This window comes from Cygnus olor, chromosome 1 (genome assembly GCF_009769625.2).
Source record: "Cygnus olor isolate bCygOlo1 chromosome 1, bCygOlo1.pri.v2, whole genome shotgun sequence".
Taxonomy (NCBI): Eukaryota; Metazoa; Chordata; class Aves; order Anseriformes; family Anatidae; genus Cygnus; species Cygnus olor.
Window position 1 is genome coordinate 76,743,468 of NC_049169.1, and position 68,524 is coordinate 76,811,991.

The 68,524-nt window shown below is 41.4% G+C and overlaps 2 protein-coding genes and 1 long non-coding RNA gene across 6 annotated transcripts; 1 reads left to right on the forward strand and 2 right to left on the reverse strand.

Moving 5' to 3' along the window:
* Nucleotides 1-208: 208 nt before the first annotated feature.
* Nucleotides 209-10,354, reverse strand: LDHB (lactate dehydrogenase B). The gene is made up of 8 exons (XM_040545196.1): nucleotides 10,222-10,354; nucleotides 9,943-10,074; nucleotides 6,613-6,730; nucleotides 5,957-6,130; nucleotides 3,693-3,866; nucleotides 2,308-2,425; nucleotides 1,342-1,465; nucleotides 209-563 (listed from the first exon to the last, which is right to left on the reverse strand). Exons 2-8 carry the CDS (start codon nucleotides 10,066-10,068, stop codon nucleotides 396-398), a joined length of 1,002 nt encoding a protein of 333 aa, XP_040401130.1. The 5' UTR covers nucleotides 10,069-10,074; nucleotides 10,222-10,354; the 3' UTR covers nucleotides 209-395.
* An 18,281-nt stretch (nucleotides 10,355-28,635) lies between these two features.
* On the forward strand, nucleotides 28,636-37,046 carry LOC121064036. 4 transcript variants are annotated; one of them, XR_005816304.1, is made up of 4 exons: nucleotides 33,791-33,829; nucleotides 33,941-34,062; nucleotides 34,219-34,302; nucleotides 34,549-37,046. It is a non-coding gene; the product is annotated as an uncharacterized LOC121064036 (long non-coding RNA). The 4 variants fall into 4 exon arrangements; XR_005816302.1 differs by lacking the exons at nucleotides 33,791-33,829; nucleotides 33,941-34,062 and adding an exon at nucleotides 28,636-28,781; XR_005816303.1 differs by lacking the exons at nucleotides 33,791-33,829; nucleotides 33,941-34,062 and adding an exon at nucleotides 28,636-28,753.
* A 14,458-nt stretch (nucleotides 37,047-51,504) lies between these two features.
* Nucleotides 51,505-62,589, reverse strand: LOC121072303 (myelin protein zero-like protein 1). The gene is made up of 4 exons (XM_040561842.1): nucleotides 62,496-62,589; nucleotides 60,877-61,051; nucleotides 57,417-57,522; nucleotides 51,505-52,766 (listed from the first exon to the last, which is right to left on the reverse strand). The coding sequence occupies exons 1-4, from the start codon at nucleotides 62,587-62,589 to the stop codon at nucleotides 52,665-52,667; spliced, it is 477 nt and encodes a 158-aa protein (XP_040417776.1). The 3' UTR covers nucleotides 51,505-52,664.
* Between the last annotated feature and the right edge of the window lie 5,935 nt (nucleotides 62,590-68,524).

Consider the following 68,524-nt stretch of genomic DNA (forward strand, 5'->3'; position numbering starts at 1 on the left):
TAAATCATTATATGGACTGAAAATATCATACAGAAATGGCTTCCAGTAAGACTGTATTAGTGAAATCCCACCACAGGTGACTACATTGTTTCTAACTTCATAACCACACATCTACCCTTTAGTGTCTGCCACAAACTACATGAAAGTAGAATGTATTATCTAGAATAAACTAGAAATACCAGAAATAAGTCACTAGGACAACAAAACATGCCTGAAAGTTGCTTTATTTGTTCATAAGGTCTGTGCGTTACAGCAAGCATAAGTTTAGCTACTGTAGACAAAAGCTCAGTCTGGAAGAGCATTAAATGTTAACCATAGAGATGTATAGTGAGTAGAGAGCCCACATTTGCACACAACACGCTGTTTTTCTATTGCTGGAATTTAACACTTGTGAATTACATATCTTTGAGATCTTTCTGGATGCTCCACAATGTATCTGCACTCTTCTTCAGCTGAGCCACCTCATCATCCTTCAGCTTTTGGTTGATGACGCTGGTCAATCCGGAGGCACTTAGGACACAAGGCAGGCTCAGGAAGACATCATTCTCAATGCCATACATGCCCTGCCACAAACAAGATAGTACATTACTGACAGAAATCCCTAACTCCAGATTTGCATGTCAAGAATCTTTCTGACAGAAGACCTTAAAGCCTGCAGAAAGCAGGCTTATTTTACAGCCTGCAGAAAGTTCAGTCAATGTATTTGAAGATACAAAAAGCTATTATTTTAAACCAAATAGCAATACTGAAATAGATGATTTCAGTAATTCCACCTCTAAAAGCCTCAATTTTGTTTATATCCAGCAAGCAGCTGACAAGTCTCAGATACAGAATTAAGGTATGTTGCAGTGACAAGTCTGTTTCCTGACTATAGAGGGAGCTGTAAGTTCAGCTTGCTCAGACTCCTTCCTCCACGAGGAATTATGCAACTAGTACAGACAGCTATTTATTTTATATATATCAGCTATACAGGACATGCTCTTCCCTACCACCTTTGCTAGGGGGTGTTTCATGGAATCACAGCTGGGCCTCCATGAAGTTTTCCATTTTTGCATGGAGATTTTCTTTTAATGAAGCTGCATACCATGCATAGCAAACTTTACACAAGGGTAATACAATACTAGGCAGTACAGAGCAGTTTGGCTCCAGACTTGTTATAAGGGTAAGCTAAGAAGAGAAAAATTACAACAGTAAGTTCCCTGTATAACAATTAAAACTCAGTACTTTTTAACAAAGCTTCCTTTGTACATCACCTTGCTGACTGTTTTAGTCTTTTCATAGTCTAGTTTCTTCCACAATAAAAACCATGAACTAGAGGATCCAATTAGCCACATTTCTTACCTTTACCAGTGTTGACACTGAATGAACCCGGCACAAGTTCTTCAGCATGGTCTCACAGAGCTCGGCAACGCTAAGGCCAATGGCCCAGTTTGTGTATCCCTTCAGCCTGATTACCTCATAGGCACTAAGGAAACATTGAAATAGTCACATTAAGATTTAGTATTCCAAAAAATATATTGAAGACACCTTAAGATAAACAAATGTTTCCCATTTAAAGAAAAACTCCTATGATATGCTAAGTTTTAGAATTAAAACATTTAAGACATTTCAGCATTACAGTATAAAATGAAGTCTACATTATCCCATACGTATATTAACAAAACCCTATTGTTCTCTCAGCTGAAAAAGAGAAAGATTCATAGATACCATGTACGAACTATTATTTTAGTTAAAGGTAGAAAAACAGAAGAAAAATTCCTTATTCAAATCAGTAGGACAATGGCTTAGATATTCCAGATGTATTCAGAATGATTAAGTAGACATAGAGCTGCATACCACCCCCCACATCTTAGTTGTTTTACCCAACGTCTGAAAGCTTTACACCAGCTTAGTGAGACAGGTAACTTAGGGACATACATATCAGCTTTTTGACAAGTCACAAACAAAAGTTTTCCTAAGAGTCAACTCCAATGTTCTGCTCACAGAAACATATCACCTTTTCCTACTGTCTTGCTCCCTTTGTACAAGGATAACCACATAAAAAATTATTTGCAAGAATGCAAGTGCATACTGGTTCTGTAAGCACTGTAGTACTCAAGTAGGTACATTGCACAAGAGTTGGAATCAATGCAGGAAAATAAAGCTTACCAACTGAAATCCTGCATTTCTGTGCTTAAACTAGTACTTCCACTTGTGCAACCCCTCCTAATATGAGGGCATTAAAGCTGTAGCAGAATGGAGATGCAGCATGCAGAAATGCTATTTCTAGTATCAAATGCATCCATAGAATTCCTTAACTTACTGTACCTTTCAACCACTTGCTTGTGGACTTCTTTCCAGTTCTCACTGTCTTTGTCAGTTCCCATGGCAGGATTCAACTCCTGGAGAGAAACGCCTGCCACATTAACTCCGCTCCAAACAGCCACTACAACAGAGAGAGGACATAAGCTTCCACAGCACTTCACTAGGCAAAGCAGAGGATTACTTACTAATATAAACTTGAAATAAAGTCATAGCAGCTAGAACCACAATAGTTTGAGAAGAAGGTTTTCTATTTTCATTTAGCTATGGTTACTTCTGAGGACTCTGGGCATCAGGTTTGAGAATATTTTAGTACTGGTACAGATTAAACAACTGACAGACCTTTGAGTCCTCTGGACAAGTACTTTTCAAGTCAGAAACCTCAAATTTGAGCAAACAGGCACATCTTAGTTGTTCAGCCTTTTAAAACTAACTTTATTCAAGAATTGCAAAAGTATGTATTTGCTGTCCCACACATCAATATGAAGATATTCTCCAAGAACTGTACTCTATTTCCCTGAATAACTGGATAGTAATATGCAAACTTAGAATACCAGGAGAAGAATTTGCAAGTCTCTTCACATCAGAAGCTTACAGACACTCTCCCCTGTTCCTGCACAGTAACCAGGAAATTTCCTAGTTACTTCAAAGCAAAAGCAGATGAAAGTGAAGCAGAACAAGCTCTGTGTATGCTCAACCAAGCTCTGCTTTCACGACAGCACAGGGCTGGCTTCAGTTAGCACTGTAGTTGATCAGACACTACTTTGATCAAATGCAATGTGACATTGAAGATGTGGCTCCCTTACACAAACAGTACTACAATTTAGAGCAGCACCCATCTTCTGGACAGTTGTTCTGCTACATCTTTTCAGGCTTGAAATAAACTTGAAAACTAAGATGAATAAGCTTCTTTGATTTCATGATTTTCAAAGTTACCTTTTTAAAACCTCTCTTTAAATAGCATGGAGGAGTCACAAAATAAGGGAAGGAATAGTTGTTAGCTTGAATCTGGATTGTAAGCCTTTTCTATTATTTACAACAATCTCTGCCACTCACCTAGTACAAACTAATACTGCTTTCAGAAGAGAATCACGTTACAGACCATATATTACAGTAATCCACAAAAACTAAGGATGAAGTAGTAAACTATAGTCCTTAGGACACAACACTAGATTGGTGAAAACTGGTCTTTTCAATTCAGTATTTAATTATACATCCTGAATCACTTTCATTGAAAAAAGCATAGCTGGATTTCCTGGACTTTGTTGTCCTATGATCTTGATTAACAGACAGTGTAGTGCCAGTCATTCAAGCTCAGCCACATCCGTTTTCAGATTTTTCTAACACATTCAGCCTCAGTCTGTAATACTGTGGCCAGAACTGCTCCTTACCACTGGAATCACCATGTTCTCCTAGAATCCAGCCATGGCAGCTGGTTGGGTGGACACCAAGTCTCTCAGACATCAGGTAGCGGAATCTAGCTGTGTCTAGATTGCAGCCACTTCCAATCACACGGTGTTTTGGCAGGCCACTTAGCTTCCATGTGACATAGGTTAATATATCAACTGAAAAGAAGAGCATGCATAGTAAATGAAACCATTTACATATACCAGAAAGAATGTTCCAGCAAGCACTTTATTACAGGGGTAGGGTAATCAAGATGACACAAAACATAGACGGGCTCATTGTTCACAGTATTTTAGACCTATCCTATTTGCAGGATTAAGATGAATATATCACTTAAGTTTAGGACCCACCTAGCTACCACTCAAAACATACTGAGGAAGGCCTTTGGATATAAATATCCTACCAGCCAAAACTGCAGGAGCTTTTTTTGGTCACAGCTAGACCCCTAGGGCATCCAGAACTGGGACAGACCTCTTTATCTATCTAAAGACAGTCAAGCAATTTCCTGAAGTAATGCCACCTTCCACTTTACAATAACAGGCAGAACAATTTACAGTAAAAATTTGAAAATTATGTACTATTTCTAGTTAGTAACTACTCCAGGTTCATTTATTGAACACATCTGTTCATTAAATAGTTTCTGCACTGAATACCTTTTTAGTATGGAAAGCCAAATGAGCTCTATGCTTTGGCTGCATGTGTCTCTAAAAATAGTTTAGAAAAACAAACCAATTAAGGTTGCAGCACACAAGAAAAACCCATCTCTGTAGCTCAAAGCAACAATAATGAACAGAAAACAGTAAGTTTTGACTCCAAAACTCAAGGAGAAGCCAGTTCTCAGAAGGAACGTATTTATACATAGATCATTTGCTCAGGCACCAAAAGCATGTAACAGGAAGGTGCAAACTGCACTGAGACTACATGTGGCATGCCCACTAGGCATTGCTTCCCAACAGCCACAATTGGCACGGTTTCTGCCAGGGCCAGAGCAATCCATGTATAGGATGCAGAGCACCTCCCTTTCAAAGAAGTACATTCACTCTGGCTTCTAGGTGCCAAGCTGCATCACAGTTCTGGACACAGCTTTATCATCTCACTGTTCACCAACAGTAGGGCTTTCCACTCGGGACAGGATGTGGACAGTGTTATCAGAGTTACAGCCCAGACAGATCTGTCATATTCCAGTGCTCCTGAAGTCCTTTCTAATGGGCTTACAGTAGTTTCCACTACGCCCACTAGTTGTACAAGACAATTCCACACATTCTAAGAAAAAGCAAAACAATTCTAGAAAAGCAGCGTGCAGTTCTCCCCCTGCAGCTATGCTACAGGAGAGGTCTTTAGTTTGAATTCAGCCTTGCTAGAACAAAAACAATTTGTTTTTTGACTTGGCAATTTTAAACTTATCTAAAAATCATGTTATTGTACTTGCATAGTAACTACTTGCTTGGTACACCAATATTCAGTAGTACTACTTGTATACTAGCTAATTGCTTAAACACCAGCTGAGTTGGTAGTTTTACATGCACTACTCTGACTGTCAAGTCAGCCTTAAAAGCAGTGTCACTTCATTGCCAGGGCTCTATAGTAATGGCTTTACTCTGATGTTGAATCTAGCAGAGACAGTCCTACAGAGACTTCCTACAAAGCATACTGATGTTTATAAGCAGCTTTAGGAATCCAGATGTCCAGGCTTTTCCAGGACAATTAGACAGTTGTGCATGCTCACTTGTAAGTAATAACTGCATCTTTCATAACTTATATATTTAACCCGCCATTTTTGTTCAGCACAGAGAAACCCTTCCCTGAAAATACAGATGTAGCTGTATTTTCTTACTTCAGTGTTATTGCAATTGTTTAACAAGCATGGTTTATATCTTAAAGCATAAATTCTTCAATCTGAACAATAGCCACAGTATATCCAAAGATAGTTATTTACAAACAGCTTAAGAGCTAAATGAATGTCTCCTGCTCATTCAAACCTTCAGAGCTAGAAATTTAAAGCTACTTACTGCTTAAGCCAATGCAAGAATGGAAGTATCTACCATTAGATACACTCTTAAAATGCAGACTATGAGGAGTTCTGAATAAGTGTTATACACTTAGAAGTGCTCTTTATATTTTAGTTAACAACTACAAAGCAGACATCCAAGGTTAATGAAAATCTCTTGTCAGAAATAATCTTTTCAGATAGAACACTAGTTTTCCAAAACCAGAATTAATTCATAAGTACTTCAGAGAACTGTCTTACCTGGGTTGGAAACCACAAGAATGGTGCAATTGGGGCTGTATTTAACAATCTGAGGAATGATGAATTTGAATACATTTACATTCCTCTGAACCAGGTTGAGACGACTTTCCCCTTCTTGCTGACGAACACCCGCAGTTACTACCACAATCTTGGAGTTGGCTGTGACAGCATAATCTACAACCAAGCATGGAAAAGACTTAAATAGACTTATCACTAATTTCAACAGCATCATGTTCACACAGGTATTCTGGGTAGTCTCTCCACCATGCCAATATTCAAACCCAAACATGAGACATCATCCCAACAAATCAGTGCACAGGTCTGGAGAATACATTCAACCCCTCTGAATCTCAGTTCCACTATCCATATAAATGAACATTATTTCTTCTATATTAAAGTACTAGTGTTTCACTAGTAAAAAAAAAAAATCAGTTTTACAAAACTGCCACCCAAAATAGTAAGTTGACCATTAGAGATTTAAGAAAGCTTGAATTGAGAGCCATTCCCATTGGGATATTAGTCTGAAATCTCACCCCGATTCATAAATTTAATCATATTGATGCCCAATCCTGAGTCCTGATAACATGAGTAATGCTCCACTATTAGATTTACAGAATACTAGTATTAATAAAATAATTTAAGGTTCTGAGGTTCACCTTTGTCTGCCACAATCTTATGAGTTTGAAGGAACAAGCTCCCATGCTGCAGATCCATCATTTCTCCTTTTAGTTTGTCTTCCAAAACATCAACCAGAGCAAGCTCATCACAAAGACCCTGAAGAAATAACAATTTAAAAGGAACCAATATATTATTAGCCATAGTTACTTCTGAGTTGAGCAATATAACCTTTTAAATGAACATGATACACATCTGGAAGCATCCACTCTATAAAGACAAACCCGTAGGACAGAACTATCTTGGTGCTACTACAAGATACACCAGAACAAAGTCACAGGCTACTTCAGAACAAGTTTATCATCCTTGTTCAGACTTTCTAAAGTGTTATTTGTGGGTAGTTTTGACTGTGCAGCTACCCCTTTACCTGTATGCACTTTGTGACTTTTTTTTTTTTAAAAGAGAAAAAAAGGCTGCACCTTTGAGTTATAAGAAGCCCTATAAACCCATTCAGTAGAAAAAAAGAAGGCCCATTTTAATGTTTAGACACCTAACACCATACTACTTCACTAATAAGTGTTTTCTTATAAAAGAGATCTTTCAACTAACTTATTGAACAAAAATAGAACAGAAACAGACTGATCTCCCTTGATATTAGGGAACAGCATCACGGAAAACAAACTAATTTTTCTTCCATTAGAGCTATTACAATGTTGTTGCTTTGCAAAACAGATTTGGTCATATACGCTTGTTGTCCAGCCAGGTTAAGTTGGGAAACAACATTATGTAGTCTCAGAAGAGGACAGTGAAACACAGGGGTGGAATAAAAGATGTTTTTCTATTACAGAGAATTTCTATTACAGAGTTTTACCACCTTCTGAGAGAAGTGTTAGCTAACTTTGTGAATTCCATTACACTTTGAAGGCTTATAATTCAGTAAGTTACACTGAGAACCAGATTAGTAGCTCTGTTTTCCTAGGTATCTGTATCCCATCTGAAGGTAGTTGTTAGGACATTATTATGCTACTGAAAGTGTCACATCAAGCAAGCTTCTCTTTGGTTTCATATAAAAAGGGCAATGCTAATTTCACATCAAGATTAGTTATTAGCATCAACTGCACACTTTAAACATGTAACACTATTTACTGTTTTTCATCTAGAAAAATGTTTAACAGCAGGCATATTTAAGTCTTTCACTTCAGATTTAAAAAAAAAAAATCACACTGGAGTTTATTGCTTTTTTGCACCATTAGCTTTCACAACTGAGTTGATCAAGTACTGGAGGAAAACCTCAGAGTCTAGGGGAAAGTGTCCCTGCTCACAGTGGGGAGTGGGGGTGGAATTAAATTATCTTTAAGGTCCCTTCCAACCCAAACCATTCTGTGATCGTATACTCACTAGTTTACCCTGCAGACTATTTAAAAGCAAAGTAAAAGTCTCAGTTATTTAAATGTTATCAGAAGTATCCTTAACAGAAGTCACTGGCATTAAACTACATGTAATCCAAATCTCGAAAAAGAATGCATGCAGAAGTGTGATTATATATATGTTTATACATACTAGTGATATGGGCCTGAGCATAGACCTTGCAGCAGACTCTGCAGGCTAAGGAGCCAGTTTGCTCACTGAACCGGAGAAGTACCTGGAATAACTCCAGCAATTAATTTCAGGAATTTGCATCAATGTTGCCTAGGGAATTCAGCTTGCTATTAGCACACACAGAATAGAAGTCTGCATAATCACCATCAGAAACAGCTTAAAATATTCTCATTAAAAACAGTTGCCTTGAGACTGTAGACCTTTCCACTTCTAAAACGGTACAGCAACAGTGACTTGTTTCTAATAGAGCTAAAAATAACTAACTAACATGGAATTTTAGTGTCATTGAAATGTACATATTAATACTACAGGGGTAAACTGAACTTCGTATTAGCACATTAAGTTACATAAAATCTAAAGCCATCTAAAATTCAACTGTGTCCAAATATTAACACATAGGAAGTTAGGCACAAAGTTTTATGCTATGGTTTAACAAAATTAGAAGACATTTTGGGCAGCCAGCTATCTTGCAGAAGCCAGTCACATCTAGTTCAGTGACAAGAATTAGATGTTTCTGTTATAAAATGCTTTTATATTACAACTTACATTTGCAAAAGAATAAGAATAGCAGAAGCCCAGAGGTAATGAACTCCATCATGCCATAATCAAGACAGAAAAATTTAAGACTAGCTTTTATTCTAGGTTTGGTCCATACATCTCAGCGACTGTAAAACTAAACTTCTGAGAGCGCAATTTGATCCTGCATAGCATACAATATTAAGTGCAGACAAATGATGGATTGTAATCAAGTTTACAGTAATTTACCTGACTTCTGGTCTGTTACCCTTAAAGGCTACAGCACTGCTTCAAAAAACAAGTGAGTTTGAGGAAAGCACTTTTTATATCTGTAGTTTTTAAGCAACAGTGAATTGTCTTTCTCTCCTCCATTACCTTTCAGCTTTAGTTACAAGTTACATACTTGTGAAAAAATTGTTAACTTCAATTCAGTACTTAGGTTCACAATGGCCTTTACTTACTGCCATCTTTTCTTGCTGCCAAGGCTTAAATATCAGCAAGTCAAAGCCCTTGAACATTTTTTCCACAGTTAAAATCAGTACTTCAAAACACGCATCCTTGAGGTAATAGAGAACAGATCATCTCCAAATAAGAGACAACTGTTTCAGTAGCACACGCAAGATTTTTGATCCCAACGTTGTTAGCTACTTGATGCAAGATCTACCACTTCAAGGGGGTAGGGCGTAAGTTTGTCTTCTTAGGAAGAAAGATAAGGTATGTGGCTCCCACTCATCTTTTTAAAAACAAGCATAAGGAATCAAGTTTAACTTAGTCATAGTATTCACAAAAAAACAAAAGACAATGGACAAAGATCCTTGTTACATATTTACACTTTGCTCTAGGACCACAACCTGGGATTTACCTAGTAAAAGTAAACAGAAGTTACAGTAACCTCTAGGTTCAGATTTAGTTTTTGAAGACTACAGGTAACACCTCTGTAACCAGACAACACCAGCTAAAGAGAAGTAAAGAAGCCCACTGAAGGCAGCAGTGATATTTTAACTGCTTCAGTTAGGGCACAGATGCATTAAGAGCACGCTGCAAGGGCACGCAGTCCTCCCATACTCCGCATCGACTCCTGGAGCGCGCACATTTGTTACTCAGTGGCGGAGCTCCACTGGGCAGCCTCCAGCTTTGTCATGGAAGAATTAAAGATGCGTATGTTCAAAAGAAAAAAAAAAAGAAAAGAGAAAGGAGGGCTCGGGAACAGGCTAAGGACAGTTAGGTTTATGGCTGAAGGTAGCAGAGCACCGTACCTTTCCGAGGATGCTGATGGCGCAGGCCATGCCCACCTGCCCGACGCCCACCACCGTTATCTTGCTGCTGGGCACCGCGCTGGCGGCGGCCACGGGGGTCATCAGCTTCTCCTTCAGGGTCGCCATAGCGTCCTGCAGGAGAAGGCTCGGGTCAGCACGGCGGGATACAAGCCCACAACCACCCCACCCGGTACCAAGCCCCCCCCCGCCACCGACCGCCTCCCCCCTCAAAGGCCCGGGGCCCCCGATCCCCAGCGGCCCCACTCAGCCCGTACCCACCAGCCGTGCTCGGAGCAGGGGGATGCAGAAGCGTGCTCCAGCTCCCCTCGGGGCCCAGCAATGAGGGATCCGCAGCGGAAGGGGCGGCCCCCAACCAGCCGGGCCGCACCGCCCCCCAACGCTCCCCGCCGCGCCCCCAGGGCGGGCCCCAGCGCCATGAGGGGCCGCGGGCCCCGCGCTCGGGCCCCGCAGAGGATGGGGGTGGCAGGGGCACGCGGGCAGTACCTGGCCCTCATCCCTCTCTCTCGTGTTTGGGGCGCTTTAGAGGAAGCGGGGAGGGATCTCCACCGGCCCGCCGCCCCCCACGGGGCTTGTGGGGGTGCTTGTCCTGAAATGGGGGGGATCCGTGCAACTGGGGGTCCCCGCGCCAGCGGTCTCTTCAACCGGAGGTCCCTGCAGTGGGGGTCCCTACAATGGGGGTTTCTTCAACCGGGGGTCCCTGCAATGGGGTCCCTGCAACAAGGGTTCACTGCACCAAAGATTTATTGCAATGGGGTGTCACTGCAACAAAGGGTTATTGCAACGGGGTGTCACTGCACCAAAGGGTATTGCAACAAAGGGTTATTGCAGCGTTGGCCCACGGTAGCCAGGCATTTCTGCAGCACAAGGAAGGCTGGAGCCTGCTCAGTGTGGCCTGTGCAACTGCATGGCGGCCTCACAGAGAAAAGGGAAACGCTGTCCCTCTCTGGGTTATTTTTGCTGATGGAGGGAGGGCGTGCAGATGGTTGGAGTGAGTTTGTCGAAAGCCAGCCCAAGGTCACCTGCAGCAGAGCCCTGCGTGAGCTGGAAACAAGCTGTGCAGTGTAGTACAGAGCCTCAGGCAGCATTGTGTTGGAAATAGACCCTACTTTATGCCCCTGGCTGTGAGCTGGCTGTTGTCCTGCTTTTGACTCTGTACACATAAAGGACACTGCTTGCTCTGTTCATGTACATGGAGGCCCTCACACACATCTTTGAGTTTATCTTGACAGTAATGCAGAGGAAGTGTTCTCTCTGTTTCACAGAGCTATTGACTTAGCCAGGAAGAATGTTAAGAGGAATCACTGCAAACGAGGAGTCGTGCACAAATAAAGCATTTTACATTGTCTTATTCTGAGGCAAAGTTACTGAAGTTACAGTATCTGATTTTTGTGTGCTCTGAGTTTTGCCCTGCAGCTGACTTCAGCTAATTTTTTTGTGGCTGAATAAATCCTGATGGGACAATGGCATGTCTGAAGTCACACATGCTTTGGCAAGAACAAGGAATGTAACAATGCTGTGCCACAATGGTTCCTCCTCCTCCTCCTTTCTCCTGCTCCTCCTCTTCCTCCTTCTCCTCCTCCAACAGAAGGCCCAACCCACATCATAGTATCTCAGACTATTGTGCCATATCCCAATAATCCCAATAGAGAATCACTTTAAAATTTTAATATGTAGGGCCCATGGAATGAGCCTGAGCCCCCAGAGTGTGAATGGAGTTTTGTTCCTTTTTAAAGTAATAAGCACACCAACCACTCTAAAGAACAGCAAATAAGATATGACATGCTTTTCCTCTGACCTTTCTGTTGCTTTGCATTGGGGCATTTTGGGCATACGATTTTGGGTATGCAGTTTGCCATTGTTGCTGAACAGGAAAGAAGGAAGCGGTTTGCTGAAATTCCTGCAGGGCCAATGCATGGGGAATCGAAAGGAAAGAACAGCAAAAAGTATTTTCTCCTAATGCTGTAACATGACTTCTCTGTAGCAGTCAAGAGAGAAAGTAGAGGTAGAACGCTGAATTGCATACATTTCCGATTTCACCAGGAAAAAAAATGCTGTAGATGCCTCATCACACATCATTAATTCTCTCTCTTATGAGAAGGAAAACAGAAGGGTAGATTCTGGAGTCCTCCTAAATAAGTGTCTAGGCACAGAGGCTAGCCCTTCCTGTCTAAGACTGTGGTTGCCCTTTTGTTGTTGTTCCCAGCTTAAAGTTTTGTTGATTTTTTTGCCAATTATTTTGCCAGGTTAGTGCTCACTGGATTAATTCCCTCTGGCTTACCAAGCAGCCAAACAAATGCTGGTGCCAGCTTGGGATAGTTGGTGAGAACGAATGGTGACGAAAGGGTGAAACCTGCTTTTCTGGGCAGCAGTACAGATCCGTGCTGGCTTTAAATGGCTATCTAGCTGTGACCTACTTTACTTCATTATGTTGTTTGACATTGCAAAGGGTGCCTTGGAGAGACAGGAATGAGTTAACTCATCCACATGGCACTTCAGGTAGTGGCTGAAGAAAATGAATTCAAGACTTCCTAGCTACAGATGAAATGGGAGCTGGACAGAAATTAAAATCATACAGTGAAAAGTCAGGGTAAGACAGTTTATCTTGTATAATCGGAATTGGAACATGCACAGCTGGACTTTACGAAAATAAGTGGGAAGGGAGAAAAAAAGGTACGTGCGGGAGGAGAGGCCAGGGGCATCTGAGAGCAGGATTCACTCATTCCTGAATTGGAGCATGGGTCTGTATGCCTCCTGCCAGCATCCCTGCTGAGGAGCGCTCACCGCTGCACCACATGCTCTTTGGACTGGATCCTTCTCTTGCATTACAAGCATTCAACAATTAGTTATGACAGCAGCATTTGTAATTAAGCTAAGAGGGAAAGGCCACTTTCCTGTCTGAAAGACCTTAAAGGCCCTGATTTAGATCAGGCCTCGTCCTGCTGGCAGTATTAAAAGCAGAGGGTATTTAATCCTTTCTCTGAAGCTCTTGCAATCTAAATAGATAGGGCAGGTGCAGGTCAAAAGAAGAAAGAAGATTATTCCCCCTTCCTGCTTCCAGTTACTTACTTATTTATTTTCTCAGACGACGGAGAACTGAGGCACTGAGAGGTGAAGAGACAGGGTCAAACAGGAGGCCTAGTGGTAACAGGTCACAGTTTCAAAGTTCAGCTCAAGTTTGGCAACGTTGGCATTTTTGATGAAGCAGAGTTTTTCAGAAAAACAAACCCTAGTGTTAAGGGACACAGTCTAAATAAATTTGCCTAGTAACCTTGATACAATTACAACTTTTTTTTTTTTTTGTGTGTGTGTGTGTGTGTATATTTTAATCACATTTAAGTTTTGGTTTGTATACAAGGTCTGTAATTAGGTAGGTCTGCATCTGTGCCATCATCTTCCCAAAACACATGAAAGTAGATATGATTTCCCTGATGTTCCTTTTTTTCCAAAACTACTGTTAGACCTGATTAGAAACAGAGTGCTCACTTGAAAATCTCTATTAATGGAACTCTTTCCCACAGCAAAATGTCAGTGGTCTGATGGCCATGGTCTGAAGATGGCCATAGTCCTAAGGAGAATGGAGAAACATGAATTATTGGTCCACTTTTGCAAAATAGAGAGAGATAGATTCATGTGCCGGAAATCACAAAGTGCCAGTGTACACACAATACTTACAGATGCTGAACTGAAATTCTGGTGCACCTAAGTTTAATTCTGTGCTTATTTGTCTGACTTTTCCATTAGGAGGGAAAATACATCACACATTAAAGAAATATGATCTTGGAGTGGCAGTTCTGCAACCTTCTTTACCTCAGTTTTATTTGAGAGAATGATTCCTTATTTTTGGCATTGGGCCTAGGTTTTGTTTAATTTTTGTTTAAAGATTATACAGTACAGCAGATAACACATTCATAATAGCTAAATCCTTTATAATGTAGTTAATCAATAAACAAACATACATCACATGCACGTGTGCACAAGTTTGTACAGTGATCACCAGCAACTGAAGGTCCTAGTGCTAGTGGAAGAGGTAAGCCCTCGTTAAATTAAACTTTTTTTTTGTATTATTAACACAGACTATAGCACTGTTAATGACACTGTCATTAATTTGACACTGTCAAACCTGTGTTACCATATGGGTGACATTGATAGAGTACCTGGAAAAGATATTTAATTTTTCATAATTCATGTCTCCCAGTAAACAAATTTTTCTTTCATATTTCTTCATAATACTCTGTTCTGCCCAAGAGTTTTGCTCATAGAAGCCAAGCCTTTGCCACATTTTATTTTCAGCTGCATTTAACCTAATGTGCAAATTAAGTCTAGGTTTAAATTAGCTTTCATATTCAAAAAGAGAATGAAAAACAGCTTTGGTCAATGGAAATTAAATTACATTATCTTGTAAAAGCACTCACATTGCTTATTATGAAATGAGTTTTGGGATTCTTCATCACAATGCCACAATAAGCAGATGTTCAGCACCATAAAAAATGCCATGATTTGCATTACTTTGACTGACTGATTGTGATCCAAGCAATGTCAAGTATCGTTACATAATACACACGTCCAGCTCTGGCAAAGGACCTCGCTTGGGAAGTATCTTCCCTTACTCCAGTGACTTCATTGGCTTTTCATGTCCTTGCACTATGATTCCCTTGTCTCCTCATTGTGCCAGTGTCACTGTTTGGAAGGCCTCACAGGATCTTTGGAATGATCTTGGTGAAGTTCCTGGTCAAACAGCGCAAATTCATACCAGTTTTTGGGGAACTGCTTCAGATACATTGAGAAGGTACTATGCCTCTTGAATCCCACAAGTCTGGATGCTGTTTACACTGTATTTTACTAAATACCAGGTTCTTCTCTCACACTCCCATCCAACTAGACATTCACTTAAATGATCCCACATTTACCCTGTTAAAAATGACCGTAATTGAAAACAGAATGCATTTTTACCTGTTTTTACAGAAACACGCTTCTGCTTGTACTCACTAGTACAGTCACAGGCTTCCAGCCACTGCCTTTGAAGCAGATTGTTGATGTTAAGGGTCGAGGTTGATTGACTGTCCTCCTTTGTGGGAAGTACCAATTGATATCTTAGCTAACCTTTGCCATATTGCACTCTGGACCCATACTGCTCTATAGTTCACAGAGCAAGTTTTTTTTTTTTTTTTTTGTGGAAATACAGTGAACACAACTGAGTTTCCAGAGAGCATTATTTAACAAGTTTCCCACTACTGAGGAACGTTTGGCTCCATCACACTGCAGCCAAGTCCTGTGCGAAGGCTAGGAAGGACACACTTTGCTCTGAACCCACTGGGGACTCATGGTGGTAGAGATTTGTTGATGGAAGTTGGTAGAAAACAGCCAGGCAATGTGGGGGAGCATCCAACCCTTAATGGTGTTTGGCATCACTAGGAGGGGGAAGACAACTGCTGACAGATGTGATGAGTCAGTATTTATCTGAGCGCTGAGGAGATTCCTGGAGCACCCTCAGTCACGGCTTATTTCAACTGACCAGTGAAATAAGAAGTGGCAAGTGGCAGCCCCACAGCTGCTTCTCAGAGAAAGTATAGCAGCCTAGGTGAAGTTGGGCATAGAGGTATGCAAGCATCTGTTCCAGGTTGACTTTATGGAACACTTTTTGTAATATATTTCAAACTAGGGACTTTTCAAAATTTGAAAATAAAACTCTTTGCCTTTAAAACCACTCATTGCCTTTAAAATCATTCAAGGTGGCATGCTGAGAAGAAAGACTATGCTGTGAGTCCTGACTGTCCCTTGAAAGCTAGTCTGTTCTTGTGGACAGATGGTTTTGCAGAAAAAAAAATACACCGCTGAAAGTAAAGACAGATGCATGTCCCATACTAAGTGAATTGGGCTATATTTTGCATTAGTGATCCTTGAGAGTGGTACACCAGAGGTCAGCCAAGATGTCCATGGACACAGTTTGAATCTTCTCTTTTAAACTTTACAACAGATCCCAGCAGTTCAGCAAACCAAGTTTCCACTTTGGTTTGTAAAGCTGTAGGCAAAACGAAGTGAGCCATGAGCTTTAGGATGACTGTAACAAATACCTTTCATTTGGATTTAACAGGCACCCACTTAGAACTTCCTTGATTGCTTTGAATTACTGTGAGGAACTGTTGTTTCCTTCAGCAAATACATTACAATACACTGAAAGAAGAGGCAGTGAGATACTTCATGGCTGGGATTTGGTAATGTGACCTGGAGGATTACAATGCAAACTCATTGTTCTGCTGGGTCAAAACAACTGCTTTGTGACTCTCTGGCTTCATCTCTGTACCATTATTTTGGATACCGACATCTCTCTCTTCTAAGCAAAGAAGACAGCTAAGACATAGAAATGGTTCCTTGGTTCTCCAAGTCATCCCCAAAGCAAGTTTAAGATGTAGGAGGAAATGCTCCTCTTCTTGTTGCTCACACCACCTCCTCCAGGCACCCCTCACCCACTGCAGACTGCTGCTGCTGTCTGCATGCAGCACAGACTCCCAGCCTCAACCTTCTGACTGACACCTGAGCTAGAAGCCTGCAGAAGAGGGGACTTGAACCCCACCTGGCATAGCAAGTGAATAAATGGAGCCTTCTGGGGCAGTATTCACAAAAGCCGGGGAAGGTATTTCCATCCCCCATCACTGTCAGCAGAAACGCTTCAGAGGCTAAGCCAGCTTCAGAGCTTTTGCCCCATGTTGGCGGTTTCCAGTTCTGCATTGCTCTTTGCTGCTGCTGCCTCATCTGTATTGCTGCAATTACAGCAGTCTAAAGCAAATCCCTGTTTTCAGGGAGATCATTTGTTATCTGCCCCACAGCAGTGACAGCAGCCTGAGAATGGGACTGGAAATTACAGTGTAGGTGCAGAGACTCCTGTAACCAATTCCACCACTAAAGTTCTCCATTTACAGGGCGGCTAAGGGTAAAGTTACTCAGCAAAGCTGAGTCAAATGGTCAGCTCAGCACTGTGGGACGGGGCAAGTGTCAAAGTGCTGCCCTCCACCCCTGCTCATCCCTCATACCCACCAGCTTTGATGCTCCTCTGATCTCCTCCTGAGCCAGTTCAGCTCATTAAATCAGCTGAAGGTTTTTTTTTTGTTATTGTTGTTTGTTTTTCCTCCTTGAAACAGTTTTCTGTTCATTAACCAACTGACTTGGTTCAGGGAAGTGCCCAACAAGCACCAGAGGCAGCTCAAGAAGGCTCTGAATGAGCATGCACAAGGAATCCCTTGCCTTTACTGCGGCTGAGAAATAGTAAATCAGCTCACTGCCTCTTCTGCAACTTCAGCCTAAATTAAGCTCATGCTCTGAAGTCCCTTCTAGAGAAGCTTACACTTTCACAGAGAACAGAAGGAGCTGGGGATGGGGATTAGCTCCACTAAGCTAAATTTAGTCTACGTGAATACCTCTTTCTGTATCTGGTGTTGTAATTCCAACACTTCTTATTAATAATAACTCATGCACATAAACTACAGTAAGTTGTCTTTAATAGCATTATCAACATGACCAGTGACATCAGCTAACGCTGTCTAGATAAGTACAACATTTTTTTCCTTGGCATGTGCCAGAAATTTACCATGTGTGTTAGTTTGTACTCTTGAAATCTCTGTGTCATTGTCAACTTACTAGCTAACACTGAGACATGCATATGGGCAGCTGCAGATCTGATAGTTTTGGAAAGTCACAAGTACCCTGTAATATTTTGTTGATTTGCTTTTTAGGCCCTCAAGAAAAGTAAGTAGAAATTTACCCTGTCTGGCTTTTGGTTGCATTGATCAGGACTTGGAACAGTAATTAAAATAATAGAAATAAAATTGTGAGCAGTTAGTAGATTAAAAACCCTTAAGACTATGTGATGTCTTAAACTTATTGTTTACTTTTCCTCTGATATTACAGATGTACCTTGTAGTAGCTCACTTTGGCAGACTAATTTAATTTTAATTTATTGGATATATGATGCTGCTTAATGCATTTCAACTTGCATTTTATCTTCTCATATTATTTCACAAATGATGGTCAATATCATTGCAGCTGTTGTATGTACTTGGGGATGTAGTGCTTGACTTTCAAATCCAATACATACACAACAGTGATTACATTCCATTTTCTTTTGTTTCTTCATTTTACAAAACATAATTAATTTGAGCAAAGTGGTCTAGTGGGAGGTGTCCCTGCCCATGAAAGGGGGATTGGAATTAGATGATCTTTAAGGTCCCTTCCAACCCAAACCATTCTGTGATTCTGTGATTCTGTGATAGGAAGTATATAAAGAGTGTGTATATATATATATATATATATATATATTATATATATATATATGCACTAAGACTATACTATATTTGCAGCCCCATTTTCACGATCATTGCTTCTTGTAGTAAAGGAGCTTGACATCTGTTCTCATTTGTACAAGGTAATTGTTTGCTGTCATGAATTCTAAATAGTAACTGAGTGAGCTGAGCGAGCATGGATGATTATCTCCATCTATTGTTTGTTGATGTTACTTTTTGCACTAACTCTGTTCTGGTTTTGCCAATGCTAAGACTTCATCTACACTAGAAAGGATTTGACAGTGTAGTTAGACTATAAAAGTATAACAGTCAGTTCTCTTGGTGGAGGTTCATCTTGTAAAGCAAGATCCCATTCCTGGGATGTTTTATGTCACCTCTCCATATGAAACATGCTCTATCAACCAAAACACCTTTGATACCTAGTGTGTGCATGGATATATGTAGTTACAGAATAGTTATACTATAGCATAGTTACATTATTAAATATGACAGTTTCTAATGGTACAGTGTAGTATTCTGACAAGCTTCAGATTGGTGTTGCTGTAGCAGCAACAGTACTCTAAGAACAGACCAGGGCTCTGCTTTATTTCTGTTGCAGTAAGTGATAAAAACAAAAACAAAAACCAACTCGCAACCACAGTTGTGGCTTCTGAGCAACTGCTCAGTTGCCTTATAATGTACTATTTGTGAACTATAATATTATCTAAATATCAATTATAATGTTGCTTATTAAAGGAATGAATAAAAATATTCAGAACAAGCCCTCTTCCACCTGTCTTTGCCACAAAAATGGCTGTGGGCACTACGCTTGGGCAATCTTTGCTTCCATGGCTGGCTTCTAGGCAGAGGAAAACATCTTTTTTAAGGATCTGACCAGAATGAAGCTGACACTGCGATTCAGACATGACAGAGGTAATTCTGGGTTTGCTCAGTAGTGAACCCCTGATACCCAAGGAATTTAATTGGAAAAAAAACAAACAAACAGACTCTTACAGACATTAATGTCAGAATATCAGCACCTGACGCCTGATCTTGAGACCAATTTGACTAATCCTAAAATACAGGCTAAGAGGATGAATTGCCTTTTAGGGATGTCCACCTTTCACTATGACTGTGAAGGATTATAGTCCACTGGCTTAGAAAACTTCACAATGGGGAACTGTAGATGAGATGATTGCACACTTTAATGATGGGATTTGTCTTATCTGCCTTTAAATAAATAGAGCACAGAATTCTAGTTGTCTTGTCACCTTACAATGAAAGGAAAAAAGGGAAGTAATTTTCATTCATCTTTTCTAATCTAGATGTCTGTTATGGGGACAACGGCATTGAATCCTAGAAGTGCATTTTTCTTTCCCTTCACTCTAAAAGCAAGCTGAATCATTGCTGGGAAAAAAAATAAATATATATATATATATATAACTTTTAGTAACACCAGTGACACAAGAAAAAAGGGCAGGGACATGCAGCCAGGGAGAGGGAGAAGATGGGGTCGGCAGAAGAAGGAAGGTTCAGCAGAAGCTGCTGGGTCGTGAAGTTGCACCTTCAGAGGCATGCGAAGGTCACTCATTCCAGCCGAGCGCCCTGCTGCAGCGGGCAGCAGGCATGTGCTCCTATTGTGCCCCTGCCAGCTTCAAAGGAGAATTATTTTAGCCAAAGCAACTGCCAAGGTCAAGTGACTGCCTGCGTATTAATAGCAGCAGGGCAGCGCCATTAAGCAGCATGAAGAGCCCACTCTAACAAAGGAAAATGAGCCCATCTGTAGGAATGCCGTCTCCTCCCTGTGTGCTATCACAGCTCAGCTTCCCTCTGCTGCTCATGCACTGGAGGTCTGCTTTACAGTTGGGATGACTTCTGTCATGATCTTGTTAGCTGAAGTTGAAAAAAGAAATCGGATTGGGTTACTGTATGAATGAGACACAGCCTGTGAACTGCAGAGTGCTGTGTAAAGCTGGGGTTGGTGGGTCCTTAGGGAACCGATGGCACTTTAGGATACAAAAAGACACTAGTGCTATCATCACAGAAATTGAAAACAATAAAATCTAAGTGCTTCTGGTTGTTAAAGGTCTCAGAGACAGTGATTCTTGGAGTTTTGGTGCCATTTAGACCCTTGTGCTTCTTCACTGATAAAAAGTATTATAAGGTAGTATTATTAGTATTATATATTAGTATTATATAGGTAGTATTATTAGTATTATAAGGTAGTATTATAAGGTAGTATTATAAGGATATTGCAAAAGATTGTGGATATTTCTGCCTCAAACAGCAAGGTAACAGCAACATGGCTGAAATAAGCAGTTGTGAAGTACATGTGTCAGGAGCTACTGAGGTTGTCTGATTAGGTAGCTAATTATCTCTGTATCTCTGATGTTTATATTACACCGCCCTTGCTGATGCTAGCATAACCCTCACCTATTTCAGTATCTGGCTCAGGCAATGAAAGGTGATTTCTTACTAACTGAGTTTTGTATAAATCCTTCATTGCTGTTACCCCCATTGAGTGTGTAGAGGCTCCAGGTTATTTTGATCCCTTTCAAACTGGTCTGAAGATTGAAAATCATTGTGGAGATGGCCTAGTTTGCACTAATTTACAGTTTTCTTCAGGTGGGAAAAGAAGATCAAAGACATACATTTGGATGGCTTTTTTGGCACTTGTCTTTGACTGGTTTGTGCTTTGGAGGGGTAAGTTTGTAAGCTAGCCAATTTAGGAGGTAGTGTGGTAATTGTTATTCATGTGATTGGTGTCTTCTGCTCTGTGCTCTGCTTGGAGCTCCAGCCTAAAGGTCAGTGGAAACTCCAACTGGAAGAAAAAGGATTACTGCTTTTATGGAGGTTTAAATGCTTGGAATGGGGAATGTCTGAGGTATTTGTTGATATGACATTTTATGCTGTGGAATCACACAGTCTGATTCAGACTTCCAGGCTCAATCATAGCACAAGCAGCATTATGTCTCGGTGTCACAGTATGTTGCATCTCTACCCTGGCTACCTTGGCTGCCTGTTTGCTTCAGCACCTTTGCCTCCTTCAAAGTTATGTTTCAACGTTATTCTCAGTAAAATCTTCTCCATCATGACTTCTGTATCTAATATTTGTGTGCAGCATACATTCAGCTACAAAGTATTTGTAATGGCTACATCCCAGCTGATTTTGTTGTTGTTGTTGTTGTGGTCTTTTCTATTATCCAGTTACTATTCTGACCATGGAGCAGGTTTTTCTTTCAGTCATGGTGTCAGTAATCTATAGTAAATTCCACTGTCTTTAGTGATACCTGTAGTGTCCTGCCTTCAAGGTCATTGCAACTCAGCCTGAGGAACTTTAGGAAACCTTACCCAAGCACTAACTGATCTTTCATTTTGCTCTGGGCTCCAAAAATTTCTCTTAGTGTATTATTCATTATTCAATCATTAGGTAATATTTGAAAATGTTTGTTTGTTTGTTTGTTTCAAATTGTGTCCATCTGCTAGGTGCAGAAGAACATAAATGCAGAAATAAGCTGTTTTATAGACTCTGTGGTCCAAACACTCAAGCTTAAAGTTGGAGCTTGAGATCTTTTATGGAGGGAATACAGCATTTTACAGCAAACCTGTAAGCCAACAGCTAATAGACAGCTCCAGATAGGATTAGCCACCTGGGAGACAGCAGTATCAATAGACAGTCTAAAAGGGGCTGTAAACGTTGTGTTAAGACCCAGGGCTTTATAATTTATATGTAACTGGATTTGCTTTCAAGTGAGGAAGAAAGCAAGAGTGGTGTTATGCAGCAGAAAATCAGGACCTCTTAAGAACTTAACATGTAAATTAGCACCATGAGTGCCTCAGTTATTATTTCTGCTGTATTTCATTTTATAGCAAGACATAAAAACACATGAGTAAAGTGAAGAGTGGTAATCATAGGATCAGCACAGATAAAGCTGAAATAACACGCTGGAGATTGTCTAATTTACCAGAGTGATTGAGACAGCAGCTTACAAACACCATCCCCCTACTTTCCTACTCCACCCCCACCCCACCCCCACCAAAAAATAAGGAAGAAAAAAGAAAAAAGAAAAAAATCCCAAACAATTGAATTTATAGGAGCTAAATTAGGAATAGTCACACAAGAGAAAGAGAAAGGAACAGCACAAATTAACTAAAGAGATCTGTTCCTGGGTGCTAGGAATCAGCCTGCCCAGGGATTGATGACAAATCCCTTCAATTCTCTGAGACACACTTCCATGCCTGCACTCCTTGCAAAGCACTTTGAGACTTGAAAAAAGAAAGCAGGCAGCTGCACCGAGTGGACTTTTATGGACTGCCACATTGGGTCAGACCAATAGGTCATTTAGTCCAGTATCCTGATCCTCACTGCAGCAAAATAAGAATATAGGAAGCAAGACAAAAGTTGAGAGATTTTGCTTTGGGTATTTGCTCCTGACTCCCAGCAACTAGTGGTTTAGCGATGGGGTTTGCTACTAAATCTGTCATTTCTTAGTATTCCAAATTCAAATCTTCAGCTCATGGATATGTCTGCTTTGTAGTAATTTTTTATTACAGGTGAACAGAATTGTATAAAACATAATGCTTATTTTAATGCTTATTTTAATTTTTCTTTACAAGGCCTTGCCAGTAATGCACACTTGGAAATAACTCCCAGGCAAAGCCAAAACCCACACTGTGGTGATGTGAAAGAGAGGAGGTGATCATCTCAGTCACTTTAAACTGCTCATTAATGCAAGCAAGCACTACCACAGCCTGCTTAGTCTAACCCTTCTGGGAGGTAAATCCATCTTCCTCTGCTTAAGTGAGCCCTTTCAGGGACAAATGGCCCCTTTGTGCAACCTCGCTGTTCCAGGGGCTTGTCAACTTCTTTACCTTGGGTAGCGTCTTGCTCTGTATTTACTTCCATTCACCTCAGTGGGATTACTTGGAAAGCAACCAGTGCTGATATAGACATTTTAATCTAGCCAAAACAAGAGAGTGCTGTGGAAGCCAACAGTGTGGAGAGGAAATATTAATGTTAGCAGTGTTTATTATTTTTAAAATTAAAAATTAGTACATATTAAAATTAGTACATATTTCTTTAACAGACAGAAAACATTTCATATCTTGTCACCCACATTTACTTCTTTAAAGCAATTACAGTTTTGTTTAGACAGGTATTTGCTTGTTTTCACTGATAATGTTAACTTGCCAGCCAAGCAGAAAGTCAGATATTTACATTTTGCCAGGGGCCATTCATTTAGATCTTCTGCCAGTCACGCAGAAATAAGCTGCTAGGCATTTAAGCAAGGGAATGCAAAAGAAAACTCAAGCACTCAAAGCAGTGCTCTTCCTCTTCAGAGTCTGGATTCACTGAATGCAATGAAAGGATTTCAAAGCAGCATCCCATGAAGGAACAGAAATAAACAACAGTGCTTAGAAGACAGCACTGTCTATTCATGCATTTTGTTAGTAAAACAGATTATCCACAAATATTAGTAATCCAGAAATATGTTACATATTTATTATTAATTATTCACTGTTTACAATTCAGATTTCTTTTCAATAGGTTGTTCCACATACAGGAAACTTACAGATTCAGTCTGTTGTAACTGCATCTTTTTCAGGACAGAATGAGAGCCTAAAATATACAGAAAAGAAAGTATTAGAGGGAAAAAGATAAAGCATGGAACTTGATCAGCTTTTAATTTCCCTGTACAGATAAACCATCTTCTAGTTAAACCTGTTGAACTTGTTTCTTCCACTTTAGAAAGTGTAAGTTGGGTAAAATAATTACATATTTTTAAAAACTTTCTTCTTGACATTTCTATTTCCTTCTTCACATAGATACACTTTTTTTTTTCTTAATATAAAGCAAACAGTTGGTGAAAATTAGATTAAAATTTTACCATAAGTCACTACATAAAATCTGAGGTGCCTTTGTGCTTTCCCAAAGTCTGTAGTGAGTTTGCTTAGCTATTCCTCTCTGCTTTGTGAAAGAGGGCTCCTGCCTAGAAACATCAGCGCTCTTCATGCTTGTTGGCCCCAGTTATACTGGAGATAAGCTTTATCTCCAGAACTTAAGAGGATGGCTGTAACAGAAAAAAACAATGCTGCCAGCCCACAGGACCTGAGCTGGGGAGACACAAAACTCCAGAACTTTTTTCCTGCTCTCCTAAAATGCCTGAAAGGTAACACAGCCCCAACCAACCCTGTCCATTTTTACAGCCTTCTGCTGTACACTGCTGTTCCATTCTCCCCTGAGATCTACCAAATGCCTCCTGGGCACTTCAGTAACACATCGGAGAGGAGCTGGCTTCTCAAAAAGACTCACTTTCTACAAGTTCAGTGAAAGAAGGCCAGGAGACGAAACATTTTTTTCTTGCTTTCTTGCTAATTGACAAGTTAATAAGCTTATTTTTTTTCATAGACATTAAATAATCCATATGACAAGAGACATTTTGGAAACCAAACTTCATTACTTCTGCCACTTGTAGCATTGTTTAACATGCACAGTCATCAGTACAAGCTGGAATGAAAGAATCAGCAGATTCTGCCACTCATGCCACCGCAGGACAGCAGTAGTGCCATCACAGAGATGGGATGGGAACGAGTAAGTGTGTGCCAGCACGCACACACAAAGCAAGCCGTAGAAGCTGAAACTGTGTGGTTGGGAAATACAAAGGAGACTGTGGGGAGAAAAAAAAAAAAAAAAAAGGTTCGTTAATTAGTCAAAAAAGCATTGCCCACACAGCTTGTTCTCTTCGTTTGCGAGCCGTGGTGGGGCTCTGATGGAACAATACAGGCAATTGTGTGATGTCCATGCTGCACAGGAGGGTGGCTGGGGCAACGGTAAAGCAGTCTTGAGGAGAAGAACCAGAGGTAAAGCTGGCTTGTGAAGATGTATAACCAATTAGTGCACCAGCAGTGGTGACTGGTGACCAGGTGAGTTTGAAAGAGAAGTACAAGTGCTCAGTGAGAAAAGACTCTGAAAGAGCTGGCAATAGTGATTGTGGTGGCAGTGCTGACACGTGCAGGTATGGACCATTGTATGGCTCACGTCCTGCTGAATGCAGTGCTCCCTCTAAGACACCTTCCTCCACTCTCTGCTGGTTGAACCACTGCATCTTTCTTTCTGACTAAGCCAAGTTATCTTTAGCTTCTGCCTGTCAAACCCATTCCCCCCCCTCCCCGCCCCCCCTCCTTTTTTTTTCTCTCCCTCATCTGCTGGATGATAGGAATCCACTCAAACACACCTAAACAAAGCCAAAAAAGCTTCTAAGGATTGCAAAATGGTTGGCTGTGAAACAGCCACCCACGTGCTTTACGCTAATGGCCTCTGCCTTCATCACTTTTGTATGCAAAAGGTTCAGTACCCAAGAAGCAGCACAGCACAGGCAGCTGAATAGATGAATGACTAAAGCAAGTGGAGAATTTGGGCAGATGGCAGTTACTAGATGTGCTTAGGACATGCTGGTATCAGCTTGGGTAGATTCCTATTTGCATGATTTCTACTCATTAGATCTTGAAAGGCTTTTTCTTTCCCCCCATGTATTCAAAAACAGCCGGGAGGAATGTCATGGAAAAAAAAAAAAAAAAAAAAGTGTCGTGCCTTTGCAAGAATACACTTGGGGTGATTTAACTCACAGTGTTTCTCAGGACCAAACTAGTGTAGGTTTTGCTACCAACTACTCTCCTGCTCCCTTGAATAATCCTTGCTCTGAGGAGATTTCTGCTCCCCCTGAGAAGGAAAATTTGCTCTTTGCATTTCAATGAAAAGCATTCAGGCTCCTCTCCCCGCCTCCAGGCCGTTTCCTGTTGCAAGCCCTCAGACTTTCATTTTCTTTTTGACCCAGCTACATTTGCATTTCACTGAGGCTTCTCAAGCATCTTCTTTCTCAGCATGGGAGGGAGAGGAGGCCGGGAAATACTTTGGGGGATTCTTTGGGGGAGGCACTGGGGTGCACATCTGGCTGCTGGAGCCAGGATCACATCCCTTGCAGCCCGACTCTTTTCAGTAGATCTTCTCCACGCAGCCTGTTGCACGCATGGGTGCAAGTTGTCACACAGCAAGATGTAACTCCCAGTTGGCAGCCTTAGTTTATGTATTTACACTTATATACAATCCTTCTGCATGCAGTGGATAAACAGATTTGCTATTTCTTGTTCAACTCAAAGGTGGATTGGCTTCCAGAAGTAAACTGAAAAAAAAAATAGCTTCTGCTCTTGGGCATAGTAGGGTTTAGAGAGTGGGGATTCTGCTGGTAGCTGGGAGGAAAAAAAAGGATCTGGTCTGGTCTAAGGAACCACCAGCTGGCCAGTGTAAGGGGCAAGACTTCTGCTGTTTATTGAGGGATGTACAAGGTACTGGGTACCAGGAGAACCAGAGAGGTAGCCAGCCAAGACTGGTCCTCTGGCTGTAGTAACACCATTCTGCAAAATCTGTGTCTTTCCTTGGAGCATGTGAATTCCAGTGGCTCTGAATGTCATGATGGAGACATTGGAAAATTTCTGATAGTTTGCAAATACAAGTCATTGGTGGACACAGTTTTCCACTCATTAATTTCATGTTCAGTAAGTGTGCCTCTATGACAGATGTACAAACCAAATGCAAAGGATGTTTTGTTATTTGAGCATTTTAATTAGAAAGTTGATTTTTCAGACATCTATACCTCACAAGGAAATACTGCTTGAGTTTTTGCATTATGGATATTCAAAATGAATTCTTCTGTATCTTAATGCAACTGAAATGAAAGAGCTAATAGTGTTTTTTTTTTTTTTTTTTAAATTAGTTGTTCATCTCTGTGGCTCTGTTCCCGACCAGAAAGCCAGATGGCCTGGAGAGGCTGGTAAATGAAATAGTGTTTTATCTTTAAATCAGCCTCAGTCCTACTTTGGTTGCAAATGGCTGAATACAGTTATTTACTATCCCAAAACCATGGCTAGCTTTCTCAGTAAGAATAGGTGGCCCCTGCCCATGTTACCACCCTAGAGCTCAGTGTTCAGCTGTCAGGGGCTTGTCCTGATTTGTACAATGTGCAGAGGTGATAAGCTGACATGTGAAAGTAGAATAAAATCCAAGTAGCAAGAGACAGAATTAATTCCACCACTCAGAAACATCACATCATATATGTTTCACTTTTGTAGTGATAAAGGCCTAGAAAAATAAATTTAAAGTGATTTCTGCAATGAGCCTTAGGGGCAGACTATTGCACAGTGAGATGGCTGTACTGCACAGGGATGCACAGCATATCTGTAGCCAGTTGACAGCCCTGGATAAAATGTCTTAATAAAAGTATTTATCAAGGTCTGGGTGGTGGGCACTGTGCTTCAAGAAAAAGCAAGTTGTTCCAGGAATGGGAGAAATATTAAGTTTCACATCTAACGCCTGTCATTTGTAGATTCTCTGAGGTCTAGTACAGGGTTAGCTAACCAGCCTTTCCGTCACTCGGGGAGTTGCACGGTCTCTCTCCTCTACCCAGTCCCTGTCTCATAAAACTTCTGGGAACCCCATCTCTCTGTCTGTTGTCAGGTTTTGTTGAAGCTAGTCAAGCAGTTCAGCATTTGTAGAAGGAGGAGGAAGGAGAAGATTAAGACAGGGTGGGAATAGACAGCAAGATCCTCCTTAGCCTTCCTTTCCTGAGGAAGCAAGCTGAAAAGCCCCATCAGTGGGATTACAGTTGGACACTCCAGTTAGCATTTTAGGGTTTATTTTCCAGTACTTTGTTGTTTTTGCTATGATGCTTGTAATAACAATGTCAAACCAAACCAAACCAAACCAAACAAACAAACAAAAAACAGAACAAAAGAAATCATCCCACTGGTTTAAAACTGAAGCAATCTAAGCTTTTTATAATATGTCTGACTGCAATGTGCTGGCATTGCTAAGGGATTAGTAATTTATATTTGTCCCTTAATGATTTTATCTTTACTCCCTTTGATTTTGATGTTAGTGTGCCAATTCCAGGTAGATGGTTGACCGTGACAAGTGTAAGAATAATTGGGAGGATCAACACCATAGTGACCCAACTTGCATCACAGCATCAACAGATAATACCTTCTGAGTAACCCACTTAGCATCCTTGGGAATTATAGACTTGGCTTAAGTTAGGGGAGCTGATTGTAGACACCAGCTGAGTAACACGCTGGTTGCACTCTGTGACTGGGGGAATGAGTGAAAACCTATTTCTCTGGCAGGTGTGGGCTGAGATGAATGGCAAAGCTTTAACTTTGGGCACGAGCAGTGCTAAGGAAACTGTAGATCTAGGACGCCCATCTGTCTGCCTGTGAGGCATATGGGCTTTGGTCTGTGGGGTGATGCCACATTTGAACAGCTCCACAAACCATCAGGGCTCCCACAGGGGCCTGCCTACGCCTGTAATCTCACAGAGCGGTTTATGGGTCAGGGCCAGAACACCTCATGGCGTGAGTGGTCACACCATCAGCCATAGGACCCCTGTCTTTTGCAGAGGGGAAAGAGAATGGGGTTGGGAGCCAGCTTTCTCCAGATCAGGAGACTATAAACAAGGCGGTACAAAGTGAGCACCAGAGATGCAATCACACATGGTACTGAACGGAAAATCCTGCAGTCAGGTGGGAGCTGTGGGGCCTATTTTCATGGTGGTGAGCACTTGTGTGGGCATGTGTGCTAGCTGGCAGGACTGACCCGCTTCGGAGCCTCTGTGATCTGCCTGTGGGCCTTCCCATGCTTGTGCAACAGTGCAGAGACCCTTCTCTGAAATGGCAGAAGGATCTGGCACTGTAAATCATGTTATTGCAGCTGGGCTGCTGTTCAGCATTCCTCATTAGACAATGTAGAAGACACTGGAGGCACCACCTGCACCCTGTTTACATTTGGGCACAGCGTCTGACTCAGCGCTTTTCATCACGGTTGCTGTACACTCTGCGAGAAATGTCCTCTGATTTCACAGCAGAGAGGGGTTTTCATATTCTAGCCTTTTTGATTTGTGTTTCACTGAAAATGAGTTTTTTTGTTGTTGTTGTTGTTAGATTTAACACTGTGAGGGAAGGGAGGAAAGAAAAAACAGAGACAGAAAGAAAACAGAAAGAGTGATTGGTTCTGTTAGTAGGTAAAATATTTTCCGTGCCTGCAGGTAGGGTGGGCTTTGCTCTATTTAGCTCAGCCGGGCTGAATTTAAGGACTCCAGCTTCCCCAGCATTACCAGGGGCAGCAGGGTGTGCTGAAGGGGCTGCAGCGTGTAAAGCACAGGATACAGGGCTCTGCCTTCAAGGGGAGCCTTGTTTCCCTGGCTGCACTGCTAGATTACAGATGCTAAATAGCAGCTTCTCCTCTTACAGAGGCCCTCTCCCAAAAGGGAATTAGTTTCCACAGCTTGGAAAAAAAAAAAAAAAAAGGCACCAAACTGCTTAATGGTCTCGTTGTCCTCCTCAGGCTCTGAAAAAGGGCATTCCGTGGCTGAAAAAAGATGTGGTAGAAATCCCGTAGGAAAGATTTATCTTCGGCAGCTTCCACTTGAGCTTTGTGAATGTGAGTTCTGGCTGGAAAAGTCTGCAAATCACGAGTTGGCTGAACCTTGGGGTGCTCATTCTCCCACATGTTTTCGTGCTCTGGTACTATGCCGAATCAAAGCATTGCAGCGTCTTTTGTAAGATGCCTGGGAAGTTCTTCTCTCACCCTCCGATAGCTAGGATCTGGGCTAAGAAAGGGCAGCACCGTTATCTGGGAACAAAAGCAGGCTGTTCTGAGAGGCAGAAGCAGTGCTTGCATTTTGCAAGGTTGTCTGAGAAATGTAATGTTTCTGTGCTGAGGTGCACACACCAGGCAAGCAAAATGGAAAAACGCAGACATCTGTTTGTAATGGAAGCATTACCTCTCACAGCAGAGGTGTATAAAGTTTAGAAATACGTAACTTTCTAGGGATAAGATTAGGGAAAGCATGACTTGTGTTTACCATGCGATTGTTATATCCTCTTTCATGTCAATAACCTGAACATTACATTGAACATGTAATTAACTGAGTGAAAGTCCAATTTTAGTGATAATTGGGATGTATACGTTAAATAAGAAAAGAGCCTTGTTTATGCTAACATGCTTCTTTTTTCTCGGTAAAGAATTAGTTTAGCACTTCAATGTGTTTCCTATTCGTGCATTATAAAGGCTGTAAGCACAGATGGTACAAAAAGGAATTGTAGGAGATCATGAATGGTTCTTATTCTTTACTGAAAACACTCAATTTACTTTGTTATTTCAGGAAAAAACTGCATGTTAGAGCATGGTGCAAAGTGCTAGCATTTTTGTCCATCTGTTTTTAATCTTCTTGGAGTCTTTTTAAACTTTCAGGTTCCAAAAGCAAAGACCTTTTTATTCTTTAGCCTTAAAAAAGTCTTGTATTTCTATAGCCTTCATTTAAGATTTTACTCTGTCATTGTTGTTCACACCACGTAGCACCTTACACCAAGACCTTGACAAATGACCATGGAAATCCTGTATTTTGATTTCAGTGGGTTTTGGACTATGCTCTTGGAATATTTGCACACTGGGCATACAGTGCAGAATTAGGTTTCTATCACAGGAACACATTAGCACACTATTTCTATTTTCTAATTGGGAAGATTATTTATAAAAGTTAATGTGGGCAATGTGCTGTGATGTAATGGTTCAAGGACCCAAGTGGAAAGTAAACAATAAAGAAGTCCTTGCCTATAGCATAACTATTTCCACACCTCCTCCTGCTGAAGATTCTTAGCATTTGTGTTTGTAGTGTATTTTGATTCCCATTGACATAAATTTCTAATTGTGCCATTATAAATTGGTTATCTGTATAATGACCATCTATTTTACTCTCCTTTAAAGATATCTTCTTAGCAAATGTTCCTGAAAATTCTGCTTCTGATCATAAGTATTTGATAGAGGATGAAGCTTATTTTGGTTATAGACTACACAGAACCTTTACTCAAAGTGCAGGCAGTGAAATGCAGACTAAGTTATTGCTCTGGTGATTTTAATAGTCAGTGTTTTTTGGTGGAACTACTAGAAATTCTCTGAACTGGGAGACAATCCATGGGAACCTCCTGCTTAAAGTTCCACAGAAGATATTAGCAACATTTGCTGACTTCTATATAGTGCTGTGTTGCCTTGAACAGTTTATATGCTATTAGAGAGTGATAAACATGCCCCTGTGTCAGTGTTCCTGGAAAACTTCCTGCTTCCTTTGCAAGCTGCAAAATATCCCAACTGTTATTGGGGATCTTTGTACCTTAGTTAAGACTAAATGTGTTTTTAGCTTCTATGTACTAAGACAAGAAAACAGCAAGAAAGGAAATTTTAAATAGCCGGTAAAAGTTTTGGATTCTGGAGTAAGGATGCAGGTTTTTGAAGAGCACCAGGAAGTAGAGACACTTCAGTGTAACTGGTTGTATTGTCACAGATCCTGCTTGTCTACTTGTGCTCCTGTGAGCCAGACAGCCCCCAACCCAGCCCCCCAGCAGCACAGCCCCTGGGTGCTGGGATTGGTTTTATGTGGATGCTGTGGCATCACGGCTGATTTTGCCAGCCTATGGCCATCGCATTGCAAATTCAATTCCAGGGTGGGATAGCCCCGGTCAGAAATGCTTTCAGCCCACAGCCCTGTTCAGTCTCTCACTCTCTGCTCCTGGGGGGTCAGCATCTCCAGGCAGGAATCTGCATCATCTCTTGCCCCTGTGACCCCTCTCCTATCTATCCTCAATTAACAGCAAGTGTGCTGCTTTCTGGGCCAGCATCCTTAACTCTTTCTTTGGTGTGAGCTACACACCTCAACAGAGGCAGGCAGAGGCAATGGCAATGAACATAAAACCACATGCCTACCTATTTTTCAGCCACCACATATGAACATATTAACTTGATTTGGAAGGAGAAGCAGCAGTAATTAAGGGGATAGATAAGAACTGCGAAGGTGAAGAGCCCCAGGTGTCCTTTATTCTGTTGGACAATATCTCCCATTACTGCAGGGAGGAAGTTTTATGTTTTGTTTGTAATTTAGGATGGGTTTTGTGTGTTATTCATAAACTAGAATTTAAATCATACTATGTGCACATGTAGCACAATGTGGATTTTAAAGAAAATAAGGAGAGTTCTATCTCATATAAGCTGTCTGATGCCACACAAAGGCAATTCAATCATTGTTTGTGACCTGTATTAATGCCTGTTAACCCCAGCTCTTTTGTACAATGCTGGTGGTGAAGCTCCCTTTCTTGCTTTTTGAAGCAAAACGGGTATTAACAGAGCAATAGGGAGCACACCAGAGAATGAAGCCTTTACAAAAACAGACTGCGTTTTTCTATCAATGCACCAAACAGGAATCCAACGTCTTTCTGTGTGTCCTCCTGCAAAGGTTAGAAGGAAGGGAAACAGGCTGTTTATCAAAATCTCATGTATCTGCCAACAGTAGATTGTTTTGCCCTTCAGAAACAGATCATTAAAGCACTGCTAAACAGGGGCCTGTTTAATAACCTTAACCACCCATGAAGTATGAGAGACATTATCTTCACCAAGATGCATAAATGCACCCTTCGCACAACCTCAAACTGTCTTTGCAGGTAAGGGAGGCCTTGGAAAGACATAAACTTGCTAATGATTCCCTCCTTAAACAAAAATATGTACCAGTCGCATGGCTTTGTTTATTCAATGGTTGAATATTAGCTCAGCTATAGATAGGAAGTAATCACTGTCTAGACCAGCAATCCTTGGTCCAAACTCTTGTCCTCCTTCAATCTTCCCACTCTCCCCAGGCAGACAAGGAAAATCTGGTGAGCATTTCGCGCCACCATCTCCCTGGCTAGCATCAAGGAAAGAAACCACGGGAAGGTTTGTGGGTTGTCACCTGGAGCTGCTCCTATGTGGGGAGACTGCTGGGTGTAGGTCGGGAGAGAGATGATCTGGTACATTGAGGGGATTCTTCCAACAGAAAAAATGTACATTATTTTTTGATAGCTTATTCTGTAGGACTTCAAATCCCAGGGTCTGTAACATGGCATGGGTTGAAGAGCAGATGTCTACTGCCTGACTGGGTTTATTTTCCACTGACTTGAAGGGTTATTTCCTTTCCCGCCTCTTCCCTTACTCCCAGTTTCCTAACAGATAAAGCAGCAACAGGCTAATTTAGTTTTAAGTACATGAAGGATGATGAAAGGAGAGAGCTGAACACTCCAGAAAAGGCGTTTTTTCTTATTGCTTATTTGTCTTTAGTCACTAATTACTAACTATTTTACACTTAAGGGCTTCCCAGTCACATGGACACTTTGCATTCTTTGCATTCTTTAAAACAGTACTTTCTGCTGTCATTAGCATTTTTATTCTCCTTGAGTGTCTGCCTTCTGCATACATATCAGCAGCCTAGGTAGCGTCATAGATAACTAAAAAAAAAAAAAAAAAAAAGCCCGTGAAAAGTCCTCCTTTGGTTTCCTTAAATACTTTCTGTTCTTCCTTAAATTGTACTGGTACTATTTTATTAAGATCTGAATTAGAAATCAAGGAGTCAGAGCAGCTTGCTAACATGACAGAGCTGCTGCCATTTACTTCAAACAGACTTGGGCTGGCCTTTGGCCTCTCTCTGAGGGAAGGGGAGGAGAGGGGTACCCCTTCTTGTCTCTTGGTTCTGTTGCTTTTATTTACTGCAGATTTACTGCCACTGGCTGCCTCATTTCAGTTGTGCATTCGTGGCTGTGCACACTAATCACTCTTGACTTTGCCTTTCACTTCACAGTACTCAGACAAGATGCCATAGATTACACTGACTGTTTTGGACCCTAGCAGCAGCAAATCCTTCATTCGGGGGCCACCAAGCGCCGGAGTTACACCTCCAAAACTTCAGGACAACCACATCTGGTGGACAACAGCCTGTGCTCTCCTTAAGAACTGAAGTTGTGGCATCCATGTTTCGGGCTGCTGTGAAGCCAGAGCAGTGCTAACTGAAGACTGTCATTTCCCCTGCCTGAAATGAGTACTGAATGAGTCATTCATTTAAAATTTCCTTTCTTGCAGATTTTGCTTTCATGTTGATGCTGATCTCAGAAGTATGATCAGTTCCTGTCCTGGCCTCTGTTTCACCCACAGTTAGATCACCTTGTAATATTTGTGTAATTCTCTGAAAACGATGTTCCATAATTTCTCCACTTTGTATTCCACTAGTTTTTATCTTTTAATTTTCATCATTTTTGCCCACCACTATCCTAACGACACTCATAATTTAAAGTTTTTCAGAATAATTATAGTGTTGGGACAGAAGAAAGTGTTGTTCCCATTTCTGCTTTTGCTACTGGCAAGTACTGTGACCTTGTCCTTGGAAACTTGTTTTTGTGTTTCCTCCTCCAGGTCTTGAGGGTATCATTTGCAAGGAAGTCACTCTGTAGTGCCTCTCAAAGTGAATCCAGCCTTGGCTTTCTGCCAGGGTGCTGTGAGTTTTTTTATCACCACTTTGCAAGCAGTATCAGGAGAAATGTAGACTGCATTTCTGCAGCTGCTGGCTAGTGTGGGGATGCCTTCATCTCCTGTCATGAACTGCTGGAGTGGGGCAGCAGCAAGCTTTGTCCTTCTGACTCAGTGAGAACTGTTTAGGATGTTGTTGAACATCGTCGCTTTTGCAGGAATTTTAGAAGCACTCAGCAAAGCATTTTTCTTTCCATAAACTGCTTTAGCTCTAGCTATGAGCTATGAAATCAACTCCAGGAAAGATGTGCTTCAAGAGTTGTTATCAAAATATCAGCTCAGCAGTGTCCATGCCAGTAAAGTGAAATGAGGCAATGTTTGTATAGATATATAATTCCAATGGTACTACTCAAAGTGGGTGAGCAGACGTAATATAAAACTGCCTTACATTTGGAAGATGTAAAGAAGACAGAAGCATACCCTGCCAAGCACCACTTCACAGGTGTGACTACAAGGACAGACTGAGTGGCATCTTTAAGAAAAACAGATTTAGCAGGGACGTGCATGAAGTTCACACACTAAGCTGGAGGACACAGATTCCCTTATGTTGGCCCCAGCTTGTCCCACCCAAGTTATGGTTTGTTCCTTGGAAGAAGTTTCTCTCTCCATTGCCTGTGTTCCTAATTGGGTACCTCAAGTTTGGAGACACAAATCTGTGTCTTTCTGTGCCTAACAACTACCTCTCTTCTAATCCTTGATGTACCGTGAGCTTTCTGTAATGTCCTGCTTCCAGCAAGATGCTTTTGATTCTTCTTAGGGAGCAGTAGCCACTTTTAGCTCTTCTGAATAACTTTCTCCAGTAGTTTTTTTCTTCTTGGCTGGTTTGTGACAGTTTGTGACTCGTGAGCTATTGCTATCGAGTTTGTTATCAAAAGCTCTGTTCTCATGCTTCTAATGGTATTTGTGATGGAAAATAGATGCTTAGCCTTCCTGTTTTGCTGGTATCCCAAGGCTGATGAAATCTGACAGCAGGTGTCTAGATATCACCAGAGCAGAGGTCTCCAATCTTTTCCGTTTTTTTCCCCATGGCACAGACTACATTTATAAGCTCAAGCTTTTGGTGAACTGCTTTTAGGAGCTGAGATCTCATTTATTAACTGGCTCAGATCCATTCAATGAAAATAAAGGACATGCTAAGCTCTGCAGAGCAATGATATTCACCTCCATAACCAACAAATGATTAATTGTGTTTGGAGTGAAATCAAAGACAATGTGTATACAGCTTTTTCCTTACATAAAAAATAGTCTCCAGGTACTCCAAGAAAAAGATGTCGACTTTTGTAATTTTACCATGAGTTTCAGAATATAAATAAAAATATGTATGCATACATTTTTTCTTAAAGTCCGTGGCACCTAAGATTGACTGACTGTATAAGAAAATAACATCTTCTAACTTAGCTTAAGGAAAGAAAACAATCCAACTGTTCTTTAAAGAAACTAAGCTGAAGGGTGAATAGTAGCTCAATGTTTAAAATTGAGGGGCAAAGACTTGTGAAGATTTTTTCATGGCAGAATGAGAATGGAGCATCCCACCCAAACTTTAATCCTGGGAAGAAATAGTGGAAGTAGTTGCCACTCCTGTAAGGGAGCTGTTGCTTTAGCTCCCATTTGCCCCACATGTCCCTTAGGCTGGCAGGAACACCTTGCACTGTGCACCTTGCAGCGGTTCTTTCCTGCTTGCCAAACTGGAAACTACATCTTCCTCATGTGCAGGCATGACATAATGAAAAGAAAATGCTACAGAAGTATATTTTTCGTCCTCAAGGAGCTCTTGTGTACATAGTAGGGGATTTCCAGCTCTGCCTCTTGGGTCTTTGGGTATCTTTAGCTTGTTGAGTAAATTCAGCTCTGCCTGGATTTGTGGATAAGATGGGAAATGAGGGAGGGTAATCATGCAGGAGAAGAGTCGCAGGCTGCAGGAGAAGTATGACAAGCTAGATAGCGAGAAATGTGGTTAAAGACAAGAGTGTGACATTTTCAGAAACATGTTCCAAATCCCCCTGCCCCTCATTAGCAACCTCTGCTTTCATCCAGGGCTCTCAGCCGTCCTGCAAATTTTTGTTTTCCAAAAGCCAGTATAAGAGTTAAAATTCCTCTGTAGGTTGTGGAATATGAAGATGCCAAATATTTTTCCAGTGAAATTTTAAGATAAAATACTTGCATGTGTGTTGGTGCAGACACCAGACTCTTGCCTCCTTCCATATCCAGATTGTGTTCAAGTAAGCATTCAAGGAGACTGGTCTGTGTCCTTCTCTCCATACTCTATCCCTCTAAAATTCCAGAGACACAGCATGATTTGAATTTCTTTCAAACTCTCTGAACACAAACTTGTGCTTACTACTTTAAAAATATTGGTAAATTTATTGCTGGCATTTGCAACAACCTCAAAGCAGTTAACATAGAAACTTTCCTGCCAGGGGTGTAGGAGGCTTCAATTTAAATCGAAACCCTGCTTTTCTTATATACTGTCCATTGCAAAACAGTTCAGACTTTCCAAATTGTAAAGTATTCATGGTAATTCTGCTTCATAAATTGGCTAATTATGTTTCTTTGTCTTCTAATTTCGCATGTTCTAACCCACTAAAGTAGAACTGGCCTGTTATGAAACCATTCTACTAAATAGTGAAGAGCTTTGCATAATTACATAAAAAGAGTGTCTTGTGAAATTTGAAGAGTTTACTTCCCCCACGCATCACTATATATATATTTCCTTTTAAATTACTAAATGTTTATACACTTACAACAATTTAAAGAGTACAGAGAGCAGTGTATATACAGGAATGTGGCATATTGACTCATTTCGCGGTTTACTCCACTGCAGACACACAGACCCCATGAATTTTATCATCATTTTATCACACAAAGAAAGTCTAATTCTGATTCAGAGTTTGCCAGCTACCCTATGAGGCACAGTCCTGATTTCTGTCATTAGGCCCACACAGGGCAGGGGTGAGCCAGTCAGCTGGGCACTCAAAGTAAGGCCAAGAGCAGCAAGTTTGCTTACTTGAAGAGCCTTGATGTGGGTTTGGGTGGACTTTGTGCCTACTTTAAGAGCTCATTTGTGGGGCTGAAGAAAAGGAAGAGAGGCTCTTAGTGCTGGAATAGCCTGAAGAGCTCTTTCTGATTAGTAATTCTGATGCAATATGCGGTAATTTTTAAAAGGATGCTGCTGTTCTCAGGGGACTACTCAACAAGACACAATGACATTTTCATTCAAAACTTAAAAAAACTTAATTTTGCATCTGCTTAAAAAAAAAAAAAAAAAGCTCAGACTAAGAGTGAGAAAGCAGATTTTTTAAATCCTCCCAGAAAGCATCAAGCACAAGAAAAACTTAACACCAGAACTGCTCTGCCCAGCTGTGGCTCAAACAGCAGACAGTATGCAGCAGCTGCAAGCTATCTCCTTTTGAGGGAAAAAAAAATAGATGACACATATTTCTCATTTCTCTAGTTCAGTTCATTTATAGAGACTGTACAGGAAAGTGCTTTTAGCCTTGGGTGCAGGAGAAACTGGGCAGAAAGATACCATTTTCCCCCTCAGTTTTGAACTTTAAGTCTCCCAGGGTCACCCAACAAGTGTCTGCCTAGTATTTTTGCTGTCTTCTGTGGCATTTCTGTTGTTTTCCCTCTGCTGTTCAAATACCATCCATCTGCTTATATCTTCCTTCACCCTGGATGGGTAATGTGTTACGGTCCCCAGCTTCAATGCAAGATGCTGAACTCACTGAATAGCATCCAGGGAAACACATCTTTCCCCTTTCCCCTGTTGTAGCTTGCCTCAGCAGTAGTTATTTGCAGTGATGCCAGCCAAACCTTGGAAAATGGTTAAGACCACAGAGTAACATGCCTTGCACTGCCTGATGCTGTCTCAGTTGATTCCTTCAGCTTTCCACCCGACCTGCACCCGTCAGTTGCCTCCTGTAGGAGATAACAAGCTGCCTGGGCTTCTTTGCTCTGCCATCGGTTGGTTCCTGATGCAACAGGGTCCTATAGGAGCCTATAGGTGCTCTGGGCACACCTGAAAATAACAGCGGGGATGTTTAAGATCTGCTCAGGGCCAGGTGAGCCATCAGAACGACTGATGGTTCAGCTGGAAGGTTGCTATTTCATTTAGACAGCTGCAGCTACGTATGGCCTATTATCACCGATAAGGCCTGAGTGCTCAAATACGTGTCATGTTGCTACTATTGGAGCATGTCCCTTATAGAGCTGGCTGCTCTCAGATACAATAAGTGACTATTGCTGTGTCATTAGACAGATATCGCCACTTCCAGAGGCAAGCTGTTGTGTAGGCCCACACTGGTGGCCACAGGTTACACTTTCAGCTGAGTACCTTCGAGTGCTTTACAAACAGAGATTACTTGTGCCTCACAGCACCTCTTGAAGCACCTAATATTACTGATGGCCAGATAAGCAATGACACAAACAGGAAAAAAAAAAAAATCAGCTGGTGCTCTTAGCTGTAGCTGCCCAACTCAGAGTAGGGAAAGTCTGTTTTCCCTGCTGTGCTGAATTTGTTTGGACTGGGGCTGCTCACTACATCCATAGTTTCCCCAAACCAAGGTACCACAAATGAGCAGCACTTTCAGCAAGAGCTAGGGATCTCACCTTGTTCAACCTAAACTTGACCATCCACTGAAAAAAAAGAGCCCAAAGCTGCTGATTCTCAGGCCCTCACTCAGCTCCCAACCTCCACCAAGCTTGTGGATTGTGCCTGGATGTGATGTTCTCGTAGCTCCATGAGGGTGCTGAGACATCTGTTACAATTTATTTCTGTAGCAACAAAGCTAGGGTAATTTCCAGCAAACAAGCAAAAGGGGGGAATAAATCTCTTGTTTAAACTTTTAGGATGACTGTCAAAAGAGAATAAAATATATGTAACAGTTACATCCTTTTACAGGAAAATTGGTGTTAAGATTTCAGTTGGCAGAAAGGTAATGGGTCATTTCAGGTGAGAAAGATAATGGGCTGTAAATTTGTTCAGAAACTGGTATGAACAATGAGGTGAGTGAACAGAAGATTATTTCTGTACTTACAAGGAGAACTATGTGTAAACCAAATTTGGACAGTCTTCTTCTCATGATATTTGCAGCAGGACCTGATGCTTCCATCTACCCGGACTCCAGCAGGGTCACTATCCGTTGATACCATTTGATATTTGGGTTAGAGTCTGGAAGAGCCATGTTTAGAGGAGGTTTTGTGGGCCTGGATGGAGCAGGAAAACCCACTCCCCCAGGGAGGACAACCTCACCCATGCTCATGCTGAAGGCTCCTCTCCCTTCAGCATCCTCCTCTCCGTGCCCCATCAGGTAGTCCCCTTCCTCCTACAGCTATGCACGCATTGCAAGAAAGGTTCAGCAACCCTCTCGAGCAACACCCTTTCCCTAGAAAGGCTGGGACCAGTTTGGCCTCACCTAGCCCCTAGATGCTCATAGCTTACAACAATGCCTGGAGATGTCCTGCTGTGTGCTGGAGAGTGGAGGGGTGTTTCAGATAAGCACTTTTCAGCCCTATCACCTCTGTAGCCAACACAAGAAAAAAACAATCATTAGTTGAGACTGCTACAAACCGACTTAAATGGTGGTTATTTTGGAAGAAGGCGTAAAGCTTTGCAATACAATACTCAGATGAGGGTTTGGCAAAGCACTGTTCTCACTGTCACAATCCATCCATCTCCCAGGTGGCAAGATCTTTACCTACTGAAAAGATAGATAAATGCAGATTTTTTTCTCTGCTTACTCATCCTGCATTTTGGGAAAAAACACCACAGAAGATAACACAGTATTTCTAAACTGCTTTCGGTTGGCCTATGTTCAGTCCCCTTTTCCTCAGTCCTTTGCACAATCAGGTAACAAACTGTTCTTGTGAACATGGGGAACAGCTCTGCTTGGTCTGAATGCCATAATCACAAATGGATTGGGGCATTCTCAGCAAATTTAGCTGCTCAAGCCTGAGGAGCGCACATGCTTTATAACAATTCAGTCACCCATGTGTAGAAAGAAAACAAAATTCATTACTCACATGGCTGATTGCACAGCATAAATAGCAAAGGGCAAATGTTGTAAAAAAAAATGCTGAAGTATATATACCATGGGTATGGTACTATCAGCACAGAAATCCTTACAAAGTTAGTTAGCTTACAAACAGTGTTAGGGACAAAAGGTTTGGATTAATTGCTGCTACAATTAGCTGCATCAGGCAAATACAACATTTATCATAAAGTACTGCAGGAGTCAAAAAAACAACAACAACAACAAAAAAGCCAGGCCTTTCAAATTGATGGACATATTTTACAAGCAGCAAAGATCTTGATCCCTTATGGATCTTCTGTTCAGCAGTATACAATTGATATGCAATATTTGCAAAAAACACCCAAGAGGCAGAAAATGCACAGTAGTGGAATAAGCAGTTTTCAGAAGAGGTTTCTAGTTCTATTTTTTTTTTCTGGCTTTGTACTCTTTTCTGCATCCTCAGCTGCATAGGAATTACTCAGAAACGACAACGTGAAAATGCTCTCTGAATGCTTCAACTTATCATGTAATATACCGAAGGGAAAGAGCAGCAGTAATTCAATCCTGTATTTTAAATAGCAAAGAGAAAGCAATCATTTTGCCTAGAACAATCCCAAAAAACAACACCTGCATGGCAAAAATATACAGCTGACATGAAAGTCAGGTTACTGTCTTGTAGTTATAAAATGACAGAGAAGAAAGAGAAAAGGGAATCCACTTAGAATGAAGCCATTGCCAATACACAAGGGAGTAAAGATTATTACAGAACCTTTTTTTTTTTTTCCTTTTGAATTATTTAAATACACAAGACAGCCCAGCTCTCATTTTGAAGAGGCAGTTTCTAATCTCAGAGTGACTCCCTCCCTCTGCAGAGGAAAGGAAACAAAACTAACAAATGCCCAGATAAATCTTATTGAGAGTCAAACCAGGGGAGACAAGAAAACAAGTAGCTTTAGCAAAATTGCACTTTTTTTCAGACGTCTTAGTGACTTCAAATACCGGGAGATGATAACACTATCAAGAAGATTAAAAACTAAATGTCCTGCTGGGTTGCTATACCCTGACTTAGAGCATTTTCCCAGCTCATATACTAATTGTTCCATAACCTTACTGAAAAAACCTCCCCAAACTTATTTTCCTTAAAAGCAAAACCTGAGCTCTGCTACTCTCCTCTTATATCAATCTTGTGCATCCTCCAGGATGACTCAGCTGTCTGCAGCCCTGCAAGACTGCTGGTTAAATATGGGTGCCATCTCTTTAAAAAGAAAACATTCCCACAAAGCAGGTTGTTAGAAAAAAGGCAAGGGTATAAATGTCTGACTCATATGCACTTCACCTTATTGGTCTGTGCTATAGTTAGAAAAGAAGTTAGAGGGTTTTAGAAATGTTAGCTCTTAAAAATAGCATGAAGAGGAGGCTTGAACACTGCTTTTCAGCACAGCACTGTCAAGAGCTTGCAGCATGAATGTGGCAAGGACTGCCTGAACACAAACTCCAAACCTTTCTTCTCAGATCTCACTTATTGTCTATCCCTGTATACTCCTTTCACTGTTGAAAAGGTTTATTTTCCTTCTTCTAAATACTACTACTACTACTACTAATAATAATAATAATAAAACAATTTCCAAGGTGTTTCCACATCAGGTGCACAAATGAAGAAGCAGGAAAACAAAAACACAGAGGAAGGAATGCCCTTCTGTGCTGTGCAGTCAGCCTCTGGGATGCTGCTTTTTGGTACTGCAACATTTAAACAAGGTCAGGATGCAAAAGGAGGTTGAAAAACACTTGACATACATGGCTGATGGTATCTAAGATGCATGACATGGGATAAAGGTTTATGAGAAATACATGCTATTATTCATAAGAACAAGTCTTTTTCTGACTGCCTCAGATTATTAGGAAATTGATTGATGTTTATCTTCAAAGTAACTATTTTTGTACTTCTGAGATGTTTGGCAATGATGGCTATCAGAGCACGCTTTCAGGAAAATCAGTTTTCAAACTGATCAGTGGATCAGAATCTGGCTGTGCACATATGTATGTGGGTGTGTCAACAACAACGTAAGCAAGCAAAGGAAGGAGGTTTTGTTGGTTTATTCATTTTTTAAAAAGTCAGTACTTTCACTGACTCTTTTTACTGATTTGCATATTGAAAGAGTCTGGAAGTTGCAAATGCCTTAAGACATCTAATCTTCCCTTAGTGTTCTCAGGTGGACCAGGGTTTTAAAAAACTGGAAAGACAATTCATTTGTAGGAAAGGTCCCCTAGGAATACAGCCAGGGCAGGAAAAGCTAATGGAGATGTATACAGACAACTGGCCACAGAGTGCCTTCATATTCTGCCTCTCAAGACAATTGTCAGATGTTCAGTGCTGAGCTCAAGGGTTTTAAAGTACCTTTTATTCCTAGCCAGGCATCTGAGGACGGCATGATGCCAATTCATGATCAAGTTTTTCATCTGATGCCAATTTCTCCCATGGTGCTAGTCCATAATCACACATTTTTCCCACAAGGGTTACTCAGACTGTTGAGAAACTTCAGGAAGAGAGTGAAGCATGTGTGAAAGGCAAGGATAAAACAAACAAACAAAAAAAAAAAAAAAAAAAAAAAGAACAAAGAAGGAAAGGAAAGGAAAGGAAAGGAAAGGAAAGGAAAGGAAAGGAAAGGAAAGGAAAGGAAAGGAAAGGAAAGGAAAGGAAAGGAAAGGAAAGGAAAGGAAAGGAAAGGAAAGGAAAGGACAACAAAAGAGTACTGCACTTACAGAACGAGCTTGCACTAACATTTTCCTTCCTCTTGAATAGTGTATTCAGAGCTTGGAATTATTCAATGCACAAACTAGGAATATGAATCAATAAGGGGAATCAATCCCCTGAGTACGATGGGAGACCTTTTGTATAATTTAATGCTGACACCGAAAATTACTCTGTGGAGCACCATTTTATACATGAGGCCTGCAGTGTTACTCTCTCTTATTAAATTATTTTTGGGAAAAAAAAAAGGAATAGTTTTCAAGCACAAAGGCTTCAACAATTGCAGGGATAAATGTGTGTTAACAACTATCCCTTTGGGATTTGCGTGCTTTATATAATTGGCAGCATGGTTACTTGGAACACAGGTGGATATTGTGGTCATATGAACGTGCATGGAGAAAAGATGTAAAGCAGTTCCTAAAAGTAAATCTTAATTTACAATTGCTAATAGTAAAATATTCACTTCCACTGCTTGGTATTCATGGGAGATGAGTGGCAGCTGGTGTTATGAGGAATGTTTTCCCTCTTTGAATTACTGGCTTTGCCCAAGGAGGCTAAGAATAACAAAAGCAAGTGAGAAATAATAAACAAGCAATGCTAAGTTTCCCTGCTTTATACAGCTATAACTGAGTGTGAATGACAGTGTTTTTAGAAGCAGCAGCCATTCCCCAAAGGTTTCTGTGAAATACAGATTCAAAGAGTAATTTGTGTTGGAAGGGACCCCTGGAGTTCCTCAAGTCCAGCCTCCTGCCTAACAGAGTGACTTTTGGAGTTAAAGTGGGTTGCTTATGGCCATGTCCAGCCAAATTTTGAGCAGCTCCAAGGACAGCCTCTCTGGGTATCTGCTCACCTGGTGGCTTGACTGCCTTCATAATGGAGAATTTTTTCTTAAATCTGATTAAAATTTCTGTTGCTACAGATTGTGGTAGTTGCCTTTTGTCCCTTCACTGTGCACTTCTAATAGTCTGACCCTGCATCCTCTCCCATGAAGAGATGTCTCCAGGCTGAATAAACCCAGCACCCTCAGCTTGTTCTCCTGTATGGTGTACTACAGGCCCCTAACCACCTTGGCATTCCTCCACTAGTCTTTATCCACTCAGTCAATGGCTTCTAAATACATTCATGTCAAACAGTAGGAGTGCAAACCTGGCAGCAGATCTGAGGTATTACATTAAAAAAAAAATACACACAGGCTACAGACAGACAGCCTAACACATAACGAAACGCAGCCAAGCAAGGAGGCATTATGGTGCAGGACTAAGCTCTTCTCACTTCCTGTCAACCATTCGTAGAGCGTCATTCCTTGCAACAGCTGTTGAGGTGCTGTACCCATCTCTCTGCATTCACACAGACCTGCTAAGAGAGTTGTATGGTCACTCCAGGGCACTTACAGGGTCTAAACTGATTTTAATTTATGCCTCTGTTATGTGCACCACATACAGAAGTTGTGGTTAGAGGTGTGGTATTCATGTCCTCATCTAAACCTACAACTGAGTTTTAGGCCACAGATGGTTTATATGGTGATTGTATCAGAAATTTCCATTGTGTTGACTTAATTAAAAAAAAAAAATCTCTTTAATTCCCTCTTTGGTCTATACTCATTATACTTTTATTCGTAATACATAGTTCTCCTCTTATCTTAATTTATTGGAAAACCTTGCCCAAGAGTTCCCAATCTTGGGTTCGTGCATCTCACAGTTTTAGCTCAAAATGCTTCTACTAGCATTTTTTGGATGCTCAAGAGAGAAGAACATTTGGGTGCAGGGAGGCATTCAGAGCTGATGGACTTGTAGCCATGGTCAAAAGGGAAGTAGGTAAAGGTTCTCAGCAGTTTGTCAAGATGTTATGTTTTAGCATTCAGCACATTCATTGGTATATGGGACTTAGCTCTCCACAAAAGAGGATGTGCAATGATTCATTTAGGACTCTCTGGGCTTTCTGATTTCTGGAAAGTTTTGAAGTACTGTGTAGCAATTCAGCAAGCTATGAAGCTATGAAGAGTCTGGAGAGTTAAAAACTCATGGTGTTTTTATGCCTGAATGAGATGTTCAGTTTTGCCTGCTTGGTTTAATATGCTAGCAAAACAAACCACACTGTTAATAAACTCAACTATAAACTGGTATGAAATGTAACGAATCAGTCCTCTTAAATAGTTTTCATTAGAGAAAAGGTTAGTATTAGCTTAACAGCTTAAACGTTAAATACATTTAACTGCTATAACAGTGTGTGAGACACTGTTCTGAAAAGGGATAGTGATAATGCATGTTTTCATAAAGAATGAATGAAAGTTTTCCAGAATTTGGTCTGGAATGAGGTATGTCAGTCCCAAAATTGGCACTGCCCAGTTTTGCTGTTTCATGATATTTGCCACTGGAACACAGGAATCTCAAGGATCTTGAGAACATTTTTTCTCTGAAACACATTAACTTCTCCCCTTTTCCACCTACTGCAAACTGACACCAAAGAGGAAAAAGAATGCTCCTTTTTATTTTTTATTTTTTCTTGAGGCCTTGTTTCAACAATATGTCCCTGTGTGAGAAGATGTGTATCACTGACATCTACTGACCAAGTTAAAAAACACAGCTTTGCCAGATGGCGACTGCATTGAGTTGTATGTTAGAATGCTACATGCAACAGTTGACAGCAAAATTAGGAGCGTCCTCTTGATCAAAGAACCTGCATCCAAATCCATAGTGTGGTATTAGGACATTCCTCATAATAAAGCCAAGCAGAAATCCCACTGCCAGTATCACTGCCTGTTTTACCACCTTCATCCCACTGCATTTGCACTTTATTTTCCAGACCCTTCTGGCCACAGGTCCCTGCAGGGTGCAAGTGCCTGCCCACAGGGCCAAGGACTGCATGAAAAGCTGTGATACGCCCTTGTGGAGCTGCACTTGAGCAGGCATGACCTGAGAGGGAGCTCAGTCCCAAGGCCTCACTGGCAAAGACTGCATGAGCAAACCTTGCACGAGCTGCTGTCAGTGGGTTAAGTAGGTGATCCAGTTTTAGCCAGATACACTTCTCTCAGTCTTGTGTGCTGGTAAATACATAGGTTGTGGAGCAAGTTCAAACAAAGCTCTCTCCTAATTTCCCTGGTTAGTGACCTGTGAACATCAGTAATATCACTACATTATTCATCAAAGCCCATTAACCCTTCTCTGACTGTAGAATGTACCAAACATTTCAACAGAAAAGTTAAGAAATCCTGTAGCAAACTGGTGGACCTATAGCTTCTCTCCGTGTCCACCAGTTAATAATTCTCATCTGTTCCAAAGCACAAATGTTTACAGTTCTTTTAAATCTCAGCCTTTGCCTTTCTGTGAATGTTCCCAAAGATGTCTAATACCTTGTTTAACTATCTGCTGAGTGAGCAGCTTTTTCCTTTTTGGAGTCTACTGCCTCTCATTTAATTGTGCTTTAAGAAAAAAAAAAAAAAAAAAAAGCATCCAACCCACCTCTGTTGGGTTTAAAAATCATTTATTATTTTGAATAGATGGGTTCCTCTGATAAATCGCTGTCAAATTTGCAAGACCTTTCTCCATTCAGAACACTCACTGTTCATTTATTACTTCTATTTCTTTCAAGGTGAGTCCTGGAGCCAAAAACAATAGAAAAAAGGAATGCTAGTTCTTGTCAAAATCAATGGGTGGGGATGTTTATGCCAGGTTCAGTCAAGGCACCTTCCAAAGCACAAAGGCTGCAAGCACTAAAGACCCATCCCAAGGTGTACAGCGCAGAAGAACCAAGTCCTCTTCCCTGTGGGATTTCTCTGCTACTAAGGTGTGGGGCTGCTCTGCAGCTTGTGCTGGTGCTTGAGGCAGAAGCTCTTGGGAAGCACGGCGAAACAGCCATGCACATAAAAAAGCCCTTGGGCCTTAAGCTTGGAATTGAATATGGGAGATATTCCTCAATATAGAATAAAGAGACTTTCGTATACCTATTTTCAAATGATAAGTTTATGTCAAAGAACAAACACTCCATGCATGCTATACTGTCAGACTACCCTAACAAAAGAACAACTCCAATCACACTGACTACCTTTAATAGTTAATATGAGATCATCAGACCACAAACATCTGGAAAGATGAGGACATGGTTTGTGCCATTATGAGGCATCATATTTTCAAAACTATTTCCAGTCACAGTCTTTATAAGTGATACCATTTATTCTGCTTGTTATGAATGTTATTGTACAGTGGCTTGAAGGTGGGTTTCAGGTCTTCTTGTGGAAGAGGGGGAAAGGATTGAAGGACAGGTGATATCATTTTGAACATGGTTTTCAGGGACAAGAGTACTGTTTCTATGAAAATGGGTCCAGGCAAGGATGAGAAGCCCTCCTGTTCCAGTGAAGTCCAGATCAATGGTGTTTGTTATGCTTTCTTAGAAGACACAGACCAATCTTAAAGTGCAGATCTCTGTTTCTCATTTAATTTGTACAATAAAGTTATAGTTTGCATTCTCCATGTCATTCTGTCAGTGGGAAAGGGAGTACTTCTTATGCAGTGATGAGTAGCCCCAACCCCAACCTGTCTATGTTGCACAGAAAATCTTGTTGTTGTCCCCCTCCATCTACCTGTGAATCCCCTAAATCCTTTGAAAGGATTTCAGCTCTGTCTGTGCTCACCATGACTGATTTGCTTGCTACCTTGAAGGGTGGCTGTTCGGGGTCTGGGGATGCACAGGACTTTCGATTTGATTTAGAATTTAGTAGCTAGGAATAGCTGCTATTTAATGAAGTGTAGACTGACCTCTGGTGGCAAAACAAAAAAATGAACAAACAAAAAAAAAAACAACCAACCAACACCAACCAACATAAACCCACATATATACTTCACTACGGGTAAGAAACAAACCGGCAGGACAGGAAACAGAGGGCAGATTTTTTTGATCCAAACAATAGCTAAAAAATGGACCAGCTAATTTTTTTGTGGAAAGCTGGCCAGCAACTATTGAGAAAAATGGAATGAACATTTCTATATTTAGTAATTCTTCTACCAAACCTTTATTTTTCTTGTCCTTATAGCAGTAGCAATGTATTATAATGATATCACCTACATTACAGTACAACTGTGTTGGACAGGCTGAGCCCACATAGGTGTCACAGTCAATGGACTGTCTAAACCAGGGACTAGGTGGGCTGTCTGTCCCAGCTCTGGCTGGGTGACAATTGTGACCAGATTTTACCAGTATGTGACAGTAGTATCAAATGCCATCAATTTGAAGCCCTTGACACGAGATCACTCTTCTGCACCGGACACAATAGCCCCTCACTTTCTGGGCAGAGGTGTGGGAGCTTCTGCAGTAGCAGTCCTGTTAGGTCTGGTCTGCTTCGGTCGATGATCAGAGCCTGCTCTGCCACAGATCTGCGCAAGTCTGTGCAGAAACAATTGCTTCAGAATGGCTAATTCAGCTCCAGAATGATCCTGAATAACATTTAATGAGGTGAATCATTGTCTGGTGTCTATATCTTAGCCATAGTCTATCCATTCAGTCCACAGATACATCAGCTCTTACAAATTTCTTGCTAAGGTCACAACACTTCCTGTCAGATGTTGTCAGGGCCATGGGATTTTCCTGCTTCCAGGCAGTAGAGTGGCCTCACCCTTTCCTTGATGCAAATGGTGGGAAGACGTTTCAGTCCACAGGCACTTCTTAAAGCCACTGTCCATTGGTATTGTTCTTCCTCTGATGGTTCCTCTAGGAGCTTGCTCCTGTTGGCTCAGTCATGTTGGTGAGATATGTGCCAGTGTTGTTCCTCCAGGTCTTAAGGCCTTGGAGCCTAGGAAGGACGGTAGTTTCTGTGCTGCTGAAAGCTGACCATGATGTTATGACCACTGACCATGCTTATTTAATGGGCTTTGTTATTTGTTATACCTTTTTCTCAAAATTCCCATTAACACAGGATGACAAAGAAAGATCATCTTATTAAACATCCCATGAATGGGATTTGGATCTGTCTCTGGACAGATTGGAGAGCTGGGCGATCACCAACCGCATGAAGTTTAACAAGAGCAAGTGCCACGTCCTGCACCTGGGACAGGGCAAACCTGGCTGTACGTACAGACTGGGCGACGAGACGCTGGAGAGCAGCCCTGCAGAGAGGGATCTGGGGGTTGTGGTTGACAGCAAGTTGAATATGAGCCAGCAGTGTGCCCTGGCAGCCAGGAGGGCCAACCGTATCCTGGGATGCATCAAGCACGGCATTGCTAGTCGGTCGAGGGAAGTGATTGTCCCGCTCTGCTCTGCGCTGGTGCGGCCTCACCTCGAGTACTGTGTGCAGTTCTGGGCACCACAGTACAAAAAAGGACATTAAACTGTTGGAGACAACTTCTACATCACACAGACCTTCCCCAGCTCCATCCAAGCCACACAGCACTTCTTTTCAAAATAGATGGACCTAAAAAGTACTAGCAGCAATACTGGAACTGGTCAAGAACAACATGCTTCATTTTCCTAGGATTACATGCTGTTCGTTTCCACCTGCAAAACAGCCTCGGAGAATTAAGAGAATACCAGCAGGGGACATAGAATTGAATTTCTGGTCACTATTACATCAGGATCTGATGACCTTGACTGACTTTAATCTTTGCTTGCTACCCATCAAGGAAATTGGAAGTCCTCTGTCACCTGAGACAAGTAAGCCAGCTAAGCATCAGTCCCTTTCATCAGCACAGGTTACCACACCTGATTAAACAAGCTAAGACAACCTGACTGACAGAAAGTTCAAAACAGTTTTGTCTCATACTGCCTCAAGTTCTGTTGACTTCAGCCTGAATAAGTTGTTTAACAGCTACATTGTAGAAGCTGTCCATTCCAGCTAAGCAACTTTGCTCATGTTTCCATGACCAAAAAAAATAAATGAACAGCCTTCACAATGGAGAGGGATTCAGACCAATTTGTACTACTGTTCTTGGAGATGAAGGAGTTTGTTTCTTTCTTTAAAATAAAAAATAAAATAAAAATAATAAAAAATACTTCAAAATTCAATCTGCCTTCACACAGAGGATCCAAGCAGCTTTGCAATGAGACTCCTCAGTAGAGGCTATATGAGCATACCTGTAACTAAACAAAAACAATGACATATTTCCTATAGTTAGCACCAGAATTAACAGGATTCTGCTCAGCTTCTCCAGTATTTTCCAGAAAGAAAATAAAAAATAAAAAAAAATCAGAGCCAAGGACAGACAGCCCTATTTTCTCACAGCACTGAGATTTTGATAGTTAAATTAATCACCCTTCTCCCTTTTACTCTAAAATGTCTAGGGAGAAAAATGTAATGCACAGGGATAAGCACAGGCAGATAAAAATCAACTTTCCCCATCAACCATGTCAAAAGCTTTGTTTCTTGGTAAGTGTAAAATACTGGGGAGAAACAGCTTGGTTCATAGGGAAAGCAGCAGTAGGGTTCACCCTGATTTTAGTGATGCTCCTTACAAAGGCAGGTGTTGTCAGGAAACCAGCCAAGTGTGATCCCGATGAAAGTCTGTGTACCCAACTTTGTTGTGAAAAATGACTGAAGAGGAAGCCAGACTCTTCTCACTAATGTTCGCGGACAGGACAAGAGGCAACTTCTGACAGAAGTTTAAAACCAGGATATTCCATCTGAACACATGGAAACACTTTTTTACTTTAAGTGGCCAAACAGGTTGCCCAGAGAGGTTGAAGAGTTTCCATCTGTGGAGATACTCAAAACCCAACTGGACATGGTCCTGGGCACCTGCTCTAGCTGAACAGGGATGGTTGGACCAGATGATCTCCAGAGATCCCTTCTAACTTCAACCATTCTGTGACTGATTTTGTGAAATAGATTGAATTAGGAAATGGCTAAAAATCAGAGAGAAGGGGTTATGGTAGATCAAACTGAAAATTATCTACTGGTACGGAAAAGCCTACACTACACTAGGATGTACAAAACAGAAACCCTTCTTACTATATGCTAGTCTGAAAAGACCTCAGCTGGAGTGCCACTTCAAGTCCTGAACACTGGATTTCAGGATACAAATGGGTCAGCTAAAGAAAGATCCTCTTCAGCAGAAAAGGATGATTTGAGATCCCTATCAATCTATGAGGAGTATAATCTCGAAACAAGAAGCTGGGAAATTGTATTCAAGTAGTAGACTTGCAGAGAGGAAGGAAATAAACTGCCCTCCGCATCCTCTGTGCAAATAAAGATTATGAAAACACACAAACAAACAACAATAACAACAATGACAAAAAAAAAATAAAAACAGCAATAAACCAAAAGTGAAGCTCTAAATTTCTTCCAGAGGTCATTCAGCCTCCATTAGAGGCTTTTGAGAACTGATAAAGCATCTCTTGGGAAGTAACAAAGGTATAATGGAGTAACAAGGGAGAGATGAGGGAATACTACAACTTCCAGAGCCCTTGGAGCCCATTTTGTTGTGCTTATATGAAGTGACACAGTTATAAGGAAGAAACATTTCATTGCCTCAGACTTTCAGTGAACTTTTCGACCACCTAGAGTTACTGCTTCTTATCCCTCTAGCTCACTAGCTCTTAAATTTTCACAGGTAAACTACAATTTCACAAAAGTCATTAGGTCAGCACTATCCGTGTACCTTAAAGGACTAAGCTTGAATATATGGGCTTGATACAGAAGTAAACGATTCTGTGACCTGTGTTATACAGGTCAGGTAGGCCTAAACATTTCCTTCACTTGCAGTGGTAAGATAACCATTTCTGATAGCTAGGAGTCACAATGTGGCTTGCAAAACCAAGTGAGAATGTCTACCTCATGCAAGAAGGCAGCTTGTACTGAGAATCTGACCAAGGAAATATGAATACCCTGTGAAAGTTACCTTTATATTCACCTCAACAACAACAACTAAAAATAGGCCCCATAAGCAAAAAAAAAGAATCTCGAGGTCAACCTAGAATCTTAGTTATCTTCCAGTTTCTCCGTTAATAATCAAGATAAAAATATTTAAAAACTGTGATGTGAATTCCCACTTTCTCTCTCGTCATACAAGATACAAAAAAGAATATTGGCAATTTATAAGCAGAATTCTTACCGCATTTCAACATGCAACATTGGTCTCACTTCTGTACGATTAAATAGACTATTTACACACAATTCATATATATCTTTCCCTCTGTATGCACATGCATTGGTCCTAGCCTAGGCATCAAAGGCCACATGTGAGTTCTCTGGGTCAAATTTTGTTTAAGCAATTCCAGTCTGAATGCGTGTTTTGCATTGGATAGGTTAGGATCTCATCTCAGTTCTTCCAAATATCAGCATAGACCACAGACTCTGACCTGTTAATCTTGTCACTGTGCTGTCCTCCGGAGTGATCTAGCTGCATGTAAATGACTGGGCCCTGGAAACAGAATAAAAAAAGCACAATCAGTATTGCTCAGAATAGGTCATACTGCCCCTCCCTTCTGCAAGGGCTACAGCAAGACCAAAGCTAAAACAAGACCACACAGCTCTTATGACTGCTAGTGACACTTTAAAGCAAGTGGAATGAGCCCTCACCTATAAATGAGCTCTAGTCTGCCACCTTGCTCCTATTGGGAGCGTGCCAAACAGCAGGATTTCCTCCCTTTAATAATGCTAAGGCTGCTTGCCTTCTCACCATCAGCAAAATACAGAATCCTTTGTTCTGAAAAGCAGCAATTCTTAGATGTTGTGGTGCAGAGAAAGATACAAGGCTTACTCGTATGCATGCCAGATTTAATATTTTACAAGATAAACTACGCTACATCTTTACCAGTAGATAGCAGAGTGTACTTCATGTGCTTACTACCATTCAAGTCCTGTAAATCTCAGCACAGCTGTACCACTTGGATATAACTGAGGGATAAGATAAACCTGCAGCCACCTCAGGACACCACAGTCACTGCCCAAGCAAATGATGGGATCAAGGCCCACACTGCAGCAAGCCAGAAAATACTAAAATGGTGCAGTAACGCGGAGTCTTACCTCACTTTTGAGCCAACCCTGCACAGAGTTAAAAAAAAAAGTGTAAAACTAAATCCTTGGTCAGCTAGGCCATCAAGGCTCTCTTTTGCTACCAACCAGTCCAAGGTATGGTGCAGATCTGCAAACAAGAGAACTGCCCAAAACCATCACACCAGACCTCCACACATCAGGTATGCTTGGCACCTTCTTGGGCCGGTCTGTTCAGCACTGCCCAGCACTGACAGATATTGCCAGGTTTTCCCTTGAAAAGACTGCAACACAGCCACACGCCTCTGTTATATCTGCTGGAGTGAAGTGGAGGACATTAAAGCACCGTCTTTCAGCAGGGCATGCAAACACCCCAGCACTTTCCTAAAGGACCATGTCCTCCAAAACACAGCCCACAGGAAAGCAAGCTGCAGCTGTTCCAGATGGGCTGAGGGCAGGACTGCAGCCTACAAAGAGCAAGTGCCTGACAAGACAAAGGTGGGACCTTTACAGAAAGGGCTGACCCGCAGCTCCAGTTCTGCACACCACAACTGACAAGCACAGGGCAGAAGGCTGCGACCACCTACCAGGAGATCTCTGGGGAGAGGCCACACACAAACATTACCTGCACAGGAGAGAAAGGAACTGTTCTGTTAGGTGGAGGGAAGAGGGGGAAAATTGCAAGGACAGATCTTCTTGTTCAGTTCTTCTTGTTCGAGGCTTTTGCCTCGAAACCATTTCACCCATTTAACTCCATTTCTGTTTCCCTTAGGTCCAAGGGAGAAGAAGCCTTCACAGATATTTCTCCCACTCTCTTCTCTCCAGTACTTTTGGTATGCTGCCAAATTAGAAAGCATCTCTACGGAATTGACACAGAAAGCTTTCCATCTATCTTCCAAAGCAACTAGCTAAAGATGAAAAGGAAATCTTCGACGGACCATAGGTACACTTCTGTACAGCAGTTTTCCTTCCAACACAAAGGCAAAGCATGCACCTGCCGTATAACTCATTCTCCTTGAGAAGCAGTTTAAACCCAAACTTTCTTCCTTCCAGGTAAACCACTTCCCAAGTTTTAAAGAAAAAGAGTAGAGGAAGGGGATGGAAAGAAGGATGGAAACTTACAAGCAGATATAAAATGCTGAATAGAAATAACACTGTGGAAATGCTGAAAAAAAATATATAGATGTCCTAGAAAAGTTGGGATTTAGAGTCTCATTCAAACCACCTTTTTTTACCCCACTGTTGATTCTCACATTGTTCTGATCTCCAACACTGTATCTGGATTGCAATAAGAGCTAATTGCAATCTAATTGCAATCTAATTGCAAAATATACAAAAAGGTAAAGACAAAGTGAGCCTAAAGTTTATTTGTAAGTAATTTAGGAATTCTCATTTGCCTGAAACCATAGTTTAAGGACATGGTAAATTCAGCTCTACAGCACTTTGTATCAGTTCAAAAAAATCTACAGCTTCATAAAATACTCACTATGACATTTCAAGTTTGCTCAAGAAATTCTGATGGGTCAGTTTTCTACCACAGGAGTTCACTACTCAGGATCAGTTTTATCACTATTCTGATTTTATGCCTGGTTAAATATAGTTATCCTGCACATCAGGTGGTGATGGAGAGGCTGACTTGCTGTGGTCACTTGATCCAAATCAAGCTATCGTTGTCTGGATATGTTCACTGTCACCTAAACAAATGGTAGATTAGCTGACGCAGAGAAAAGGAGGAGCAAGAATTTGCTATAAAGCCTCACCTATCTGATTTATTGCCAGCTGAATCTTAGTGAAGACTTCTTACATAGGTAAAAGCTTCAGAAAAGTCTAAACAATTCAGAACTTTCACCGAAGTCCAACTAAGATCATTCTGACTCTTCAAAACTAAAAGAAAGAGCAGCACTGCCATAAAATAACCTGCATTTCCTGAAGTCTTGTGATTTTTTTCATTCAAACCAATGGAAAAAGAGGAGCAGGTATACCCATACCTTGCTAAAAGTTTGTCAGCAGAGTCATGAATTGCAAGTTACAGCAAAGAGAAAGGAGTCATGAAGTTAGACCACCATGCCATGTGGTTTACAGTATTCTCAAGTTCTTTAGATTCTGGAAGATGTTGGAACTACGACAGATTCCAGCCCCAGGAAATTTATCTGAAATTTAAGTCAGGATTCCCTGCACCATGAACTGCTCCCTCCTAGGGTCCTGGTGTCCAGCCCAAAGCTCAGAACAGAGCACAAACTAAGCTTGTTCAGGTATTCCTAAAGACCAAAAGCCTGAGGTCTACATTGAAGTTAATGTAGCTTTAGCGCTCCCAGCTTCTACACTGACAGGCCTACCCACTTGGGATCTCTGTGCCATACTGCTCTGTACATCATAAATGTACTTCTGAAGAAGTAATGCTTTAAGATGAACAGTACTTCAGCCTGCCCAGAAATGAGTAATCAACAACTCACAAAGCACAAATACAAATGACAGCCACCTTGGAGCAAGCATTTCTTGGGACAACACACTGCCTCCCAGTTTGCCTGTTGCAACCCAGATTGTTAGCTAAACAAGGACACCCAGCTGGGAAATGCATTTAGTTCCTGCCTTCAACAGAAATGTATTTCTCTCTCATCCAAGTAACAGTCATAGTAGAATACAAGTCACTGCAGAATGATGGCATGGAAAAGAAACACCATATACAAATTTGACAGGACAGAACGTATCTGCTAAGAAGAAACAGTGAAAACAAATGTTGTTGAGTCACTCAGCTGAACATTCATAGAATAAGGCAAGCTTTATCTAGGTCTTAAAGGCAGACTGCTATTAACAGACCCACTCCCGTCAAAATCAGAACTATTTTAAAACCTTATCACTTGATTATATTGCTTTTATGTTCAGAGAATAACTGTTCTCTGAAGTCATCAGGCAACAATGTGGGCCTACATACTAAACCTTTGTCTTCTGGAAGTACTGCACGTGTCAAGAACAAGATGTACTTCAAAAGCAGACTGTAAGCCCCCAACAGAGCAAGGACCTTGACTTTATCCATCTCACTCAGCACTGTATTTTTTTTCCTGTAGTATTAACACATATCTCCATTACCTCTTCAAGAGAAATGAAGAAAGCAGGTGTCAACTCTGATTTAGAAACCTCTCAGAGTCCACACACTACTCCGTAGACACTTCCTAAAAGGTGACTTATTAAGAATTAGTCCATTTTGGACTTAAACTCACTCAGGACCCATGCCTCCATGGGAAAATTGCTGAGCATACACAAATCAAGAGGTAAGAAACACCTTACCAATATGGAAATCCTGCACATTGTTGGCCGATAATTGTATATTGCACAGAATCCCTGTTTGATGCATGCTCTCTGCCCTCTGACTAATTTCCCATGAGATGACTAGTCTGAGTAAGAGCCACCTTGGTCCTTCAAAGTCAGCAGAACTTTGCCAACAGCAGCAAGAACAGGACAAAGTTTCATAATTTCAAGCCCACAAAAGCTAGGTGGCTCAGCAGAAAAGCACTCTGGGCAGCAAGAGTAACTTCAGACTAACCATCACTGGTCAGTGTTTGCATTGCACTGGCTCATTTTCACGTAAAGGCACTGCGTGCCACTTAGAGCATATACCTTCACATCGATGAGAGATTAAGTAAAATTCCTCCCCAGCACAATCCCAGAACAGCCTAGGCAGTTTTGTAGAGTGTTACACATCTAGTACATAATGTCATCTCCACGTATCTCCAGCAGCTACCCACTACCAATTCCTCATCTTCTTCAGGATCTCACACTTGTACTTCACTAACATCTGTCTATGTTAATGCACAAGATCAGAGCCATCTTTTTCGTACATAAGTACAAAAAGGACATAAAACTCTACCTCAACTAATATCAAAATGCTATTCTTTCAGATGCACTACATCTTTGAGGGATTACTGCCCATCTCTTGTTCAGATCAAACACCCCCCCCACCCTCATCACCTTAACAGACAGCACCTAATTCACGTGTCCCACCCTGCCTTTAGCTTTTCCATACCATCTCCCCCATGCTCCGGGAGGATCCTGCTTCGGAAAGAAGCAGGAAGCAGTTTACCTGGTGTGATCTGGCGGGTACGCTGTTTACCAGACCCTCTGTGTCGGAGGGTGACTTCTGCGGAGCCTGCTTAACCGGTGACATCAAGCTCTCAGATGTACCGCAGCTGACGAGGTGGCAGAGCAGAGTTTGCACGACAATGTTCAAGAGGCACAAACACACACACACACACAAAAAAAAAAGGAACAAAAACAAAAAACGAGTGATGGCGAGATGAAATTGGTGGCAGATTATGCCAAAGTAAAAGTGAACATAATGGATTCTGGAATAAACACATATAATTCTCCATCTCTCCCATGTCATTTCTCTGTCCTTCCTCCTAGAGTCTCACTGGTGAGCAACGTGAAGGAACAACTTTAACATGCGACAGTAGCTCCTTCAAAATTCTTGTTCCCTAGATATTCCCATTTAACCCAACCAGTCTAAAACTTTACAAACCCACAAATGTGTTTTCTTCACTGAGGCTTCAGACTCAATTAACTTCTAACTACAAGCTAAGTAGCCCCAGTCACTGAAGCAAGTGTTATACCACTGCTACAATTAAAGTGAACGCCTGCAAGAGCCACTAGCTCTCCATACTACAAAGGTACTTCCTAGTGAAGTCCACATTAGTTCCCTTTTTGTTTGGGCTATGATTCCAAAACAATTCTGCCCACTCACAACAGACACTAGTCTCTGGAGTGATTACTTTAAGAGGCATACATGACGTGTAAGCTATGTGTCCAGATACAGCTACATGAATATCTAAACAGGCAAATCTTGTTTGAAAACTCAGAAAACTGTCTTGTACTGAGAACTAACACCTCTGGAAGAAGGTTGCCAGTTTTCATTCATTGCTTGCTTCTTCCCATCCGCTTAGAGCAGGACTGAAAAGAAAACAAGCCAATGACAGAGAAATGAATACTACTGAGCTAAGTATATGAGCAGATGTCTTCAAACTTAACCTTGGCAGCTTCTGGGCAGTGCAGTAACGGGTCTCTAAATGTTCAGTCTATCTCCTCTTAACCCATGCACCCGGGAAAGAAAACGGGCCACCTCCTCCACAACAAACACAGGAGTTCCCTTTGCTACCCTCTGATCACTGAGCATCCTTTCCCCACAGTCTTTTTAAAAAGACAGTGTACAAAGCAAGTACAGAAACAAACAAATAAGGACAGTGACATCAAGCAGACCACCTCCTCACAGGCAATCATTTTTTAACCTTTGGGAAGTCTAACCATAGAAGATTTAGCTCTACAAACATGCCGCAGATTAAAAAAAAATAGAAATACTGCAGACCCAGTAACCACAGCAAGGGGTTTCCGCTCTGTCTCAGAGACAGAGCAGCCCTTCTGTGACCAAAATGACATAACAATGAATTGTTTTCTTTATTCACAAAATTCCTAAGATCCACACTACCTAAAAGTCATAATTCCTTTTTAAGCAGCTCATGCACTTAGATGACTGCATTTGTAAGTTTCCAAATGGCAGAGCTGTCCGAGCCAGAAGAACACTTACAGGGAGTGTGTTTTCCTTCTGTCATGGAAAGAACTCTGAATTTCCTGTGCTCTAGTCAATGCATTGGCAAGTTCACTGCTGGAAGAGATGGAGGGACACCATCTGGGATAAGCAGCAATCCCACCCCAGCCAGACATGAGACAATGAAACCCAAGCACCCAGTGAAATGCATTGTCCCTTTGCCAACAGATTCCAGCACAAATTACAGCGAAGTTATGTTAGCACAGAGCTAGCCGGTTAGTCAGCAAAAGAAGAGGAAATGTGTACACATACACACAGGTATTAACAGCAACCACCAACTTGATTAGTTACCATGGTGTCTAGTGGGACTGGAAGAGAAGACCCAGCCCTGTTACATTCCCAAACTGGCGTCTATATCAGGATCTCTGTAAGGAGAGGAAGATAAGCAGGATCCGATCCCAGCACACCAAGGCAGAAAGGAAAACAAAAAACAAAAAAAACACCAAAGTCAGATCATGAACGGAAATTGTGGCCATGCAGGGTTCCAGATGCCACGCAGTGCCCCAGCCCACCTCAGTTCAAGGCAGAGTTGTTATCTAAGAGTAAGTACATCTCACTGCTACCACCACACACTAGGTTAGTGTCATGGAGAAGAAAGTCCATAAGTTTGAAGGGGGTCACAGCACATTTGGTTTCTCTTAGCATGTCATGCAGAGCTGCCACGGTCAGCAAAAGCAGTATTCAAACTTCGGAGTTTACTTTCCTGGGAGAGCAGTTAAATCTATTATACGAAATTACTGCACGTGACCTCCTGCTCCAGGCTCAGCTCCAGCACATGTCCTTCAGCAGGAAGACAGTGGACAGCAGGTCACTCAGAAGCAAAGCATGTGGACCATCACATGTACACTCCTGGTGCGTGACTCTGCAGGTTTCTTCTCAGTTTTTAGCAGAAGGACACATGCAGAAAGGGGGAAGCAGACTTTCTGTACAATTTTGAGCACATGCAGCTGCCTTCACTGCACTCAGCCTTACCATTGGGAATAGCCAACTCACTTTCTCTAAGCTCTCCAACTGGGAAAAGGACAGGGCAAAGTTCAATTTAGAAATCCCCACAAGTTTATTTATGGAGTTGTTTTCTTTAATCTGACAGGCAACCAAGAAAACCTGCAGGAAGCAGGAATATTTGTTGGGGAAAGAACAGAAGAAGGTTATAAATCTTGATTTTGTTTCTAAGATTACAGACATAATTTTCATCCTTTCTTACCGAAGCAAATGACCATCTAAATTAGAGAGAAAGAGAAAAGAGAAAGCACTTCCCCCACCACCAACAAGCTCCATCACCACAGGATTCAAGTTTGCTTTTGTTAGGTCTTGTTGCATTCTCACATCCCCACTCAGAGAACTGTGCTTTATTTAGGAAATATCCTCCTAACACACACACACAAAAAACTTGTAGGGATGGTAACAGTTAACTAAAACCAGACAGTTGAATGAGGATGCATGTGGAGTGGTTACTCCTTCCTTACTTTAAAGAGTGGTGATGAAAGGGATTTTGGCCAGTGTACTACTGGCTCAGGAGCAAGACACTGGTAACTGAAAAAATCAGTCTTCATCCCAAAAGAGCATTCCTTAAAACTGCACGTGGCACTTTTTCTTTGGGAAGGGGGAGGCTAAGGGAACAAGGGAGTAGGGATGGGAAGGGGAACAGAACAGAGCTAGGGGATCTTAGGTTAGATGTTCATGGGGCACATAAGCTTGTGGCAGGGGATCAGCTGTAACATTTAGTGATTATCAGGTGCAACTCATGGTCAGTAGGTCTTTTCAAGCACAGCAGAGAAATAATCATTATGGGCAGATGGCCAATCTTCCACATGGCCATACCCTACCTCTAGTTATGGTTGCCAAGACTTGGCTGAAACAACTCCTACCCCCCTCTAAGCCCTCCCTCTGATCCTACTGCTGTTCCTCACATCATACACAGGTGAGGAGGGAGATCTCTTACCCAGAGTAACGTTTTTTAGAGTTGTTCTTTCTGATGACAAGACACACAACAATAGAGATGAGCGGTGTGAGACCTGTAACCGTACCGATGACTATCCCTGCCACCATGGCAATGGGGAACGCAGGCAGGCTGTCTGGGGAGAGAAGGGAGAAAACATTCAACTCTTCTGCATTCCCTGATTAACAGAAGTGCAAACCACAAATGTTCTTGACCTTGGATTCTTTTAGAGCAGAAGCACTAATGTAATATCTAGGAATTAAAACATGCAGCCTAAATGGTAGCGATTGCAGGCAGCTATCAGAATAACGTATGAACAGAGCAGACACCAAGAGTGTTCTTTAAGTCACCATCCTTCAGAAAAGGCTTTATATTGAACTAAGAATTTTTTACACGTCAAAGAACACCAGTGATAATGACAACAACCCTATCTCATTTTGTGTCTGAGAAGAAAAGTTACGTTCACCTTGCAATTCCCAGTGAGGTCAACAGGAAAAGGCAGGCACACTTGAAAGCAGATTTGAACTTAACACATTGCTAATCAACGAAGAGCGCTGAAGGTTGGGTGTTCTCTGGGTAGCATGCAGCAAACAGCCCAGTTACTACCCACAATCACTCTAAGAGAATTTATACATGCTTCTGGTGTCTCAAAATACATCTCTATACATTTTCATAGCGTCATTCTTCCCCTTCTTAAGGCAGGATCATCGAAAGGTATTAGCAATATGCTTACAAGAACACAGTATTGCTTTACTCACATTTTCCCCAATACAATTTGAGGGAAGGAGAGGCCAAGAAAGAGCAGCCAGAAATAAAAGCCAATCAGAGAATGAGTACAAAAGACTTACAGGAGAAAGAATACACAATCCACCATTATATCTTTTTGCAGTAGCAAACGACATTCCCCCTCTCATCTTGTTTAGTACAAGGAACATCTTCAACCAGAAGAATCATCTTCAACCAAACTCCTTCCACCAAACACAAGTAAATCAGCATAAGATGCAATAGGTAGAACACCTTATATAGAAAATCATTCTCAGATAACTGCATCTGACCACCACAGAATTGTTGAGTTTGGACGGGACATCTTGACATCATCTAGTCCAAACCCTCTGCTCAAGCAGTGCCAGCTTGTGCAGCCTGCTCAGAACTCTGTCCAGTTGGGTTTTTGCTATTTCCAAGGATGGAGACTCCACAAACTCTCTAGCAATCTATTCCAGTGTTCAACCATGCTCACAGGAAAAATGTGTTTTCTTATACTGAGATGAAATTTCTTGTGTTTGAATGTGTGCCCAACGCTACTTCTCTTGTTGATGGGCACCACTAAAGAACTTGGCTCAGTCTTCTTTAGATGCTCTCTCTCTCTCCTCAGATATTTATGATTATAAATATTGATATCTTAAATATAATTACTGATGAGATCTCTCTGAGTCTTTCTTCTCTTTTGCAGGCTAAACAATCCCTATGAAAGGTGGCCTAGTCCCTTAATTATCTTAGTACCCTTTTGCTGGATTTCTCCCAGCAAGGACCATGGACCATGCTTACATACAGCATTCCCAACAAGTCTACAGTCGAGTACATTTTGACACACTTATATAGGAGGGAATAGCACAACACAGTACCCTGCTGATGCAGGGGCATCATACTAACACATTTAGTATTGTTCATTTTGAGTTTAATGACTTCCAGGAGAAGGGCTGCACGATCTCTAGCCATTTCACTGTTCATACACTCATTTGACTGAATACCATATCAGCAGCTTTCCTAGCTTTTCAGTGTTTGATGCCAATTCATAACAACTCCGCAATTCCAAGTCTTAGAAAGAAATTAAAGATGAAGACATTAGCGCCACAATTTAAAGGGAGACATCCTTTTTTCAACAACCTTTGGCAACATCTGCCATTAAGGAGAAGAATCTTATGAACAATAATACTTTTCAGGTACAGAAGACAAAGATTGCCTTTGAGCCCCACGCAAAGAAAAGTGGATTTCTTTTGAGGCATTTAAGAAGTAGGAGTTCCGAAGTTTCTTTACAGGTGTAGGAATGACTGTCTGTTAAAGCATCAAAACAAACATGCACTTCTGCTAGCAGACCACCTCCCACCTTGTACTCAAGGGAAAAAAATAAGCAACACTTTCAGAACAAGAAAGTGGCAATCCAAAACTATAGTGTCATGTCTGCTAAAAAACTGATATTAAAGAAGATGACAACAGCTAATCTGATATATTTGTTATTTCTTTGATTCAGGCGAGATTTTTGATTGACTGGATTTGGGTCAAGAACAAATGATGCTCTGTTGACAGAGTTTTTAACAGGCTACAAGAACGCAACTGTTTGCACATGAAACCAGAGGCTTTACTACCTCTCAAAACACAAACCAACAGACTACAGAAAAGCCTACACAATTTTATGACTACATAGTTCAGCTAAAGAATTATGTCTCCCACCCCTTTTCTTATGTTCTTCAGTATTGCACTGTTATATGAATTCCTCATAAATATTTGCATAGCATACAATGATTTCATTGTAACAGACAGCCCCAACAACATAACCAAATGTTAGCTTTCAAAGCTGGTGTTTAAGTTCATAGTTTAACACGAGCCAAAACTCAAGCCTTTCAAGGAACATTTTTCACTAAGTATCACAGTAATTCAGAGCATCTTCCATTTTCTCTGGAAATGTGCTAGAATTTGTTTCATTTCATAAAGCTGAAGTTTTCCAATGCTGGTAAGTAGAAAGATTTCCATAAGACAATTCTAGTTTTTCCCCTCATGAGAGTTCAGATCAAAAAGGGACTGCCTCCAGATAACACCAGCTGTCTTGAACACAGTGTGTTAAGAAGCTTCTTATTACAGGTAGGGGAAGCCTAACATAAAGGACTTGGGATTCCCTACAAATTTCCATCATTTATGCTCTGAAGAGTAGTCCTTTCCAGATTCAGATACTCCAGTGAAACATCAGCCTTGCTTCTCATCCCCACTAACAGGATTTTTCCAATATACTTGAAGTATCGTTTTGTGCAAACACTGCGTAGACATTTCAATGAAAAACAGCTGAGTTAGCTTGGCAATTCTGAACAGTGAAGTCAACACAGCAACTTATTAAATGTTTAATCCAAAATGTAAGGCTAACCAAGCATCTGTGATAAAGACCATTTAAACGTGTAAAGTATGGTGTCCACATTGAACCTTTAAAGGGCAGCTGACCCAAATTGACCAAAGGAATATTCCAGACCATATGGCATCAGACTCAGCACTAAAATTGTGGGGAGTTGGCCAGGCGATGATGCCCTTGCTTGGGGACTAGCTGGACATCGGTCAGCTGGTACTGAGCAATTGCTTTGTGCATCACTTGTCTTTTTGTTCTTAATAAATGTTTTTTATCTCAATGCACAAGTTTTCTAATTTTGCCCTCCCAATTCCCAATTTGCTTCCCCGCATCCAGCTGGGCAGGGAAGAGGAGGAGTGAACAAGCAGCTGTGTGGTGCTGCTCTTCCTGTGCTGCTGAACTGGACAGGCTGCGACTCCAGAGTGAACTTGAGTCAGAGGGACTGGGACCTGTGGATGAGTCCACGTGGGACCATGTACACCCCAAAGTACCTGTGGCCATAGGTAAGTCCACTCCAGCAGGTGTCTGAAGGGTCCTCTGAAGGGACCGTGGCCAACAAAAAGGCTGTGCCAGAACAGGTACACCTTGAAGCAACTGTGGCTGTGGATAAGTCCATGACACAACAGGTGGACCTCTAAAGGGACTGTGGCTCACAGATAACACAATGCCAGAGCAGGTACACCTCTAAGGGACTGTGACCAACAGACAATCCCAAGCCGCAGTAGAGGAGAGGGGAGGAGTTCACTGCAATGTTAAACCTGCAGCAGTAGAGATTGCAGTGGATTATGCATTTAAACTGTTGTAACCCGTCATCTGAATTGCATGTTATGGGGAGCACCACAGCAAGAACCACTCAAACCAACTGAGGATGATCCTCACAAGAAGCGGTGCAAGTGCAGCAGTGGCCCCACCTGAGCTGGCTTTGGCATCCAATAACCCTACACAACACACTTCCACGTGAAGCTGTTTGCAGACTTTACCTCCCTGTGTTATCCATTGCACTGTGTTAGAAGCTGTGTGAGCTTTCTTCTAAGCAAAGTATAGACTTACCATCTGCCTGGAAGGGATCTGAGGAGGCTGTTGGAAAACCAACAAATAAACATTTCCTACAAACCTATTCACTGGTCTTTTACTCTTTTTCTGGAGTCCCACTGCATCCCAGCCTGGTGGATAGGCTGAAGCTGTGTTTGCTCTCCGAGGAGCAAACTGGCAATATTGGGAGGAGGCTGATAGTAAATGAGGTCAGGACAGTTTCTAGAAGAGTCATGACAGTGGCCAGTTTCCTCCACATAGATGAAAAGGTTGTTGTTTGCTGGGGCTTATGAATGATCCAGCTCTCAGTCTTTGAGACCTGATCCATTTTCATCAAGGGTGCACTGCCTGCTTTACACCACCATGAAAGCGCAAGCATTAAAATAGGTGCTGAGAACTGCGGAATCTCAGGCATCTGTCAATTTGTTAACTTCCACTTCAAATTGTTCAGAAGATGCTTGTCCGTTATTTACTGAGGACTTTTCAGTATTAAGAACAAGTTAAGAGTAGCTTAAATGGAAAAATAAGATAAGTGAAATAAGATTAAATAAATCATGCGCACATAACCTTTTTATGAAGTAGTTTTTTTTATGCAATAAAAGTGCTCTCTGCAAATTTGTTACGGCCACCACTAGGTGGTAGTAACAACGCAATTTCTTGATATATATATATATATATATATATATCTTTTAAGTTTGATGATTTTTTTTTTCTGTTCATGACTCTGAGTGAAAAGTTTGTTAGATGATGATGAAATACCCAGCAGACGTCAGATGTCAAATGGAAACCACAGGCTCATAGTCCAACAGTGGGAAAGAACATGGGCTCCCCCAGAATTGGAGCTAAAGACAGCACGATTGTTAAAATTAGAGATAAAGTCGATAGTGCTAATTATGGAGTCGCTGAGTGCAAAGGGAGGGGCTTATTTTCCTTACTCTCTATAGATTTGCTTTTAAATGCCTTCTGTATTTAAATGCTGTAATATTTGGATCCATGGTTAAATTCCCACTTCTGCACTACTACCCACATTCGCATTAATAGTGGATTTCTATGCTGTAAGATCTGCAGTGCATCAGCTTTGCCTGGTGTATGATTTAAAGCCTGAAAAAAAAAGCTTTTTTTCTTTTTTTCCTTAATGAATTTACTTATTTATTAAATGAAGGATAAGGTAGGAATTTCTCTTACTCTTTGCTTGTGTATTTCTTCGTCTGCAGCTTTGGGCCATATGACTGCTGCTAGGCATTGATTTGGTTACAGTGGAACCAAATTTAAACTAATTAATGTTCAAATGTGTCTTGGCCAATCCCCTGTTCTTTTATTCTTCAGTAGTTAAAGTTGCTCAAACAGAAATTTCATCCAATCAAGAAAATGATTCTGTGTTCATTGGACCACTGTCCAAACATCACTCTGCAGATTTATTTCCTTCACCCTTGCAGCAAAGTCCTTGCATAGGCAGCATGCTCACAAACACAGTGGAACTGAGGTTGTCATGTACAAAAAACTTATACTTGGATATAAAATTCAATTTCTTCTGCATCTAGATTAGCATATATCTCTGCTGGCATAAGCACTTCAGCTGGTGTAAGTACTTACATGACCATTTTATTTAATGAATTTGATGTTGTAGCTAAAACTACAGGAAAATAAAGGGCATTACACTGAGATATGTTTAACGGTAATCTGCAATGAAGACTTACTTGATTACCGTTTTTACATAATGAATCCTACTTATAGAACCACTTCCATGTTCTGGAATCCTAATACACAATTACCACTCCAGTTCTTACATTTATAATGCATTTTGAGATTCAGCTGGTAAAGTGAGTGCACTTCTACCACAGACTAAAAGCTATATTCTATTATGGTATCAGGTAAAATATCTGACAAAAGAAATAGCCTTATATAACAAATACAATTTTTAAAATGAGGAGATTTTTTTTTCCAAAAAAATTTGCTTGCGTCAAACTTCAAAAACTTTGAGTCAAATTGTTCCATGCCCCGGGCATTCCCGCCCCCCCCCCCCCCCTTTTTTTTTAAATCTTAGGACATGTTGTATTAGCATTGAGATATCTTAATAACATGAATCTCATATTACTGTGTGTGCCATGATTACTGTGTTGTTTATTTGACCCAGGTGTCCTGCCACCACAATTTATCACCAACTAAACAAAAGTTAATGCTAGGGAAATAGAAGTCTTCTTAGGTGACTTCCTCCTGCTCTTTTCCTCCATTTTTTTCTCCAGTCTAGTTGCAGTGGAACCAAGCTTCAAAAACAAGTTGAAGTAGCAGTGAGTCAGGCCCTTATTTCATGTGCTCGACAACACAGCCCAAGTTGCAATGTGTTTGGAGACATGACTAAGAACAGCTGTGCAAGTTGGTCACCGTGTTGCACTGAGGCACCAGGACATCACATCTAATCCTTCCCATTTGTATAAAATCCACACAGAAGAGGTCAAGAAGCTGCAAAAAAACACAGACTCTCCTCTCAGATGCATTCTTTGTGGTCTATTTTTACAGAAACCTCTGAAGCAGCCCTCTTAGTTCAAGCTGTCCTGAGATTAATGGTTCAGGGAGGGTTAGCCAGCCTTCCCAGCCATGGAAAAGTCATCAGGCTACTCAGTCAGCACAACAAATTGATAAGGTACTGTGCAAAGTGCTCTTTCATCTTCTGGCAGACTGGGCCCCAACCCTGTGTCAAACGCATTTGGAGGATGCCACAGGAATTCAGTTGAGTATAAATATCTGCCACAAAAGTTCTCCCAATAACGTCAAAGCAAACATACTCAAAGGAAACAAGCCCTTCCCATAAATGCCACTGAAAAAGCCATTAGCTGATGGCAGCATTAAACATTGCTTTCCTAGAGCATTTACAACACAGCTAGTAGCAAATAAGCCAGAGGACACTGAAGCTTTATCATTTGTCATTGCATTTGCCAGGTTAATTAGAGTTCTGCTCAACAACAGCAGCTCTACAATCTGGCAGAGTGTTTGTAGGTTCAACAGGGCCATCCGTTGTAGGTTCAACAGGGCCAGGGTTTGTAGGGCCATCCGTGTGCTGCAAATCTGCTAGAGACAAGAGGTTGTTCGGACACAGCACCTGGGTATGGCCGGGCAGCATGCGACCCCTCAGCAGAGTCCCTGCATCTCTTGGGGACCCAAAGCCTCCTTAGGGGTGAAGTCAGGCCGTGCAGCGGGGCTGGTGCCAGCTTGCCCATGCTGATCCTGCTCTGCTGTGCCTGTTGTGGGGCTGCTCAGGGTTTACTGCCTGATAAACCAGCCAGAAAAGTCCTCCTTTCTCCCGCTGCATTAGCCACTCACCCCAGCTCATCGTGCTGCTGGACAAATCCTGCAGAAAGCGGATCACTCAGCTGAAACCACCACATGTAGCTTTGCCTTGCCTCCAATTAGCAAGTGTGAAGTAAAAATTGTGTCTTAATTACCTCATATCTGTAGATCTTATTCAAAATTTGCAGATCCGGGCTTTAACTCTTGGAGTGTGTAACGAAGTTG

Excerpts from the sequence above, each read along its gene's own strand:
- LDHB (XM_040545196.1), bottom strand. The coding sequence starts at position 10,068 with ATGGCGACCCTGAAGGAGAAGCTGATGACCCCCGTGGCCGCCGCCAGC. Across the intron at positions 6,731-9,942 it reads CCATCAGCATCCTCGGAAAG|GGTCTTTGTGATGAGCTTGC; the intron begins GTACGGTGCTCT and ends TTATTTCTTCAG. Across the intron at positions 6,131-6,612 it reads TAAGATTGTGGCAGACAAAG|ATTATGCTGTCACAGCCAAC; the intron begins GTGAACCTCAGA and ends GCTTGGTTGTAG.
- LOC121072303 (XM_040561842.1), bottom strand. The coding sequence starts at position 62,589 with ATGGCTAGAGATCGTGCAGCCCTTCTCCTGGAAGTCATTAAACTCAAA. Across the intron at positions 61,052-62,495 it reads GATGCCCCTGCATCAGCAGG|GGAATGCAGAAGAGTTGAAT; the intron begins GTACTGTGTTGT and ends TCTGTTAATCAG. Across the intron at positions 57,523-60,876 it reads TCTAAAAAACGTTACTCTGG|CTGCGGTACATCTGAGAGCT; the intron begins GTAAGAGATCTC and ends CCACCTCGTCAG.